Consider the following 69,211-nt stretch of genomic DNA (forward strand, 5'->3'; position numbering starts at 1 on the left):
GCAAAAGCTCTCTGGCTGCTCTCAGCTGTCAAGATAGAGCTCAGAGGAGGGGAAGGGAAAATTCCTGCCTCTCTGCTCCAGGCTGGGGGTTTGGGCACACAGCATCGGAGCCCCCAGCTGGAAACAAACCCGGAATGCGCTGGCCGTGCATGCACAGGGAAACTCTGCTGCTTTGCCTCTCCTTCCCACAGCCTGGCAGCACGCTGCACAGCCTCCCTCCCACAGCTCTGTGTGAGAGAATCTTTAAAACTTCCTGGGAAGTTCATAGTTTTGTGTATTCCTGTGTAAATACTGAGATGAGGTGTGCTGAACGGCGGTGAGTTTAACATCTCTGGTGTCTCACCACTCATCGAGGCTGATAATGAATAAAATCTTTTAGAATAGAAAGATTCTCTGTAAAAGCCAAGAAAACCAGCACAGCTCCTTTGCATCCCACCCTGTTCCAGCCCAGGAACTTTCCCTTTCCACACAGACACACATCCCCCTCAAATCCCTGCCCCTGGCTGGGGTGCAGCTCCTCCAGAGGCTGCCCTGTTCCCATTCAGTTCCCGTTCCTCTGCAGGTCATTTTCCCTTTCCTGCTTGTTTTTCAGTCTCAGGAGAGTGACCCACAAGCTCAAGCCCCCTGTCACCTTGGTCCAAGGAACACAAAGCAGGAGGAGCTCCAGCTTTGTTCCAACTTCCCCCCGCAACAGAAAAGAAAACAAAAAGTTGGTGAAATAATATTTCCCATGAGATTTTGTTGCTCTTTCTCCTATTGCAGAGACGGGTTTGTTGCCCCCAGCTCCCACCGTGGCTGCTGCTGCTGCTGCTGCACTTGGGCTCTGATGCCAGGGGTTCCAGGGGGGAACTGCTTCCAACACTCAGGGGGAGAGAGGTTCCAGTCAGCACATCCTTGTAAATTCTTCACTGGAAAACTGCAAGACAGCTCCTGGATGCTCCAAATAAAATTTTTTCCAATATTTTACCGACAAACTTTCTAGCAAGAAGAAGAAGAAAAATAACAGAGATAAAAGCACAGCTCTGGGTTTGCATATTTACACTGTTCCAGAATCGTGTCTGAGTGTCAGGGCGATTATCACAAAACCCAGTGGGTTTTTCATCCCTGCACCTGTTTCTGCAGCAAGCACATTCTCCCTTGAATCAGCACTCATCCACCTGGCTGATGAGCACCGAGTGCCACGAAATATTTGGCAGGGAGGAGGAATTACTCATGGAGACTCTGGCTCCGACAGCACTTTCAGACCCTGTCTGCTCCGAAGTGGCCAACAGAGATAACGTGACTCAGGCACCGGGAGGCCCCTCCTGCCTATCAAAAATAACATCTTGGGCCCTGGCCCAAGGCAAAACAAGCAGAAAAGGGATTTTTCTTCTGGAAAGAAGGGAAAGAAGGAAAAAGGAAAAGGCTGCTAAATGATCCAAGTCTCCTGCACTGCCGCAACCCCAGCTGGAAAGCTGCACCTCCGCAAGTCAGAAAATTCAGGAAAGAGCTCTGAGAGTGAAGAAAGATTTAAATAATAAACTTCCCAGTCAGTGGAGGAGCTTGGTCCTTTCAAGCCCAGCAAAGGGAGGGCTCTGTGTGTGTGTGTGTGCCTGAGTGGGAGCACAGACAAGGCTCTAATGAGATCCAGGGCTGGGCAGCCGAACCCAGACAAACTCGGGCTGTAAAACAAGACACGTATTTTTAACAGCGAGGGTAATTAAGCAGCACAGCAGCGCAGCGAGGCACCGTGGCAAAGCCTCCTTCTTTGGGAAGCCCCAAATCAAACTCAGCTGTGCTTTCTGGGCCAGGCAGGCAGGAAGGAGCCCGGTGCTGCCTGTCAGCAGGAGGGTGACCCATCCGGCAGGACGAGCCAGCTGCTCCAGCTGCTCCAGCTATTCTTCGGGAAGCAAGCAGACCTTCCAGGGAAGCTGGAAAACATGGAAGGGTGAAGGGCAGAGGGGGCAGTGGATCCAAGGATGTGTTTAAACACCTGGGATTAGGGATTTGTGTCACTGCAGGGTTTGCCTCACGGTTGTGGTACCAGCACTCCTTTGGTCTGCCCCCTAACATACACATTAAAGCAGGATAAGGGAGAGGACAGGTGGGAAAAGTGGATGTCAACCTTAAAACAAATAAAGCAGGTTTTAAGCAGAGCAAAGCCACACAAAAATCAATTTAAAGCCTGATATTTAAAACCAGTCCATTTTTACAAAAGTAAGTACAGGATGATTTTTATCTACAAGCATCACAACTAAAATGTTGGACAATCGCTAGCCAAGGTTTTATCCAATCAAGAAACCAACAACAACATAAATAATTGAGTCACCCCCCTGCCAGATGAAGGCCTCGTTTCCCCAAAACACAGAAATGTGTACCAAAAGCATACTTACATGAGTTTCACCTCCTAAATCTTCCAAAGAGGATGCTAACAGACCTCGGGGTCGCTGAAAGCAGAACACACATCTTCCCAGCCCGTGCCAAACCTGCCTCGGTGCCAGCTGGTTGCTTCCCAAATGGTGTAACATCAAAAACACAGAAAACTCTAAGAACCTTCCCAAAATGTTGGCAGCAGTGACTTCTGAAGCGTGTTCCAACCCCCCCACGGAGGAAAATATCTAAATAAAAGATCTCACTTACAAGCACGTGCATCCAACATGAATATATTCCCAGCTGTACTTGCACGCTTGCAGCAAGGTATTTTTCCTAGGATCCACTCTAGGCTTGCCCATGTTTTCCTAATATGACCCATATTTGTGGATACAGAGGGATTACAGGAAATCAGAGCACAGAAATGCATGTATTGGGGGAAAAAAGCAAACCTTTGCAATGCATGTTTCTCGTCACACAAAGATCCCCAGGCGTGTAAATAAATGAAAAAAATCCAACTAAAAAAAACCCAACAAAAAACACACACAAATAAAAACCCACAAAAAAACCCCAAAAACAAAAACAAAACAAAACCAAAACAAATTAAAAAAAAAAAACCACAAAAAATATCCACGCACACACAGGTGCAGGAATGTTTATTTTGGCAGGGTTTGCTTTATAAATTGTTTACCTTGGAAATGATGGGGGTTCTACCTTGCCAAAAAAAAAAAACAAACAACCAAAGCAAACAAAACCAACCAACCAAAAAAAATCCAAACAAACAAAATACCCTAAAAAACCCACATACAAACAAAAAACAACTAAAACAATCCCAAAACAACAACAAAAACCCAAAAACACCCCCAAAAAATAAAAAAAAAAACCCAAAAACCCAACCAAAAAACCAAAACCCTAATCCACAACCAAAACCCAAGAAGAGCCAAAGCAGTGAGGTTTGCAAATGAAGCATTTTATATATATACATTTTATTTATATATAAACATATACATATACCAAACAAACAAAGAACCCCTCAACCCCCTCCAAAAACCAAAAAACAACCCCCAAATCCCCGAAAATAACAAAAAAAACCCCAACCCACAACAAAACCCAAGCAGAGCTGAAGCAGTGAGGTTTGCAACTAAAGCTTTTTATATATATAGACACATTATTTTTATGTATATGCATATACACACATACACATATACATATATAATGATTTTTTTTAATAATTCCTGACATCACTGCATTATTATCATGCATTATTTACTGCATTACTGTGTGTCATGCACTGACACCATGGTACAAAAAAAAAACAAACAGAGGTGAAACCTTTTTTTTTTTTTTTAAGGCATTTTAAAATTTTAATTTTAGGCAATTTAAATTTTTAAATTTTTTAATTTTAATTTTAGTTGGGTTTTGAATTCGTTTATGTTGGAAGTTTCAGATTATAGGGTTAGAGATTTTATTTTAGGATTTGGTTTATTTTTTTTTATTTTTTATATTACTTAGGATTTTTTATGTTTGGGTTTATTTTTGGGTTAGGGGTTTTATTAGTGTTTTTAGAAATTCTAGTTTTTATTTTAGAGAAGTTGTAGATTCGATAGAGGAAGTTTATTAGATTAACTATTAGAAAGATGGTTTTTTTGCTATTTTGGGGAAATTGAATATTTCTTAGTAGGGATGTAGTAGATTTAGAGAAGAAGAAGGAAAGTAAAGGTTGAAAAGTTTTTTTATTTTTTAATAAATTTGGTGTATAATTATAGTTATGAATTATATTTGGAATAGATTTTAGTACTTTTTCAGGGGCAAATAATCTTTCATCGGCCCAAGAGATTTGCTGGCACCCCTCGGATACAGTTTCAGGGAGGGAAAATTGTGTTTTCCCTGGTTTGAAACTTAGTGTGGACATCAGGGCCATCTCCTGGCCGCTGCAGGCGCTGGTGGAACGGCAGTAAATTTAAATAAATAAATAAATAAATAAATAAATAAGCTTTGAAACTGAAGGTGTGAAGCCTCTCAGGAATTATTTGCTCCCCAACACCCGGAAAGTTTAATGGAAGCCACAGGTTAGGATGGGATCAGTGCTTCTGCAGAGGACCAGGGAAATCATCTTCATCTCCTGTGATCATCTTTGACCTGAGAGGTGGCTCTTGCACGGGATTTCTCTCCTCCCTCAAATATAATACAGATACATACATAAACAGAAATATTAAATATAAATATGTTTTCATTTTTTTTAACCAGTGTATTGCAGAAGCAAAAATGCTTACAAATTATTCAGTCACACATCACACAGAAAGGCACTGATAGGACCCGAAATTCGAAGTTTCATTGCACGCTATGGCTCAATTTTATTGCACCCACTGAGCTGCCCTAAAGCCGCTCTTGGGAACTGAGCCCGGCCCAGCCGAGCCGAGCTTAACTGAACCGAGCCGAGCCGAGCCGAGCCGAACGGAGCCGAGCTCAGCCGAACGGAGCCGAGCTCAGCCGAAGGGAACGAGCGGCTCCGACTGCAGCCGAGCCGAGCCGAGTCCGGCCGAAGCCATCGAACCAAGCCAGGCCGAACTCACGAGCTCAGCCGAACTCGGCCGAGTTCAGCCGAGCCGAGCCGAGCCGAACCCGCGAGGGGCAGCCGCCCCACTGCTGTGAGGGGCGGACCCGCGGCGCCTGTGGGGCGTGCCAAGACAGCGGTGCCGTGCTAGGCGCTAGGGCAGTGTCGGTGCCGGTGCCGGCGGCCATTCTCTCTCTCCCGCCCGCCCGGCCGCCACAGCGGGGGTGGCGCTGACGGCGCTGACATGGCGCCCGGCGGTCACGTGGCGCTGCCATCCCTCCCGCCCAACGTCTCGCGTGGGCCGGGAGGAGGCCCGGCCGATCCCGGCGTGCACCGCGCCTCGCCCCCCCCCGCCCGTCGCGCGGTCGGCCCGGGCCGCGCGCTGCCCGCGAGCCCCGCCATGGCCGCCGCCATCATGGCCGCGCCCTGAGGGCACCGACCGGCCCTGCCGCGCCGCCCTCCCGCCCCGCCCGCCGCCTTCCCGCCGCCTCCCGCCGCCAGCGCCGACATGGAGGCCGTGAACGCCTTCAACCAAGAGGTGGGAGCCGGGGAGCGGGCGGCGAAGCGCGGGCCGCGGCGCGGGGGGGGGAGACACGGCGGCCGCCATCGCGTCCCCCAGCTCCCCGCGCTTCCGGCCGGGCCCGGCCCCGCCGCCTGCGGCCTGCGCGGGGAGCGGCGGCCCGTGCCCGCCGCCGGGCAGAGAGCGCTGCTTCGGGGGAAAATGGAGGCGAGCGCGGCCGGGCCGTTCAGCCGCCGCTCCGCGAGGCCCCGCGCGGGCCGGGCCGGGCCGGGCCGGGCCTGCGCGGCGGGAGGCGTTGGAGGGAGCTCTGGGCCTCCCCGCCCGCCTCCGTCCTCTCGCCGCTCCCTCGCTTTCCTCCGGGCAGCGGCGCACAGCGGGATCCCGGGCCGGATCGCAGGGTGCCCCGGCGGGCTCGCTGTCACGCGGCGCCCCCGGCCGTGTGTGCTGCTCGGGAGCCGGGGAAGCCGCGCTCCGGGACCGGCCTTTCCCGGTAGTGGCTTGGCGAGAGAGCCGCGGTGCGAGGCGGAGGCACGGGCAGAGGCTGCAGAGGCAGGGAGCCGTGGGAGGGGGCTCGTCCCGCCGTGGGAACGGCGCCTGGAATGGGACTCGGGGTCGATCCCAGTTCCGGGCACTGGACAGGTTGGAAGGCGTTTACTCGCCTTTCCTACCGCACAGAAGGTCCCTCCCTGTCTTCTTCTGGTTTTGGTTTGGTTTTTTTTTTATTTCTTAGTCAGCCGAGAGAGTTGGAAGCAAAGAGGACCGTGGTTGTTTTTTGCGTAATATATAGCAACTCAGTCCAGCCTCTGCTGTATAAAGTTTTGACACGTGACTTCAATACGATTATTAATTGCTGTTAGTTGTACTTCTGCCTCAGTTGGGCAGTGTGGCTTTGCAGACCCTCCGTGGACAGAAAGTCACGTAAAGCTGAGCCAGAGCCTGTTGCCAGGTTCGTGTTGGAGGCTGGGTGGCTGCGCCTGCCTGTTGAACAGAAACGGGAGAAATGGCAGCTGCCTCTCTGTGATGGACTCAGGCTGTGTGAGGCTCACTCTCTGCGAGGCTTTGTCATACACGCACCTGGGAATGCCCTCATCCGTACCAAAACCGTGCAAGATCAAAGGGAAAGTGGATGGCGTGCAGCTCCTGTTAGTGGTTTGTTGATTTGCCAGTGTTTTGGGGGTTTTGTGCAGCCCTGAACCAGTGGGATGGCAGGTGCAAAGGCACCTTCCCCAAAAAATGAAAACAGCGTGCTGTGCCATTTTCAGTGTTGATAGAAAGAGGGAGCAGCAATATTCTTGATTTCCTGCCTCAGTATGAGCAGTGGTCCTGGCAGAGCAGTGCTGCTGCCAGACCTGAGTGGTGCAGGCAGTGTCAACAAACAGTACCCTCAGTGCTTCGGGGATCCCGTGACCAGCCCGTGTCCTGGCAACGGGCATGTTTGGATCCCTACCTCTTCCTCTCCACGCAGGAACGGTGGGATGCCTTCCCTCGGTGCGCTTGGGAATGCTGAGTGCAATCCTGGTGTGGGGCTGCAGAAGGGCAAAGCACTGGGTTTCAGCTGGATCTGGGGGAGAGGAGTGCACTCGCTGAAATCCCTGTTTGCAGTCCTTGCTACGCCCGAGTGCTTCCGTGGAGCTGCTGGTGTGTAAAGCAGCACGTGAATAACTTCAGGGGCTGTGTGCTTCCTGCCCTGTTCCCTCTCAGCAGCCGTGCTTGTGCTGCTGTGCGGAGCATAAAGTCCAGCTCTAGACTGGTCCCTTTCCTTTTGCACTTGTTGCCTGGAGTGTGCACGCACAACGGCACGGGCTGACGCGAGCTGTGAGGGGGGTCAGATTTACGGGCAGGTATTGTTCCTTTCTGGCCTTTCTCAGGGACAGAGCTCTTGGACCAAAGCTCTGGGTGTTGTTCCCACAGTGGTGGGATAGCACGGGCTGCTCGGCCTGGGAGGGCTCATTTGTGAGGCCTTCAGGGTGCCACTCCCAGCCCACTGAAGAGTTAATTCTTTTATTGGGAGGGGAACGGCTTCAGCAGTGAGGATGGGGCAGCTACAGAATACCCTACAAGAATACAGAATACCCTGCAGGCCTGGAATTCCTGCACTTGCTGCCTGTACAGTGCCACTGCAGCCAGGGAAAACTGCAGTTTTACCATGGCTAATCCAGCTGCAGTTTGGTGCTGCACTTGCCGTGGGTGCTAGAGTTGATTCCTTGGAGGTGGCACCTGCCAGCTCTTGGCCACTCTGCCTGAAAGAGGAAATGCCTCTCACTCCATCAGGCGGTCCTGTCATTGGGGGTGTTTGGGTGGGTTTGGTGTTGGTGGCAACTTCTCAGATGGTGGGAGGGCCAAGTTCAAAGTGTGGCTGTAAACCTGGTGTCCCCTAAGCTGTGGGCTTGGTGTCTCCTCTTGGGCAGAAGGGCTTGGGGAGAGAGAGAAGTGAGTTTGGCTGTGGCAGGGGGTGGGAGCCCCTGGGTTGCGTAATTTGTGTTGGATTGTGGTGCCATTGCCAATCCTGTTCTTTGGACCTGCATTTTGAATGCAGCTTTGCCAATAAACATCCTCTTCCAAGTCCTCGTGTTTCTACAGGAGCATGCAGGGGTTGTGTATTGGCTGCCTTTTTTCCTGCAGCTGTAGTTTGAGCAGGTGCTGCCAGCTGAATATGTGGGATTTGACAGGTCTGTAGTGGAGAGTGTTCTCTGAGGAGTTTACTTTCACGAGTTACAATTCATGTGCTGTTAGGTGTATATGTTATGTTACAGTAATGATACAGTATAAATAAATCACAAAAGGTAACTGGATAATGGGACAGAACTTTTTATGGTTTTAAGAAAACAAGAAACATTCTTCTTTGAAAAAAAGAATTTAAAAATCACACCCCCAAAACACAAACAAAAAACCCCCACTCAACCCACACATCTGCCATATAAATCCTTGGCATGTTTATAGGGATGCCTGTCTTTTTCTCTAATCTGGAAAACTTGAGGCACAGTTTACTGGTTGTAGAAGTTAGAAATAATTTTTTTTTCACGATCTTGCTGCTGGAAGTAGAATAAAGTCGACTTTCCTGTTTTGTAATCTTTTATTTGTGTTGAGTAATGCACATCATTCACTAAAGCTGGAGCTGCACGTTCCCTTTTGCTGTGTGCCCATCCTTAGAGCACTGGACAGTTGGGGTTTGGATCCAGTGTGGCTGTTTTCTGCCAATGGCAGGACTTATTTTGCCCGTTGGTGACAGCCTTCCCCTCCATCCTGAGGAGCTATAAATAGAGGTTAGCAGGATATCCTTCCCAGTGGTTCTCCAGCAGTTCCTGGAGCTCAGGATCCCCAGTGAGGCACGGAAAAGGAGAAGGACACAACTACCAGTGTCTGTCTGGAATCTCTTTCCTCTGCCCTGAACTTGTTTGCAGGAGCACTGGAAGCTGTGACATTCTGGTAGGGATTCCTGGTAAGAAGCAGTGAGACAAGCAGCTTTCCAGGAGATGTGCTGGACAAAAGAGCCCTGCGCTGATCCCCAAAGCTGCGTTTCCAGAGCACATGAGTAGGAAACAAAACTCCATTCTGTGCACTTGCATGATGTCATTTTCATATGAGTATCTTTTGTGAAGATGTTTCTCCCCAGTGATTCAGGATTTGTGAATGGTCTTTCTAGGCCACAGAAGTAGCTTAGTTCATGAAGTGCTGCTGAGCTTCATTGCCTGGGGGTCATATCTGGTCAAAATCAAATCTCACTTTATTTTCCAAGGAATGCAGCCTGACAGCTCTGGATGTTACGGTGTTCTCTTACCTTCAGCAGCACCTAATACTTGCTGTGCTTCACAGCTGGTGGTCAAGCATTTCAAACTTGCATTTATCCTCTGAGATACAGCTTAGCAACAGATCCTTCTCCTTCCCTTAAGGAAGAACGGGGGCCTGAAGAGGAAAGGAATCAGTGGCTTTTATAGGGGAAGGAAAATGTACAGAGTGACAGAATTACTTTTAGAGGTCTGGTCATGCATTAGCAATAAAGGTATTTTGTTAACAAAATAGTGCAATATCTAGGCTTGTTGGTCATGTCCTCCACAAGGCCTTTGATTCTGTACAGGAACAAGAAACTGCAGTTATGTCTGTAAGTCGCTGGTGGTTGGCTGGGTCAGGTGGTTTCTAAATGCGTGAATAAAATACATTCCAAAAGACAGTGAATGAATGTGGAACCTGCTTTGGGAAGGGTTGTTGGACACCTAAGGCATGTTGGAATGGTTGAGGGCGTGTTAGACTGCTCTGGAAATTGGAGAAGGGGAGGTTGAATGAGTTGTCCTGACAATGACCTGGGTGCTTGATATCCACTAATCACTAACCACTGTCTGGTTCAGTAGCCCTTGCTCCTTCCTCTTCGTGCAGCTGCTGTGCTCTGGGGTTTGTTTAGTGAGTATAAAATGGGCTCACATCTCTTTATTTGTAAATAAAGACACCTTTTTATGGCACAGACGCTTGAGCAAGAGGGCAAAGCCAAGAAAGTCAGTTCAAGTCCTAAAAGGTGCTTCTACTGTGTTACCTCACCGTAAAAACAGTTACTCTTAAGATCATACATCAAGCTGGGTAAATTTTAAAGTAGCACTTCTCCCCTTTACTTTAAAACCTCCTGGTTCTCAGGTTTCCATGTAAACTAAACCATCAAAAGGCATTAATTATAGAATGAGAGAAATTAGTAATTTGCTGCTGAAAAGACTGAGAGGTAAAGGCCATCAGCGCCCTGTTCCTTGTGTCATTACCTGCACCTCAGGGGGCTCCTGGGCTGGAGCAGTGGCACAGTGGGAGCTGAAAGGCCTCTTTTCACTCTGTCCCATGTGAAGCTCCTGTATTTCGCTCTCATTCTGCATTTGGGCACAGTCACTCTGTGCTTGGTCTCCCTTTTGCTGTCCTGCTGTGGTTTCATAGCATTTTTAGCCTGAAATTGAGCAGGTGAATTTTCTGCCTTTTGCATCCCTGGCTTTGTGGATACTTTACCGTGCACTTCCGTCCTGCTGGGAGAAGCACCCAGAAATACTCTTAAATCCATATTTTGTACTGTGGCCTGAGTTTAATACCCTTGAACACCTCTCCTTCTTTTGTATCAACATCCTGTAAACAGGCAGTTAGGGGCAGTAAAAGCAGAAAGTCATTTCTAGCAGGTCACAGCATTCCAGGCACAGGTTCCTGTTGTGAGGCAGGACTTTGGAAATCCTCAAGCTGTAAATTTTCTTTGCCTTTGTTGCATACTTTTTTTTTTTGGTAATTGAGTGTAAGTTTTTGTGTCCAAGTTGTTCCTTGAGCTGATCATGAGAAACTGGATGTATTATTGTTAAACAGCCCTCTATAAATAGTGCTTGGGTGACTGTTTTGTGTATTGGTTTGGGAAATGTGTGTGAAAGAAGATCCAGGTCTAATTGAACAAATGCAACTGGAAATACCTGGGTGTCTTCTGAGCAGCTCCCTCTTCCAGCAGGGAGAAGCCACAAAGGAACCTAAGGGAAGGGAGCTAAATTTTAGCTGTAGCCATCTCTAAAACAAGGTGTTGACACATGTAACATACGAAGAATTACATAAAAATTGACTATGAATAGTTATTTGGTGTTCTAATATCTTAGGTAATTTCAAAAAAAGGAGCAAAATTCTGAGGTTAAATTCCAAGAGGTGATGGGAGAGGGTGAAAAGAGCAGGATGGATGGATGGATAGATAGAAACATAGATAGATAGATACATAGATAGGGACACTCATGTATATGTGCCTTCACTCCGTGGCAGTTTGTGTGTCCTTGGATTTTTATTTTTTTCTGTGTTTCCCCCAGTTGCAATGTCCTGCTTGGGATACTTTTAAGACATTTCTTTTTATTATTTTGCTGCACTCGTTTCTTGTCACCTTGGGCCCTGCTCTGAGCTCTTCCAGTTTCCTTGGGGTCTCTCCTTGTGTTCCTGAAATACAAACATCAAAGCAGTGCTTCCACACCAGCTCCTTTGTTCTTTTTCTATGGGACTGGAGCCTTTCCTGGAGGAGCCAGTTGCTTCTCCACCAGTAAAGGAGGGATATGGAGTGCCTGCTGTAATGCTGGCTCTTTTTCTTCCTCCCCCATCTCAGTTTTTGAGCCTTCTGGTGGTTTGTTTGTGAGTGTTGGGGTTTGGATTTTTTCCCCCTTTCATTACCTCTTCAGACAGATTTTCCTGAGTTTTAATAATAGCACTGACTTTGTTCATCAGGAGTCTCTGCACTTAATTCTAAAGCACTTAAGTCTAAATTGAAAACAAGATTTTTTAAAAAGCCCCTATCAGCTCACAGAGCTCTCTCTCCTTCTGTGTTTTATCTGGCAGTTTTTATTTGTCCATACTGTGATTTCTCAGCAAGCAGTGATGTTAGCTGAAGTATCTCTTACAGCTGAAATGGCTTTAAAACCCCAACGTTTTGGCACAAGAATTTGCATTTTGTGGGGATGAATAATGAAAAATCATGGTCTTGTGTTGGTATTGGAAAAGGCATGTGGCTACCACTGTCTGCAAGGACAGTTTTTCTTCTTTCCTGTCTCCTGGCATAGGAATCAAATTAAGAAAGTAAAAACAAAATAAGAAAGTAAATTTCCTGTTCTTGGTGTGTTCTGGGTGTAAGGGTTCCTTTTGTACAGCTCAAAGCCCTGTTAGCACTTCCCTTTTCTCTGAGTATGTGGCCAGTTTTTTTATCTCCTTCATTGATGGTTTTTTCCCTTAACTGAGACAGTGGATAAATCTGTGTAAGTTGGTCACTTCACCAGTATCTTGTAACTTTATTAATAACATAAGAGACAAAGTTTTAAATGACATCTTACTTTCCATTACACTGACAAATGAAGACACTTTGATTCTCTTACTTTGCTGTGCGGCAAATAATTGATGACATTTTTTACTCACATTCAAGGGCTCAATTTTTTCTTCATGATGAAGACAAAAATGAAATTATGTAACACAAACCAATTTTTTCTGTGATTTGTGAGGAATGTTTCAAGGTAAAAACAATTATGTGGGTATGCTCGGCTTTCTGTGTCCGTCTCTGTGTGCAGGTCTGGTTTCCCTCAGTTTCTGAAACGTGGAGCTAATGCTTATTTTCAGTTATGGTCAATGTCACCTATAAAGATGACACATAACTTCTGTGTACTTCATATAAACCTCTATAAACTTCATATAATATCTATAACTTCTGCAAAGGTTCTCCTTGAGGAGTGAACTTTTCCCCTGGGAGCCATTTGGAGGGTCGGGCAGCCAAGTGTGCAGAGCAGTTGAAGCAGTTCTGTTTAGCAGTAACCTGGTAAATGCTGCTTTCCTTGGCTTTGTGAAGCAGCCACTTCTCCTAGGGCCAGCCAGCAGCGTGGCCATGCACAGTGTGGGGTGGCAGGAATCAAATCACCCACCTGAAATGTTGTTTTTGCTTAATTGCTGAACTTCACCATGCATTTCTAATGTTTGTTTTCTCTGTTTAGCTCTTCTCACTGATGGAGATGAAACCTCCTATTTCCCGAGCAAAGATGATTCTCATCACAAAAGCTGCCATTAAAGCTATTAAGGTAAAGTACAACAAAACAAAGATGAAACAGCAATGCTCTATTATTTCACTTGTAAGTAAATACTCAGGATTTCCCAATCTCAGCTTGGGGGATGGTTTATTCTAGTTGCTGTTAAGGCTGTTGTCTAGAAACAAGTGGGTGGTGAATATCATCCCTTGGTTTTGGACTAGGAGCAAAATGCCAGCTTGATTTCTTTGAGTCGTGGCTTTTTCATGCTGCGCCCACTCGAGTGTTGTGATTTTGTGTAATAAAACTGAATATTGCAGGATGCAACTGCACCTTAACGTGTGAAACCAGTGTGGATTGCAGAGAAAGTAAATCCAGGAAGCTTTCACTAATACTTGGCAAGCTCTGTGCCTTGTGTGCACACTGACACACTTCTGGCTTGGTTCTGGGTTTCCCCCATAGAATATTTTTTCTGTTTGGGAGCATTCTGCTTTTTGGAATGTGACTGTAACGTTCTGTAGCCTTTCCGAAATGGTAGTAAGCACAAAGAGTTAAAAAGCTTCTAAAATGATGTGCCACTGCTGAGGACATGATAAATAAATGGATGCATTTATTTTCCAGCTCTACAAGCATGTTGTCCAGATTGTGGAGAAGTTTATCAAAAAGGTAAAAAGTAAAAAAAACCCCCAAATTTATTGATATGCTTTGCTAGATATTGCTAGTAATGTTAGTAAATAACCAGCAAGGCTTGTTCCTTAGGGATTGAGGGAGGAACTGGTTTGTTGTCTGTGTAAGTTCCACATTGTAGTTTTCCATAATACATTAAGGAGGGGAGGAAAGCAGTAAATGGTGAGATTTCCCACCTTCCCTCGGCAGCAGCTGGGGAGGCACCCGGAGGTGCTGAACTTGACACGAATCATCACTAAGACAATAGGTATTTGCAGAGAATGAGTGTTGATGCTTGCCCGGGCAGGAGGAGCAGGGGCTGGGCTGCAGAGCAGTGTTTCAGCCCCAGAGCAGGTTTGCAGCGAGCTCTGAGGGGCTGTTCCCCTGCCTGACTGGGGATCTTTGTGCTGTTTGCAGTGCAAGCCGGAGTACAAAGTCCCGGGCTTGTACGTCATCGACTCCATCGTGCGGCAGTCCCGGCACCAGTTCGGAACCGACAAGGATGTCTTTGGGCCAAGATTCTCGAAGAATATTACTGCCACATTCCAGTATTTGTATCTGTGTCCATCTGAAGACAAGGTAGGACGAGCCCTTCAGGTGTCGCTGGGCACTGATGGGTGCTGCCTTGGTGCTTGCGCTGCTGTGGCAGTGGTTTGGGGGTTCTCTCTGACCCTGGTAGTGACTGCTGCTGAGGGTTATCAAAGGTGGCAGCTAAATGCAAATTCAAGTTAATAGATGTAGTTTGCCTGACCTCATCGGTTTCGTTTTGCCTATGCAGACACTTCAGCAGTGTGTCTGAGTGTGCCAAAAGTTCTTCTTGAGGCTCCTTCAGAACTTCCTTTGGAAGGCAGTGTCTGCCACAATAAGACAGCAGTGCAGGAGAAGCTTTGGTTTTGTAGGCAGAGACCATTCTGTTCAGAAATGTTTTCTAAGAAATCATCATGTTGATTGCTTCAGTCTTTTCCAATCCCATACTTGAGTTTTGTTGGTGCTCTCCACTGTCAGGGCTGGTCTGAGGCCTCATTTTTCTTAGTTCTGCTGTACTTTTTGGTAGAACAGAGGCTCAGAAAGTGGTGTGAATCCCTGATGGTCCAGAGAAGATGGTTTTTGTGACCTCTGTCAGAGCAGTTTTGAGACACCCAAGAGAAGTGTGTTTTAGAAGCTGCCAGTTGGTTTCCAGAAAATCACCTACTCCCTTTCTCCTTGTAGAAGTGAAATACTCTTTTTCTACCTGACTTCCTCTCTTAAATCTCTAAATAAGCTTTTGAAAGGCTTTGATGCTCTGAAGTTTTCTGATGTAGAACATTTAGACCTTCAGGCATTGAAGCTGATATTTGGGAGCTCCTGGGTTGCTAGCCTGTGAAACGGAGCTGTCCCTTCTCCTTTCTGTTTCTGCATTACCATTTTGTTCACCTGAGTGAATGAGACTGTCCATCTCCTTCATGGAATTACTTGAAATAGGGAATATTATTATTTAAAACACAGTTGCTTTAATGAAGTTCTAGTTCCTAAAATAAATACCCTGATGTGCAGATACACAGCAATTGTGAGGGATATCTGAGGAGGATAATGCTACCTTTACTTTTTTAAACAGCCTTTCTGTAAAATTAGTATGTGACTGAAAATGAGAGTATTACTTTTGCCCATTTTTTGGCCTTTATATAATTTTCAAGTTCTCTGGAGAGCTAGAATACCCAAAGCAAAAAAATGCTGCTGTTTTAAAGTTAGACCAAAATGTTACTTAAAAATAGACATTTCAGGTTTCTCTGTAATTGATGTTATTTTAGCAAACATTTTGTAAAATTCTTCAATCACTTAGTTAGAGGTGAATTTACATGGGTGTATATAAGTGAGTCACGGTGAAAGAGCAGAATCAATTCATTTGAGCTAAAAGGTACTTAAAGCTTCTATGTGTGCAAGTGAATGACTAAGTCTGCAGAAAGGACAGCAATACAACATGTGTTCTGCCCTCTACCTGCTTGCATGTTCCAGCTGAAGCAGCACAGCTACTGAGACATTTTTGTTTGAATGCTGGGCTGAAGAAGGAATGGCCAACTTCCCACTTGTTCCTGGAAGCTGCATTGTTCTTCATGTCAAAAAAAAAAGGAGCTTAAAATAACAGCTGACAATCAGAGAATCTAAATTAATCCTGCAGTGATCAGTGAGGATGTTTCCCACTTGCTTTCCTCATCTTTTGGATAATGATGGAGATGCAGTTTCTGGCCTCAACATGGAATTGGTTGGGTTAGGCATAATACCAAGCAAGGAACCCTCAATCAAAGTGTTGTGGTAGCAATTTCTGGTCTGACTGTCCCTCTCTTCATGAAGGCTTTCCAGCTCATCTTCCTTTTCTCTTTTTGGTCACGTGGGTTGGTTGTTTCATCCCTGTGTAGATGTGGGGCTGAAATGATGTCCTGGATTGTACCAGGATTACACCTGGATTTCTGACTGGCCAGAAGAGTTTTAGGGAAATGTCACAGGTTGCTTTGACAGTAAAATAAGTTGGCAGTTTTTTATCTTTGCCAGTTCAAAGGTGTTGCTGTCGTCTGTCACGACACGGGGTTTGTTAAATTGGTGTGATTATGCCACGTGCTGTTCAAACCTTCTCTGCATACAGAAGATAAAATGGTGACTTCAGAAAGCTGGATTCAGCATTGGTGCTTCCTTTTGTTTCAACAGAGTAAAATAGTTCGTGTTCTGAACCTCTGGCAGAAAAATGGAGTATTTAAAATTGAAATAATTCAGCCTCTGTTGGATATGGCAGCAGGAACCAGTGCCACTGCACCCATGGCAGAGAATGCTACTAACAATGAAGGTAGGAATGACATTTTAACTTCTGCTCTCAAAGGGCAAATGGCAACAGCTTGTTTGCCTTCAGCACAAAGTGTCTGCTCTTAGTTCCAGCAGTGGCATAGCAATAAAGTCAGCTTTGTCACACTGAGCGGCCAAACTCATTTTAAATAAGTGCTGATACTGTACTTCAGAAATTATCAGCATGTGAATACTGACTTGGGAAATACATTGAATGTTTATCATGTGTATATGCATGTGTACATATAGATACAGGTGACTTCAGTGTGCCCTCTTAAACAGATACTCTTGTTTCTTTTGCCTTGGAATATTTTTATGCGATTTCTCAATTTTATAATTCTGATGTCATTATTTTAATGCCAGAATCCAGGTAAATAAGTGGAATCTTAGATGTTAAAGAGCTTCATCTTCCTTTCAGTCAGCTTAGTAGCTGGAAGCAGCAGCTGCCAGTGCCTGAGTGTGCAGCCCTGGAAGTCTTGGGCTGGTGTTCCACATGCAGGTTCTCAAAGAGAACATTGGTGCCTGGGATTTTGCACGGGCTGCTGGCTGAGGAGCGCCGACCTGCAGAGCCCAGCAGTGCCAGCCTGCCCACAGTGCCTGCACTGACCTATTTAGTGCCACAGCAGAGCCAGGAGCGAGCTTCCAGGGAATATGCATTCCACAATTCCTGCTTTCTGCAGAGAGCAGCTTTTGGCTCTGCACTCATGTTTCACACTGAGCTGTGGTAACCTCCTTATTTACTGTGCTCATGGAGTAGGACTGGGAAAATGGAGCGGAGGGAGTGAGGGGTGGTGAGAGACAGCAAAACAGTGAAATCATCTCCAGCTGTGTGCAGGGAAGTGTATCCCGTTAAAGGCTTTCTGAACCTGCCAGGGCCGGGGAATGCCTTGACACCTGTACAGTTAAATTTTGGGACAGGTGAGGGACACGGCCAGCTCGCTCTCTACTCAGTAGTGGTGAACAGGTTGGCTGCCTTCTGCAGAGATCTTCAGTGAGGTTACTCAGATGCACCAGAGGGGGTAATTTGGCCCTGCAATAAATATGCTAATGAATAATAATAGTAAATATATTAATGCAGTATGTGAAGTAGGGTCTGTTTCGCCCATAAAGACAGAGAGAAATGCAGATTTTCTCCCTTGAGCAAGCAAATATCCTGCTGAATATATTCAGGAAATAATTGAGGAGTTACTTTATATTTAAAAACAACACATACCTTTTTGCTTTATTTTTATGTTGCGTTTCACTTCTGGGAAAGTATTATTCAACACATTTGCCTGTGCTTGCTGCCTGTCAACACTGGAGTTATTTGAAGTGCAAACAGAGGAAGGGCTTTAAAGGAGTTGCTATTGCAAGGCAAACATGTTTGCTTAGTGTTTCAAACTAAATATTTCTGTCTGTGGAGTTTTTTTTAACTCACTCCTTGTACAGCTTTATTATGTCCATTAAAACAGATCTGGTGAACAATAGTTACTCACAGTATGTAGGAATTGATGGGATTATTGCTAATTTACTTGGTACTGGCAAGACGTTTATTAAAAAAGGTGTTGTCATATAAGGCAGAGAGAATGGGAACACCAGCAGTATGTCTTAAATTGTGATCTCACAGTTGTGAGTGTTTTCCTGGAAAAATGAGTAAATATCATTTTCCTGGTGGGAGGATTTATCCATCAACTGCTGATGTGGCATGTGCACATGCAAAAGGGACATGTGAACAAACTTTATCAAAGAAAACTGCCTCTGAAGTAATCCTTAAAAACCTTTAATTATTGCCAGACTTGTCTGCAAAAGTTCAGTTACTGTTGGAAAATACTGAGAGAAACTCAGCTGCTCTTCCAGTGAGCCATGAGATGGTTGATCCAAAAGGATGAGCCCAGGCCTGTGGAAGCAGGGCCTCCATGTTCAGGGTATTGAAGCTCACTGCCTAATGCTGGTTGAGTGGTGAGAGCTTTCCTAAACCTGCACAGCTACAAACGTGGAGCTGGGAGCTGAAATTCCGTGTGGGATCAGCTTTTCTGTCTCAGTGCATCCCAGGTGCAGGTGTGAGCAGCGAGCGGAGCAGTTCATGGCAGAAGGAACAGAAAGTCTAGCTGGGGTGCTGTAACTAGGCCCTCTTGGGATAAATAGGGGGTGCAGGCAGCAGACACTTGCTGTGGGGAGAAGAGGGACGTTGTGGAGTCACACAGCCCTTCCTGTGTTCCTGAAACCCCCAGGCTCGCCGCCCCCTCCGGCCAAGGTTCCCTCGGAGCCGCCGCAAGTGACCGCGAACTCGGTGCCCGCCGTGCCACAGCTGCCCAGCTCCGATGCCTTTGCAGCTGTAGCCCAGCTGTTCCAGACAACACAAGGACAACAGGTAACCTGCTCACTGATCCCCTTCAGTTCCTGTGTGAAATGAGGGGAAATGGTTGCATTCACAGCCTGGGTTTGAAGCAAAAGAGCTTCCCAAAGGTCTTTGATGGGGTAGAGTATTTAAATTCTTCCATCCAATAGTTGTGAGATTTGATGATACTCAGTGCCTAAGTAATTAGTTACAAATTGATGCAGTAACAGGGTTTCTGGAACAAGTGGAATATCTCAAAGAAAATGAGGAATTCAAATTTTTGCTGTGTTGAAGGGCCTGAACACTGCAATGTTGGGATCTACTGAATTTTGCCACCAAAATACTTAAAAAAGGACTCGTGGTCTTTGCTGTTAATGCTCCACAGTTCAGTCAGGTTGTTGCTGTGTTTGTCCCCTGCCACAGTCTGCATTGACATGAAATTTATATCCTACAACTCTTTCAATACTTGGTGTTTATATGAGAACATTGACTTCATTTTGTCTCTGTTTCTGTAGCTGCAGCAAATCCTGCAGACCTTCCAGCAGCCTCAGAAGCCCCAGTCACCGGTCATAGACAACACTGTGATGGCTCAGGTTCAAGCTATTACTGCTCAGCTGAAAACCACAGCAGCACAGCCCCCAGAGCAGAAAGCTGCTTTCACAGCACCTGAGCAGAAAACATCATTTGACAAAGTAAGTCTTGGTTTGCATTTTCTGAAGCTGGAGAAATCTGGTTTTGGACAGTTTTTATTTTGTATTGCAATATAGATCTCTGTTTTTCCCCAATTCTAACCTTGTCTTTAGTTTCAGAGCTTAGATCAGTTGTAAGAATGTGATAATAACAGATATTTTGGCTGCCAATTGGGTAAGATACAGAAAAAATAGTTGTGCTGATGTGGTTTCTTTCAGAAGCTGCTAGATCGGTTTGACTACGATGATGAACCAGAAGCTGTGGAAGATTCAAAGAAAGAAGATTCAGCTCCTTCCCCTGCAGTGTCTCAGCCAGCTTTGTAAGTTCTGTGTCATAATAAAGCTAAGAAGTCTTGGTCCTAAAACATTTTTTAGGTTAGAAAGTAGATGAAAATTCTGAGTTAGCTCAGTGTTTTAACTGCTACAGTCCAAATCTGAAACACTGTTAACAGGTTTTGGTGGGGTGATTTTTGTGTCCTGTTACTTTGGTGATGGTGTTGCTTCATTGGTGGAGGGCTGTGTTCTGTAGAGAAAAGCTCAGTTTTGGTTGCAGGATGAGTTCCATGTTTTTACAGTACATCAGAGGGTGTCAGGGCATCACTGGATCAGCTGGATTGCTTTACTGGCTGGGGAAAAGCTGCTCTTCCAAACGTTGTGATCGTTTATAGTATTCAAGAAATGAAAATTGGCTTTACGGTTTTATGTTGGCAAACGTTCTGTCCCCACACAAGCGAGCTCAGGCTCCTGTTTCCCTTTTGCTATACATTATGATAAAGTCTGGAATGACATGACCACATCCCAGTTTTTTCCACAGGACCTCTCTCTCATTCAGTGCACAGGCTGGATGGTGCTCAATGCCGGGGTTAGTCCATATTTCTTTTTTCCCTGCTTCAGTACGTGGCCCCATGTCTCACTCTCTGTATCTGCATCTAAAGCCTGCTCTCAAAACCAGAACCACTAACTCTGTCATCAGCTTTCTGACTGTGTCTCTCACCTTGAGCACTTTATGTCCACCAGTAGTAGCTCATTCAGGGTCTCTGAAGGAAATGGATAGTATTTGCCTTAGAATGCAGATGGAGCTCTGGAGTACAGGAGGATGAGGTAGGTCATAGGCACTGCTTGTGTCTGCCCAGCTGGAGGCTTGGGGGCATGTTTATGTTCTGTAGGGAGTGCTTCAGGGCCTCTGTCCTTAGTGCCTCACAGCTGGGCAGGGTGTCCCTGAGGGTGGCATTCCAGTGCTCCCAGTCTGGGGCATGCAAGCTCAGTAAATCTCTCTATAAAATACTGATCTGTCCAGAATCTTTTCAGAATTGTCTTCAGACACTGCAAAGTTCCATTCCCATCACCATCAAATTCCTTTATCCCCCTGAAATCCTGCTGAGTTTCTTGCACAGGCTGCTGCATCCTGCAAGCAGGTCCTGTTACCTGCACAGACCTCCAGAATTCCCTGAGCACTGTCCATTCTGTGTGTTGAATCAGGAAGTGATGGGCATCACTGTAATAATCCTCATGTGATACCCACCCCCTTCTACTCTGCCCTATTTCCTCCCAAACCAAAGTGTTTTCTTACAGTAAAAGTACAGCCAGTTTCTTCTCCTTGAGGAGAAAAGCATTGCTTCTTTTGTTCCCAAAAGAGGAGCTGCAAAGGAAGAGAATGAGCCTAAGGCAGAAAACCTTCCTGAAATATTTCTGTAGGCCGAGATCTTCAGCAAGCTCATATAAGTACAGGGGCGAGAGAGGCTCTAACCTTTGTGTAGCATTTCTTTAAATGTGAAAGGACTGCTCTTAGTGTGGAGAAAAGATCAGGAAGCCACTCTTTCTTTCTTTTCTTTTTTCGTTGGAAACGGGATCATAGCAAAGATGATTGTTCTGTCTAAAATAACAGCAAGAATGTGTAAATGTGCATAGAAATCTGTAAAATAAAGACAAATGTGTGCATCTACTGACTCGTCTCACCAAAATATTCCTGGTTTTAGTGGGTTTCCAGGAGAAGGCATGCAACAGCCAGTGTTTCCTCAGCTCCCAAATATGGATCCTTTTCAGCAGCGGATGATGGGAATGCAGCAGGATCCGATGCGGCACCAGGTAACCCCAGGCTTTTCCCTTATCCCCCTGTTGTGCTGTCCATGCTTTGCTGTTTTCTTTGGTGCAGCAGGAAGGAAGTGGTTTTCCTTCTGGTGAAGAGGGAATGTCCTAGTGAGGCTTTGAAGGACAAGATTGTCACTTCTGCACCCAAATGCTTGGCCTGCTTCATCTTTCCCACATCTTCTGTTGCGACTTTTGAGCAGACATAAAACTTTACTTGAGCCTGCTGGGAAAGCAAATGTGATTCCTTCTCCTAGCTGGAATTCTCTCTTTTTTCTTCTCCCAAGGTGCCCCTTCCTCCGAATGGGCAAATGCCAGGCTTTGGTCTCCTGCCCACCCCCCAGTTCCCACCCATGGCTCAGCCAGTGATGCCTCCAGCAGCACCAGTGCAGCCAACTTTCCAGTCTCCCTTCCCAGTCCAGGCTGAGCCACACCTGCAGAAACCCCACCAGCAGGTGAGCAGCCCTTGCAGTGAGCAGACCGACTCAGATGCTCTCATGCATGTCTTTCCCAAATGTGTGTGGATTGTCCTGGAGCAGAAATGTCAGGATGGCTATGAGGTTGGCTCTGCTGAGAGACAATTGGACAGCTCCAGGACTTAGCCCTTTCCTGTCTTCTGCATACTTCAGGCTTAAAGTAATTTCTTATAACATCTTGGAGAAAAGTTGCAGCAGATCTCACTTTGCCTGGGATTTTGATGATGGAGAATAATCAACTGACTGATCTTAAGGAATAAAATCATATTCTGTGGAGATGCAGGTGTTGCTGAAATGGGGTGGAATGTGGAAAACCAGTAACTTGCAAATTGAAAATGGGAATTGTGTAAATTATTCCTATGGTGCCTTTTCAGTGGGTGTGTTAAATACATGCAATACTGGACCCTCTCCCTGCTAGTGACCACAGAGTGAAGCTTTTGAGTCACATTACTCTTTAATTTCATACATTTGAATATTCAATATACTTTCAGTGCTGTTAATTTAGTCTGAGCATAAAAAGAAATAAAATGCTTGTCCTGCTCACCCCTAACACCTGTCAATTTCACGTTTTAGGATATGGAAGTGGAACAGCCTCCCATTCAGGAGGGAAAACGGCATGTTTCTGACAGTAGGAAATCAAGATCTAGATCTGCATCAAGGTAAATGAGTGGAAGTTCTTTTAGTGCAGGAATGAAAAGCAGATTAGCAACTCTAAAGATATATGACCCTCTAAAGTCATCTCCCTTCTAGGGAAAATATGATATCTGTGCAATTCTCTCACTGTGAGAGAGCAACTTCCATGCCTTTCAGTCCAGAGTAAATTTTAGGGAGGCAGAATGTGATAGTTTAATTTTGCCTGTGCTCTGAAACACTTTTCTTATTAAAACATTTGTGATCTGTGACTTTGTGTGTCACTGAGCCCATGTGTCACATCCCAGCTGACCAAGCTGATCTGGCCTCCACTCTCTGTTTAGTTGCCAGTCATCTTGTTCACCAAGCTCCACACGATTTCTTTGAAGGCTTACAAGGTCTTCCACACCTGGAGTAGTTTAGAACTCGAACATGATGCAAAATACTATTTCAGTGGCAGAATTTATTTATGATCATTTTTCTTAGTAAAAGCAGTAAATTGCCTCATTGACGCAGGTGTAACTTTCCCTGTGTTGAAGTGGACGCAGTTTTGATGGTCAGCTTCAGGACAAAATTAGTAAATGATGTGAAATTTTTTGCGGTTCTAAATGCCTGTGAACGAGCTTGGATTGACGCGTTGCCTTCCCGAGGGAGCCCTCTGGGTGTTGCACAGCTGAGACTGCGTGTCAGGCGCTGAGCAGCGTGGCTCTGGTTCCCACAGGTCCCCCAAGAGGAGACGCTCGCGGTCGGGCTCGCGCTCGCGGCGCTCGCGGCACCGCCGCTCCCGCTCGCGCTCCCGCGACCGGCGCCGGCGCTCGCCCAAGTCCCGCTCCCAGGAGCGGCGCGAGCGCGAGCGGGAGAAGGAGCGCCGCTCCAAGGGGCTGCCCCAGATCAAGGCAGAGACTGTCAGCGGTGAGTGTCTTCTCTTCCTGCTGCTCCTTCCCGTCGTGCCCCGTGTTCTCACTGCGTTCCTTGGGCTTCGTGCTGCTTCTCGTGCTTTCCAAGGCTCGTCCAAACAGAACCAAAGTTAACTGCCCTGTGATTCCTGGTGGGAGTTTCACAACACTTCCCTGTGCTTCTTTACTCATATTTAGCATTTCTGGAGTATCTCCGAGTTTGAAATATTTTGGCTGTAAAATATGAAAAAGCTGAAACCCCTTGTTTTTCTTTTCCTTCCTTCGAGGCATAGAAGGTAAAGCAGATTGAACAAAAAGGATTTGAGTTAATTGTAAATTATTACAATTCTTCTAATTATTCAGTCCTGTGTATCTCTCCAACCTGAAAGGGAGATTTGACCTGCAAAGCACACAGGCTGATGTTTGGATTTCTGATATAATCCTGGCTTTGCCAGCGTTTATAGACCCAACATAGTAGTTATATTCTGAATATTCCTTGGGAGTGTGGAATCTTCTCATCAAGTAAAATTAAAAACATTCTTTCTCATATAAGAGAGACAAAACCCTGAGGTGTTTCAAGAGCCAGATCTTGGTGAGTGATGGTCCCAGGGGGGTGTAAAGGCCTGCAGAGCCCTGGTAACTGCTCAGTGGAAGCTCCCTGGCAGTGCTGTGAGATGTGCTGCTGCCAGCACCTTTCCCAGGTTCTGTCATGTTGGCTGTCAAAGTTTGCAGTTCTGTATCTCTCAGGTGGAAAACCTGGATGAGTGCTCAATGTTGCTGCAGTAATCTGCAGCCTGGGGGATACCTTGGGCTCCTTTCCTGGTTATTGCCCTGGATTCAGCATGGGATGGGTGTTGGTTATGTGTGCTGTAAGGAGCTCTGACCACCTGTGCTAACTCTTGGTTCTAGTTTGCAGTACCACACTCTGGGTAGGACAGCTGGACAAAAGGACAACTCAGCAGGATGTGGGAAGTCTCTTGGAGGAGTTTGGCCCCATTGAGTCCATCAATGTGAGTAGAACAGGTGCAGTGAAAGCTGCTTTGATGTGTTTGGGTGCAGACCATCTCTCCAGGCTGCTGTGAGGCAGAGTCGTTTCCGATACATTCCAAAGAGCTGGCCTCTCTTTTCCCATGTGTTGTGTTTTCGGTGTGGGCACTCAGATCGTGTGGCTGACTTGTACACAAACAAGAAGGGAGCTGCTTTGGTTTCCTGCAGTATAAAAATGCAGATGATTACCCCATTTTCATAAAAATTCTGCTTTCTCTGCAGGCTGATGGCTGCAGAATTACCTCCCATGTTTCTGAGTTCCTTGGCTGCTTCATTTTATTTGATTATAGGAGCGTGGACTCTCAGCTGGTGTTCTTGTTGCTCTTCTGTCATTTTAGCCATAAACACAGAGAACTATTGTTTTATTTTGCTGTATTTAAGGATATTTTATGTATAAATTACAGCTGTTCCAGTAACTTCAAAAACTTCATTCATTCAAACAAACAAAAATAAGTGACTAATTTTCTTCCTATTCCCAAATTTTGTAAAAAAGCATAGGAGTTTTTCCCTCAAATTCTTTAGAAATAAAAATTATTCCAAATCTGCAGCTAGAACTGAATGTGGAGGTGCAGCTGGCAGAGTGAAGGGGGATACTGTTGTTCATTCCAACAAAGTAACTAATTGCCAGATGTTAGAATTTACATGAACGCTATTGTTTAGCAATTAAAAACAATTAAATATGCAAAAGTCAGCTGTATTTTAGAGTTTTGGAGGTTTTCACAAGTTGTGGAAGTTTCAGTTCACTAGAAATGTCCATTTCCAGGAGATACTGGCTTTCTTAGCCTCTTAAATTAACATTTCCTTCCATACTTGCACTGTCCTTTTTGGAGCACCCCCAATGTCCCAGCTTGCTGTAACTGAACATTTGTGTGGCTTTCACTGTTTGTTACCTGCAAAAAGAACTTTTTCCCTCAAACCCCACACAGATGATACCGCCCAGAGGATGTGCCTACATTGTCATGGTGCACAGACAAGATGCCAACAGAGCCCTCCAGAAACTGAGCCGAGGCAACTTCAAAGTCAACCAGAAATCCATCAAGGTACTGCTCGAAAACATCAGGCTTTCCAGAGCTGCTGTAATTATTGTCATCCTGCCTCGTCTCTGCTGGGCATGGCGTATTTCAGACTCATGTGTGTTCTGGAGATGATAGTCTGTAAAATCCTGGAAAAATACATCAGTGAACTAGTTTTTGAGGATTATTGTTCCTGGTCTGTAGTGGGATTAGTGGAACCTTGTATCAGTTTCCTTGAAAGATTGCCAATAATTATCTGTCTAATCAACAGAAAGGGTGCCTGCCCTTCTGCTCATTACAGGGGACTGGCACTGTGTTTCTTGCTGCCTGTTATTTGTCTCCTAACAGAGTTTCATTACATATGATAATCCTACACAGAGTACTCATCAATAAGGAAATATGCATTAATTAGTGAAGTTCTTCCTTCTGTAGAATGTTACATTAGTGAGACATTGTCCTCCAAAAGGAAATGGAATTAATCTTAGTGGCTGGGGATCATCAGAAGAAGCTGCCTTTATACATTTTTACAAATGATGTGCAAGAGTTATGCCAAGAAATAGGAACCATTTACCCTCAAATGCTGTTTTGTGAGTATCAAATATTAAATTCTTTAAAATGGAAACATTTTGCTGACCATTTGTATATTCCCCCTCCCAAGATTGCCTGGGCTCTGAATAAAGGAATAAAGCCAGACTACAAGCAGTATTGGGATGTAGAATTGGGTGTGACTTACATACCGTGGGACAAAGTGAAACCTGAAGATCTGGAAAGTTTCTGTGAAGGAGGAATGCTGGACAACGAAACCCTTAGTCCAGGTAGAGTGTTACTGCATGCTTCATATTGAACCTTTATTTCAGGGTTTGGCCATTGTGTCTGGTTTGCCCAATTAGCTGGTGATTATGTGCTCTAATTGTGGCATCTCTTCATGCTGAACACACAAAAATCAGTTGTGTGTTTTAAACAGAAATGTAATGAATCATGAGCATAATGTCAGTGCGTTCCAGTCCTCTCAGTGCTTTTCCCTTTCCCAAAGTGCCCCCTCACTGATCCCTCTTTGTGCTTAGCTGGCTTTTCCCAGGAAGTTCTGACAGACAATAGGAGCTGTTTCTTCCATAAATTAGGTTTAAAGCTATATTTAACATTTTTGTTATTTTGCTGCAATTCTTTGTAGTTGTATTCTCCTTTTCCTTGTTTGAGACTCGAAGAGGTTGGGTTTTTTAGAAAGGAGTTCTCAAATTAGTGGCAAAGCTGCTGCCTTCTTGCCTGAGAGCAGTAGAATGGACCTGTTGAAAGCTTGTCCCAAAGAGCCTTACAGTTTTTGTCACAGATAATGTAACAGAATCCTGGGTGTGTATGAACACTGTCAGTGCAAAGGATTGTTAAATGACTACTGAAAGGAACGAGTTTATTTGCTCTTTCAGTGATTGCTGTGTTTAAATGAATTTGGAATTTTTATTGTCAGAAACTGTATAATTGCTTCTTAGCTCTGTGCTGCTTATTACCTGTGTATTTTCAATGAGGTCGTTTTTGTAAACATGACTAAGCATGTTTCACGTGGCACTGCTTGTCTGACCCACCTCTGTTGGGATTTTGTTTTGGACAGAGTGGAAGGGAATTCCCAAGAAGTCTGAAAATGAAGTGGCTCAGAATGGAGGCGCAGAAGCTGCACACAATGAACCAGTGTCACCTATTCCCAAAGCTTTACCTGTCCCAATTCCTGTTCCCATGCCTGCACCAATAACAGTACCTCCTCCACAGGTGAGAGCTGTTCCACAGAAACAAACAAAAACTCACTTTAAATAATAATTCGGGGAGAGAGGGAAGGAATGCCATGAATGGGAACTCTGTTCCCTCAGTCACAGAGAAACCACTCTAGTAGAATCTTTGTTACAGAAGGTCTGAATTGCATCTTCAGGTTTTGTGATTGGCTTTTTTTTGTAGTTTTATTAATTAATGTTCCTCTAAAAGCTTTTCTTATTGGCAGATACTCCACTACTTTTATATCAGTAGTTTCTTGTCAGTGTTAAAATAGTAGAATCCCTTAAATTGGAGCTAATTTAAATTCAGAGTATGATATAAATCAAAAATAAAAGAAAAGGAAACACCAGTCACTCTAATGTGCAAACTCAGATACTGAGACAGAGACAAGCAGAGGTTTTGAGTTGCTCTGAAGTTGTGAGCATTGCAGTGGATCCTGTCTGGAAACTCATCATGCTGGGTGCAGATAAATCCCAGGCACTGTGTGGGGGCTGTGTGGAGGTGCGTTACCGACACGCAGTAGTACCCATGTAGCTCAGAGGAAAATTCTTCTCCAATGACAAAGGTGCACAGGGCTGGTGTTGGCATTTTCAGTGAGGGGAGTTCTGGAGTGCTCCTGCATCTTTTGTGCAAGTGCCCCCTTGTTGCAGAGGAATTTGGGGTCGCTGAGATGTCCTGCTGGAGCCGGACAAAGACAGATCCCCAACAGGACAGAGTCATTGGGGCACTCTTGGGGTAACCCATCTTTCCCTTTCCTTTTGCCTAGGTTCCCCCCCATCCATCAGGGCCTCCCGTGGTTGGTGCACTCCAGCCCCCTGCTTTCACAGCACCTTTAGGAATCCCCCCTCCTGGATTTGCCCCCGGGGTGCCGCCACCGCCGCCGCCTCCGTTCCTCCGGCCGGGCTTCAACCCGCTACATTTACCTCCAGGTTTGTGGGTGTGCCAGCCCGGGCCCTGCTGGGCCCAGAGCTGCACTGGGGCTGTGCCAGGGGGGCACTCAGGGCTCTGCTGTGCTTTTTGTAGGATTCCTTCCTCCCGGGCCACCACCTCCCATAACTCCTCCGGTCTCTGTCCCGCACACTCCGGCAGTGAACATCCCAAACTGTAAGTGTTGGGCCCTGTGGGAGGCAGGGAGGCTGCAGGAATTGCTGGCTGGTGCTCAATGTGTCCTTGCCTTTTTCCTCAGCTACAGCAACTGGTGGGAATGAGGACACTACAAAGGAGTCGTCTGTAGGAAATCCCATCCCAACAGTAGTGTCTGGAGGCAGAGGGAATGCTGAAAGTACTGACACTTCCAAAATTTATGGCACTGTTCCACCTCCTGTAGCACCTACCAATGTCCCTGCTCCCGTCACCCAGGCTGTTCCACTCCTTGGTAAGTGCCCTCCTGGGTAAGTTCTGCACTTCATTGTTCCCTGCATTTTAAATACCATTTTCATTTGGCTACTCACTCACAGTCCAGAGGAAAGGGAGGCACATTCTTGTCAACTTGTTGAAATTTCTGTCCTGCTATTGGCTTTGAAATCAATTTTAAAGGCTTAGTTTTGCACAGAAGAAACAGTCAATATTTTTTACTACTGAAGATCTGTTTTCTGAAGAAACAAAGCCATGATGTGTAAGTTACAAATTCAGATGCTGTCCACTTTTAACAAGTGAAGGTTTATACAGTCTAGAAAGTGAACTTACAGTAACACATCTGTATGACATGGAAACCAGGTTTTAGACTCAACAGTCAGATATACAAAATTAACGTGCAGAGAAACTATTTTTAGTGTATTTTTGAAATCTCTGAGGATGGGATGCATTCTTGTTATGTATGGAATAAATTGTTTTAACGGAACAGAATCCCAAAAGCTTTTATGCAGCCCTGCAGTAGGACAGGTTTTGAAACCTTTGTAAGAATATTTTATTTAAATATTACCAAATGTTTTTCTGACTAGCAAACCCAGGGCAATGGGAGTGTGTTGCATAAATTACTTTTCCTAATATGATACAAGCTTGGTCAGGTTTTGAAAGGGAGTGTGAACTGTTACAGAACTCTGCTAAATGCTTATTTTATGATGGCTTTGGATGGGCCAGTGTCAGGAATTTACTCAAGAGACTTGTTACGTGCAAATTTTAGTGATATTACTGCATTTAGGGGATTTTAGGCCTCTACATTAGAGCCTAATAAATGAATGAAGCTAATTTTGTATTAGTGGGTTTCTGCCCAGAATTTTCAGTGATCATTGAGGAGAATCAGAGATTTGTCTCCCTGAGAGCTCACTCCTCTATTGGATGTGAGGGCTAAATTTTTCATCCATGACTAATGATTTATGAATCCTTAATGTTGAAAACTTGACAGAAGACCCTTTCAAAACAGAACAGCTTAAGAAACTCTGTGGTGACACCATGGAGTCAGGGAATTTTGTTAGGAATTTCAGAAATTCACACCTTCCTGCTGAATGACACTTCCTGTAAAGGTAGCACAGAGTTTTGGAGTTTCACTGTCGTGGACAACACAACCTGCACTTGATATTCCTGGTCTTTGGAATGTATGAGGCTCTGAAAGATTCGGTAGCAAACTCCAGCAAAACCCCACCAGACTGACAACAGGGGCCCTCTCTCCAGAATTCCCTGGCAGTATTTAATGCTCTAGCTGTAGGATGCCACATTCCCCCCTGGAGAACATGCAGAGTGTTGGAGAACAGCAGCTTCAGAGTGGAGTGAAGCCCTGCTGCTGTTGTGCTGCATCCGTGAGCTTTTGGCTTGTTCCATGTGTTTCCGTGAGGTTTGTGTGCTGGGACAGACAGACAGCACAGAGCTCCACGTGCTGGGAAGTGAGTCAAGGGGTTGGGAGTTACTGGAACCACTTAATGAGCAGAGTTTGTGTAAGAGTAAATCAGGTGTGTCAGCCCTGGTGGAAGGGGAATTATCCCAAGGGAGTGTAGGCTTTGTCCAGCTGGGAGAGATGGTCAGGTCAGGATCACAGTGACATGGAAATCTGGCTTCATCCTTCTGTAAGGATGGATCCTGTGCCCTCTCTGGACAGAAGATCCTTCAGGCCAGCCTGAGCACTTTGGGCTGTGTCGTAGGAGTCAGGTGAGGAAACTTGGGACGCTTTGGTGGTGATGGTTGCTCCTCTGAAAGCAATAAAATCTGTTGTGAAGGCAAGGTGTGGTTTCGCACATTGGGACAGAGGGGCAGGTGTCAGGTGTGAGGGAACTGGCTCTGGTAGGACAGGCTGGGTCAGGAAATCACCTCAGGGTTTCTCTCAGCGCTCAGGGAGTTCATACCCAGTTCAGGAAACTGCTTGGATGTCAGGTACTTCCTAAAACAAAAGAGGACTTTAACTTGCCCCAGACATGGTGTGTGTATCTATCTGTACCATGAATTTCCCTGAGCATTTTCGGTAAACTGGAATGTGTTTCTGGATAGCTCTTTAGGTTTTTAGTTAGTGCCTGATTTGTCAGGAGAGTGAGGAAACTCCAGTAGTTCTACAGTTGCTTTAGCCTCAGCGCTGAAGGGGGTTGATATTTAAAATAAAATTAAAAGTGTGCAGCTCTCCAGCCAACGCAGTTCAGAATGAAGGAGTTCCAGGTACAATTACGTTGCTTCAGTGCTGCAGCTTGTGTAGAAATAAGGTTGAGAAATTAAATGACTTATTAAATGTGAAACTTCCCTCCCTCACCTCATGTTCATGCACTTGTAACCCGCATCTGCTCTGCTGCTTCTAAGCAGAAGCACAGGCAAAACTTCAGCTCTTTAGTTCTCAGTTATTGTCTTCTGCCTTGTTTTAATCTTCTGAGGAAGATTAAAAGATGTTTTTACCAAGAATATCCCCAAACCTCAGAATTCCTAGGAGACATCATTAGCTATGAGTCTGTCTTGTCAAATCTGTGGTTCTGTCACAGGAGTTTAAGCTGGGTGATTACAGACCTAGTTATTGACCAGGAGGGGAGAAGGCTTTGCATTTTAGAGGAAGGAAAAAATGCAGAAAAAAAATGCTCTTGGTACTGGACCATTTCTCTGAGATTGGGAGCTGTGTCTGACTGCTTGCAGGGGAAGGGGAGAGGATATCATGGACTGGAAGATGTCACACGAGTCTTCTCACTGGCAAAATCCAACTTCCTTCCAATAGGAATTTAAAGAGCACTCAGGTGGAAAGGTTTCTGTCAGAGGTGTCCCTAAAAGTCAGTGGTGTGGTGAGAGGGCAGCACAGCAGGCTCAGCTCTGTCTGGAGACAGGTGCCAAAGCTGGACAAGGGAGGGATGAACGCCACGGCAGCTGAAGGGGAGCTGCTCTTGTGAAGCTGCTCCCAAGTGCAGTTTTCCCTGCTGACACTAATTCCAGCATCAGTTCCCACAGTATTTCATCCTGGTTTTACCTAGGCCGGGGCTGTGTTCCCAGGGCAGGAGGTGCTGGTGAGCAGCAGCAGATGGGAGCAGTGTGAGGGCTCTGGGAGCACTGGACAGTGTTCTGGTCCAGACTGAGGAGGCACCTGCCCTGGCGTGGTGGGAAGGGCTCAGCTGGAGCTCAGAATTCTCAGAATCCTGTTTTCTGGCTCCTCGTGTTGGTGTCTGGGAGCTGTGGGCCAGGGGTTTATCTGACGGTATTTTTGGAGAGGGAGGTTTTTAACTCCTATGAAGAGCTTAGGAATAAAACTGGAAAATAGTTGGTGCTGGGTATGTGCTATAAAGGATGAAACACTCTTATAAAAAAAGAAGCCAGCCATTGCATTTCCTTTTAGTTTACATTGCAAGGTATATTCTACTGAAGTGAATCTTTGTTGTGTCTCTTTTCTCTGGAATGGCAAAGGGAGCTGTGCTCCAGCTGTATTCCAGCCTCCTCTCTGCCTCTTGCTGGTGCTGGGCAGCTGTGGGGTGTTCAGCTGCTGTTTGGGGCAGAGGGAAATGTCTGAGTCTGACTGGAGGGGGTGAGGTGTCTTTGGCTGCAGGAAGGGGCTTTGGCTGCAGTCGGCTGGGGAAGCAGGAGGCTCAGCTGGAGCCGCGACTGCGCAAGGGCAAAGGCTCTCCCCAGGGCAGCCTCTGGGATCGGGGCTTAGTTGGTGCCCTGGGCGCAGTCCTTGCTGCCAGCAGGTGGAGAGCCCGGGAAGCTCGGCTCCGGGTTCTAGGGCGCTCCTTTCCCGGGATAGCCGCGGATTGGGTTTGAAGTCGGGGAAACGCTCCGCATCCCTGGCGCCCGGCTCTGACCGTCCCTTGTGTTCCTTGCAGGCACCCAGGGCGTGGCGCCGCCGCCGCCCGCGCCCGTGGTGGGGCTGCAGACTCCGTCCACGGGGCTGCTGGGCGCCCGGCCCGGCCTGATCCCGCTGCAGCGCCCGCCGGGGATGCCGCCGCCGCCGCCGCTGCCGCGCTTCCCCATGATGCCGCCGCGCCACATGCCGCCGCACATGATGCACAGAGGGCCCCCGCCGGGCCCCGGCGGCTTCGGGATGCCTCCCCCGCACGGAATGAAAACGCCCTTCCCTCCGCCCGGCCACTTCGTGCGGCCCGGGGGCGGCCCGGGCGGCGGCGGGCCCGGCGGTGGCGGGCCCGAGGAGAACAGGGACGGGCGGCAGTTCAGGAACGACAGGCAGTTCACGCCCAACAGAGACCAGGAGCGGTTCGGGAGGAGATCCTTCGGGAACCGGGCGGAGAACGACCGGGAGCGCTACGGCGGCCGCGACGAGCGGGAGCACGAGCGGCCGGGCGGCCGCGACAGGCGAGACTGGGGACGGCGCAGCCCCGAGCGCGACCGGCACAGGGACTCGGAGGACAGGAACAGGCGCTCCAGCGGCCACCGAGACAGGGAGAGGGATTCCAGGGATCGGGAGTCTCGTAGAGACAAGGAAGAAAGCCGCGGCAAGGAGAAGCCGGAGGTGACAGACAGGGCGGAGGGCGACAAAAACCACGAGTCCCACGGCGGCAAAACGGCGGGCGCGGAACTTGTTTCAGAACTCGCTGCGGGAGACGCCGAACCCGCGGGCGCGAACGCCGCGCCGGAGTCAGCGCCCGAGGCTACCTCATCCCTGGAACAGGCGGACAAGGACACGGGCTCGGCGGCCGAGGCGCCGCGCTAGGGCCGCGGCCCGGCCGCAGTGTCGAGCTTTAGTTGTACAGTGCTGTAAATCCGCTTCCGCCCCTGCGCCCCCGACGCGGGGCACTGTGAGCAATTTGATTGCTTCCCTTCTATTTAAAATAGCCACAACATAACATAAAATACTGAAGAGATGATTAAAATATTACCCATTTTTGCTGTAACTTTTTTAAAGTTTTGACTTTAAAAAGTTTACGAATCAGAAGTAGAAGTGCTTTCTATTTTTTTTTTAATTTAAGAAAAGGTAACGGTGAAAGCTCCTCAAAACAATAGGGATGTGTTTTTAATAAACTCTATTTTCGTAACAAACTTTTAACGTGTGCTATTCTTCCTACGCTGCACTGACGTGGAAAAGGAGTGTTCGGCAGCCTAAAGTTGGAACTGTTAATGCTGTACTGGAGTCTAAATTAGACTGGTTTGGTTCTGTTTGTTAAAGGAAATCCATCTGTTTGTGTAGCGATTCACAGAAGTGAATTTTTATTTGTAACAGTCCTCTGGAGTTTTAGATTGCTGCATTTTAATGAGCTACTTGACCACCCGGGTAAAAGTTAGTTTTAAGATGTTAATTGCGGAGTTAACTGTTTCAGTGTTTGCAATGCAATCCATTCTTTGCTTTATTTTTTTTTTCCCTCGCCCCCTCAATTGGTTCTGTGGTTCCTGTTGCCCTTAATTTGCTTTTTTTTAAGTGACACCTTCAGGCACCGATCATCTGCTCTGAGGTTACAGAGTGTGTGCCAGGCTGGACAGTGCCTGCTCTGCAGCTTTTGTACTTGTTGGGAGCAAGACCTCGGAGGCACCAGAATTCCAGCCTGGCTCTTCAGGCGGGGCTGGGACAAGGACTTGGCCCTTCCTCCGTGGACACGGGGCTGCTCCTCCTCACCCTGCCAGAGGTAGGTTGTGCCCCCCTGGGCTGGGGACAGAGGGTGTTCCTGGTGTTCCTGGGTGTTGTGGCACCTCCTCTGCGGAGCCCTTCTGTGTCCTGTCAGCTGTGCCGAGGGCAGGGGCAGTTTCTCCGTGGCCCATCCCTGGGGCAGGGATGCTTTGGGAAGTTGTGCCCACCCCACATGGCTCAGAGCTCCCATAACCCCAGCATATGAATCCTGTGCATATTCAATGTTTTTTTTTTTCTCCTTGCTATAGGTGCGTTCTACCGTTAAAGCTGGGGATTTTGCCCCAAGGGAAGGGCAGCTGCTTCCTTACATTAGTCCTTTTTTACAGCTGTCCTGCTGTAACAAAGGGCAGAGGGAATTGTCTCTGGGGGAGGGAGAGAGTGGGAGAGCCACTGTGGAGCTCTGGACTGGGGAGAGGACATCTATTTTTATGTTCTTGCAATAGCAGAATAAAGAGAGAAAGAACCTGTTTACAGATTGTAGTGAGCTCAACTTCCATGTGTTAAAACTCGTGTCCTCACTGGTTGTTTCCTGCCCGGCCCATGGGACATTCCCTTGTCCCACAAGCCGAGGTTTGAGCCTTGGAAAAAGCTGCCCCAGCTCTGTAAGGAGGGAAGGTTTGTTTCACTGAAAACACCTCCTTGGAGAGCTGGAGACAATGAGACACAAGGCTGCTCTGTTCATGCAAATCCCACCCTTGTTCTCTGCCTCAGTAGGGATCTGAAAGCAGAGCCTGGAAAACTGAACAATTCTTTACCACCTTCTGCAGCTGTGCCTGTGCATAACCCTCACAGCAGCAGCAGCAGCAGCCCTCTGGAAGAGGCACAGGGAGGTGAAGACTCACACAGTGCTCTGGCAGCAACAGGGAATGTAAGTTCAAAGTATTTTTACAGTATTCCTGCTCTACTACTCAGTTCCCTTAGTCCTGTGCCTCAGTGGAATGGGCTTACCTACAACTAGTCTGCTCCTTCCATGAATATCCTGAAGTGCAGAAGAAAGGAACATTGATACAAGTCCTCATTAAAATGACTCATTTTCTCTGTGAAGAGAGCCGAAATCTGTTTCAGGACACACCAGAACAGGATGGAGGCTGGCACTGGCACACACTGGGCACTCCTGGGATTCTGCCTGGAACCTCTCGCTGGATGCAATTTAACCATGCACCTGTTGAAGCCCAGGCCCCCTTTCTCAGCAGGGGCAGGTTTGGGGTGCTTCCCTGCTCACAGACAGCCAGACCCAGGTGTATCTGCCCAGAACATTTATTACACAAGTTTGAAGCCTACAAATGCTGCCCCTGCCCCAGGAGGAAGCCCTCACACACCCAGGGGCTGCTGGTCTTTGCCAGAGCGTGTGGGGCTCATCCAGGGGCTGGGACAGGAGCACGACTCACATCTTCCCTCACGGGAGGGATGTGACACGGAATGGTGGCAGCAGGAGCGTGAGCAGAGACCACAGAGCCGTTCCATCGGGGACACTTTAATTGAATGTACATCATACAAAACTCGGTAACTCTCCAGCGTGTGAGTGCTGCTCGGGATGCAGAGGAGCAGAGATTAAAGACACATCTTGAACTTGCAGGAGGAAGGGCAGGAGCAGCAAGGAAGAGCACTGCAGGCAGCACACTCAGCACTTGGCAATCCCGATCACTCCGCAGGCCAGGCGGGGCCCCGCGTTTCCAGTCAGCAGGCTCTCGTCATTGCCCCCTTTGCCCAGGTCATCCCGCTTCTCGTGCACCTGCAAGACAATTGAAGGCACCTTAATCACTGCTCCTGGCAGCAGCAGCAGCAGGCCAGTTACACAATGCCAAACTGATCTCCATGCTGAGAACATCCCACCGGACCCGCCCAAGGACGATTCAGGCACCCCCAGCAGGAAGAGCAGAGTTAGAGAGGGACACCTCCGGAAGGCCGGCACTGCAGTGCCACACCAAGACACAGAGGGGTGGCTGTCAATCCCCTGTCCCCGCTCTGAGGTCTCCCTCCCCACTCACCACCATGGTGCGGCCGATGATGCAGTGTGGTCCCGAGAGGGAAATGACGGAATCCTGGATGGACACCTCGGCCACGCCTCCCTTGGCGGTCACATTGCCCAGGTCTCCCACGTGCCTGCACAAACACACAGCAAACTCACCAAGCGGCCTGCGCTGAAAGCTCTTCCAAGGCAAGGCTGGGAGTTTGTCACGGCACAACAAAGGCTCCCAAATCCACTGGAACAACCTTTCCTGCACGCTTGGTGGAACACTGCCACTGTTCTGTCCATGACAGCTCAGCTATTCCACAGGCAGCTCTGCAGGCTTTTGGTTTAAGGAGGATTAGGAGAAGCGGTTTGTCAGGCAGCAGGTCAAAGGCAATGCAGGAACTGCTCAGTTCCAGCCAGTACCAGGGATGATTATTCCAGTTTGGCATTGCCCCATCACTTGGCACTCTGCTCTCCCACACAGCTTCTATCAGAGCTACATCTCTGCTAAGGTGTCCCTGGAAAGCTGAGCCTCGAGCAGTGGAATTTTCACAGGACTTCTGGACATGCTGCTGTGCTGTGTCCTGCGCACCTGCCCCAAGCACAGCATTTGCTCAAAGTGCAGCTGATCCTGTTCTGTCAGGCTCCTCTACCCAGATTCAGAACCTGGAATACTGACACATCCCTGCCAGGTGACCAGCTCAGCCAGCCCAGGGCTGACAACCAGCTTTCTACAAGAATTCCTTATTTTTAACCAAGTCCTACAAAACTGGGTTAATGGCAGCTCAGCTCTCCCCTGAGAGCTTCCCTCCCAGGAAGCTTCAGTCCAGTTGTTTTTGTACACTGAAAAAAGCAAGATCCACTTCTTGCACCTTCCTAAGGAATCTCCCTGCCCAGAGGCAGTCCAGGAGCAGGATCTGCCGAGGCTCCAGAAGCCACAGTGTCCGTGCAATCCCAACCTTTAGACCCAGGCAGTGGCTGCCAGGGCCCCGACACACTGTTTCATGCTGTGTCATGCAGGAGCTGGCACAGCCAGCTCTGCCCGGCCTGTGGCTCAGGTGGGGTTTATCAGCCACCGACGGGAGCATTCCAAGGGCCATCCCGAGCCCAAAGGCTGGTTCCTGTGCAAGGCCAGGCTGCCTGAGCCCCGCTCTCCAAACCCAGCAGGCACGGCCACACCACTTCCTCTGGCACCCACCCAAGGGAACTGCTGTGAGAGCTGCTCCCAGGGAAAAGCCGGGTCTCATCCCACTGAAATCCAGATACCCAGCACGAGCATCAGCCTCTTGCTGTCCCCTCCACCCAAGCCATGACAAAACCAGAAAATGCCCCCAGGAGAGTATTTCACACCAGGCTCTCAGGGAAACAAACTGCTGGAGTTACCCAAGAGCGGCTAAGGGACCTCGGGAACCCTGCGGGAATTCCCAGGGATTTTCTGGCAGTGCCCGTGCCCTGGACTCACCTCTCGGCATCGCTGGGACCCCCGTGCTTCTTCTGCTGCGGGTTGAAGTGGGGGCCAGCACTGGTGCACCCTGAAACACAGCACAGCGTCAGAGCACGAGCCCAGGATAAAGCTGCTGCTCCCGCACCGCTCCCAGCGACAGCAAACAGCTCCTCTCCCGTGCCATGCCCTGCTAATCCCCTGGAGATAAATCACCTGCCACAGCCTTACAAGTCCCGGGCTCAGCCAGGAGCTTTCTTATTTCATAACGCCGAGTTATCCAAGCGTTCAGGTGAGTGCTTGGTATGGCAGCTGTTGACCACCAGCCTCAACACGCTCAGAGTATTATCCAGGAAGCAATTCCTCGGCAATGGTCACGATTTCCTCACACAGATTTGCAGCCGTGAGACCCAAGCTGCTGCTGCAGCTCTGCCGAGCCGAGCCGAGCCGAGCAGCCCCCGCGCAGTGACCCAAGGGCCTGCGGGGACACCTTACCATTGGTGTTGTCCCCGAACTCATGGACGTGGAAGCCGTGCTCTCCATCGGCCAATCCAGTGATTTTCCCAGTCACTTTCACCGGTCCGGTACCCTTGAAAGGAGAGCATTTATCACCACAAGGACTTCGGCATTACGCGGCTCCGTGTCAAACGAAGGTGACAGAAAGGGCCCGCCACGAGCCCAAGGCAACGCTGTGCAGAATGTCTGCGTTCGTTTAACGCCCTCGAACACATTCCTTCCCCTGTCTTATCGATAAGGGCAAGGAGTGCCTGTTCTCTGACGGGGCCTTCCAGAAAGATCCCGTACTTTCACAGAGTGACCCCGCGGCCGCGCTCCCTGGCCGGCCGCAAGGGACGGCGCAGTTCCGGAGGGCCGCGGCCATTTGGAACCGCAGCGCCCTCGAGGTGAGCTCGCCCCGCTCCCTCCGCCCCGCCGGCCACGGCGAGCGGGCTGAAGAGGGCCATCCCGGGGGCTCCGCGCCCGCGGCGGCGGTCCCAGCGGCCCGGCCGTGCCCTCACCTGCTGCTCGAAGTGGATGACGCCCTCCACAGCCCCCTCGCCGCGCATCACACACACGGCCCGCACCGCCGCCATCTTCCACCCGCCGCGCCCGCAGCACCCGCGGACTACCGGCAGGCCCCGCCCTCGCTCCCGTTATATAGGGGGCGCGGCCGGCGCCGCAGCCAATCGCGCTGCGCGCCGCGGGCCGCCCGGCCAATCGCGGCGCGGGGAGGCGGGAGCTGCGGGGTGCGCGGCGGCTGGGAGGCGCCCTCTGGCGGTGGAAGGTGCTTAACGGCGACCGGGACCGGGACCGGGACCGGGATCGGGGTCGGGATGGGGAAGGATTCAGAGGGACTGGGAGCGGAGAGGGCGGTGCTGCTCCCGGCACGGCTCACGGCGCTGTCCCCGCCGTGCCGTGCGGACGAGCCGCAGCGCGCTGCCCCCGCTCCTGCCGCAGCTGTGGCGGGGCCGCGGGCGGATGCTCCGCTCCCGTCCCGAACTGGAATGCGGCTGTGAGGCTGCCCCCGAGCAGCTCTGCTGTCACTAGAGCTGCTTTCCCCCGAGGGTGTTTGGAACCTAAATCAGAAACACAGGAAGATTGGGGAGTACCTGGGGCTTCAGGTAATCACGGAAAGGTTTGGGTTGGAGGGACCGTGAAGCTCATCCAGATTCACCCATTCCATGGTGACACCTTCCACTGTCCCAGGCTGCTCCAAGCCTTGGGCACTGCCAGGGATCCAGGGGCAGCCCCAGCTGCTCTGGGCAGCCTGTGCCAGGGCCTGCCCACCCTGCCAGGGAACAATTCCTAATTCCCACTCTGTGTCACTTTGAAGCCATTCCCCGTCTGGGCTCTCTCCAGCAGCTCCACGTGCTGCTGCTGTGTCCCCAGGGCTGGGGCAGCTCTGCGGGTGGGCTCTCACCTGGGCACAGGGGCAGGATCCCCCCTTCCTGCTGCCCACGGGGTTTTTGTTAATCTCTGTAAAGCCCAAGTAGTTTTAAGCGACTCGTTTGGGGCCTGATCAGGCCAGGGAAGGATGCAGAGGGGTTGTGGTTTTTTCACACCTCAGACTCACAACAAAGACCTGAGTCACGGCTCGGGTGACTTTGCTGCAGCAGAGGTTTGTTTGCTGGAGGGCACCAAACCAGGTGAAAAAAACTTGATGCACACAAATACCTGGAGGCTGTTTGTCTGAGAGAGACACTGGGACTTGTAGCTTAACCCTGGGAAGATGCTGGGAAGAGAGCCAGCCAGAGCTTCCTATCTAGGAAGGGTGAGATAAACTCCTGGGAGTTTACCAGTCCTGCAGAGTTTGTCAGTCCTGCAGTGCCTGGAGAGGAGACTCAGTCTCTTGTGAGAAAATGGGGATTGGTTATGTTTTGTCCCACATACTTCTTTTTAACTCCTTAATTTTCTTAAATCTCACCAACGAGAGATTTTAAAGAAATCCTACTTTCTTAAAGTAGGTGAGAAAATCCACCAGCCCAGTGCAGCTGATTTTGACAGCACAAAAATCATCGTTTGACCCTGCCACACTAAATGGTGACGGGATTATTTTTTATTTGGAGTATCAGAACTGGAGAGAAGAGAAGAGAAGAGAAGAGAAGAGAAGAGAAGAGAAGAGAAGAGAAGAGAAGAGAAGAGAAGAGAAGAGAAGAGAAGAGAAGAGAAGAGAAAAAGCATCTTGATTCTCTCCCAATCTGCCCGTTTAAAGGATGAAATAACTGCTGGGTGATGCAGGTTAACAGCGCCCTAAGCTATGCAGAGAGGAGTTAATTAACTTCTCAGCAAAATGTGACAAAGTAGCAAAAAATCCCAGCCCTTAGGTCCTGTAAAAAGCTGGCCTAGAGCAAGGATAAAGCCCTTGAGGGATCAATTCCTCAGTGGGATTTTATATGAGTTAAAAATGAGGGGATTTTGAGAGCTGCATTTCCTGTGGTGACCATACATGTGGTGCAAGTAAATCGTATTTCCTGCCCGTGGTGGTTCTGTGGGAAAAGCACCGAGCTGGAACGTCCATCTCACTGCGTCCTGAGCAAGACCTGTGTGTCAGGAACAATTCCCCCTGCGTTAGAGGCTAACAAAAAACCACTCCCGCCTCCGGGGGATGCTGGCAGAGGGCACTCCCTGACTCGGTGCTGCTGAAATTCCGCCGTGAAACGTGCTGTGGAAATGATTCTTTCCTTACAAGCTGGTGGAAAAGCCCCTGTTGGAACGAGGGGAGGTGCTGCTGCTCACCAGAGGGCCCGCGTAATTACTGCAGGGTCAGCAGGAGAGTCTTTGTGCGAACAGGCGAGATTAAAAACCACATTCACTGGCAGTTGAGCTGAGCTTAACTTTGTGCTGCACCCCCTCCGCTGCTCCCCGAGCTGGGCAAGGCTGAAACGTGAGCCTCGGAGGAGAGGTTGTGTAAACGCCGCGTGAGAACTTTGTCCCTGCTGTGGGGTGAGAGCTGCGCCTCTCTGCCAAGGTCTGCCCACCGAGGGCTTGGGTGATTTGTAATATTCCTGCTGCTTTTGCCAGCTCACATTCACCAAGTGCTTCAAGGATCCCACACACACCAAAGCCTGGAAATCCTTCCCCTCTGGAAACAGCCCCGCAGGCTGAAACTGGGACCACAGAGCCAGGAAAGCCAGGATGGAGGGAAATAGGGATCCTGGAGCTACTGCTGTGGCACAGAGGGAGGAGGGCAATCAAACTGGAGCTTAGCCAGAGTTTTAAATGGTTTTTAAGCTAGAGAAGGGAACTGTCCCCTCTGAAACTGGCCAAAGACAGAATACTGTCCAGAAAGCACATCTGAAAAATGCTATTTCTTCTTTTCTTCTTTTTTTTTTTTTTTTTTTTGAATGAGAGTCTCTCAAAATGTTTACGCGCTCAGGAACGTTATTTTGGCTACTGAAAGGCACCTAAAGGAATGCAACCAAAACACTGCGTGTCTGTGTGTAAACATAGAGATATATTTATGGGATGTGCATTTCAAAATATCAACTTGGATAAACATCAGCAAAGTCCAAAGAAACCCTGCACCTTGCCATGCTTTGGGATTGGATGAGGATTTCATTCACAGTGATGGGAAAGAAAAGCTCGGCCTTAGATTTGATTGGCAGGTTTTTATTTGTGAAAGCTCTTACAGCGGTAGCTAAACACAACAAAAAACGTTGCAAATCCCAGCCCACGTGAGCGTGTGCCAGGGGAGGATCTAGGGGGCTTCGTTTTGGGTTTATTTCAGACACAAACTGCCCTGCGCTCTCATTTTTGCCTCGTGCACAGTTTGGTGGTACAGCAGGTGTCAGGACAGCCAAGGGTGAGGTGCCTCGGGTTTAACCCAGCCCTGTTGGGTAATCCTCGAGATGCAAAGTACAAAACCACAGGGAAAATGCTAATTATTGCGCAATTAGAAAATAAACGCTACCACAGGGTAAACTACCCCGTTTCTGCAGGAAAGCAGGAAGGACAAACAGAACATAACAGGCAGGTGTCCAGAATAACAAAGATGTGGTTTGATTTGGAGTTTTAAACACGTGGTTTGTTCTCTGGGAGCTCTGGATGGTTGGGAACCACGCTGGGTTTGTAGAGCTGTCAGTGAAACGAGGCTTTGAGGTGCTGCTTTCATACAAGCAATTAATAAGTGGGAATGCAGCTGGAAAATGCACCAGCCAGGAATTTCCATGCAGCTTCCACGGCCCTGTGGAGCATTTATTCATGAATATTGATGCGCCCTGCATCTGTGTGGAAGTTTTCCTGCAGTCTCCAGCCGTGCCAAGGGGCCGAAGGGCGCTGCAGGAGGCAGCCTGCAGACTTTGCACCCCGGGCAGCCACCATCCCTGCAGCTGGTGGGGCTGGAACACCTCCCCAAAATGTGCTCACAGCACCTCTGCGTGCCTGCAGGGCCAGGGGCCGGCCTCTGGAAGAGGCTCTGCCATCTGGAAGAGGCTCTGCCATCTCCAGAAGCTGAACCACATCCAGGCCTGGCAGTCTGGGGCATCCAGCTGGGCACCTGAGCCTGGTGGGACAGTTTAGGGCTGCTGACAGTCCCTGGCTGGCAGCCACCCTGCCCAGCCTGGCAGAGCCCAGCCTGGCAGAGCCCAGCCTGGCAGCAGGAGCAGCTGGAGAGCAGCACTGACTGTGGTCATTCCCTAATCCCAGCCTGTCGCTCTGATCCTGGCTAAGCCACGCTTTGGAGAGCTGGGATTTTCTGGCCAGGATCACTCTGACATTTCGGGGGGCTGCTTCAGACACTGAGCTCTGAGTTTGTACAGAAAACAGAGGCAGGAAAGGGAAAACCTGTTCAACTCAAGCTAGAACCGACTTGTTGCTTCTTGTGTTTTTTTTCCGGTTCGGCGTGGGCTCTGATGGGGACAGAAGTGGCAGCGTGAATGACTGAACAGTTTGGGGCTGTTCGCTGCGGGCGCTTCGGGGTTTTTTAGGGCCCGGGAGTGCCGCTGGATGGCACCAGAGCTCCACGTTTGGGGGATGGCTCTCCCTCCCTCAGTGCTTCTCTTTGGCAAAATACTGGCAAATTGGGAATAGCAACGACAACAAAAAACCCCACAAAACAAACAAAAACCCCCCAAACCAACCTTCTATGAGTGAGGGGTCTGAGGAAACAAAGGGAAGGAATGATGTAGAGCTGATCAGCTCTACAAAAATACAAGTCCTTTTTCATCTAGGTTTGTAAATTTGGTACCTTGATGCATCTTGGACTACGTGACAACATAAACGGTGGGAAGAAAAGAAAACATCTCCTCCCGTGTCCCACAGGAACTGCGGAGGATAGCTCATCGTTTCGTGGAGGACAGAATCTGCCTTGCAAGGGTTGAAAACAACTAGTCTGGAAAAAGATCCAAAAGCTTTCACATGGCTAGAAATGGTTGCTCTAATTCCTCTGGGGACACAGAGCAGATCTTTACACGGCATCTTGCACAGACTGTGATAAAAACAAGGGGCATAAGGACTCGTGTTTGTGGGGGGAAAAACCCTCCCATGAACATGAAACCCATCTGTCTGGGGAAGAAGGATTTTGAAGTGAGTGCACCACAGGTGGCAGCAGTACCAGCAGCCCAGGCCTGCCCTGTTGGTGTGATTAGTTTATTAGGAGGCCAGGCAGTGCCCCCATTGCTCACAGGCCCTGCAGAGGCAGTGCTGCAGATGTGGCTCAGAAATGCAGATAAATGGAGGGGCAGCCCACTGCCCTGCTTCCCAGCCCTGCTTCCTTCCACACGGACACACACGTGGGAGAAGGGGCTCTCTGACAACTCTGGTGCTGGTTTTGCTCTCCACACTGCTCTCTCCAAAGCACTGGGATGCTGGGAATGCTTCCCAGTGCTTCCCTCACTGGGCAAGGGTGGCCTTGGACAGACCATGCTATGACCTGCTGTTAAGTAAAAGGTCACTTCTGCGTGGCTTTAATATTTTAAATGAATTATTCAGAGCAGTACATGGCACAGCCACCTTCCCATCAGCAGCAGGTAACCAGGAAAGCATTAATATTTGAGGAGGAAAAGCTCTGGGCTAGTGATGTAGGCAGGAGGGGTGGGGGTGCGCTCTCCTGTGCCTTTCACAAGCAGCCTTGTCGCTGCCGTTTTCAAAGGCAAAAATAAGGCAGCAGTTTCTGGATGGTGGAGAACATCTTCAGTGAGCTACGGGGAAATCTGACAGGAAGGTAAGTGTTTCACCAGCACAGAACAGGGCCTAATTCAAACCACTTTGGATGGCTTGGTTTGTACTGGTCACAGTCCACCACTACTTTTGAAAGCACAGTTTCCTCCATTTTTTTACAAAAAATCTTTTGCCACCTTCCCACTTGCAGTGTTCCCTGTGGTTCCTGTCGCGTTCTTCTGTGTGGAGGAGAAATTGCAAAGAGAGAAAAGGCGTTATTTACATAATAAGGTGCATTGCAAAGAGGGAAAAAGCTTTATTTCCAAAATTTGACAAGTGGAATGTCTGCAGTAGAGACAGAGCTTTGCTTCTGAGCTTTCCTCCTCCCCACAGGTTCCTCCCAGTTAAGTTTCGCTGTGGTCGCTGAGAGTTGCCAAATTGTTTCTTTCTGCCTGAGCTGCCCCTGCGTGCCCCTGTCAGACACAGCTCTCCTGTGTGCAGCTCAGTCATTCCCAAACTCAGGATTTCCCCGGGAAGGTGCTTCCCCCCGCTGCATTCCCTGCACACCTGCAGCCCAAGCCAGGTATGTGTGTTTATTCTTGCTGGCTCAATGCTCTGCCTCCAGTGCTCGGTATGGTAATGCCATTTAAAACCTGCCATTAATTACTCAGCGGCTTGATGAAGCAAATTGACATTTAATATTTGGGCTTGATTTGCAAGCAACACGTGGTCGACGATATCTGAGACGTTGTATTTGGTTTTTAAAGGCAGAACAAATACACGGCGTTAGAAAACAAACGTTCTTTATTAGATACGCAGCGGGCTGGTTTGGATTTCCCCACCCTGACTTTCAAAGGTGCCGGGGAGGTGCTCCCAGCTTTTTGTGCTGAAATTGTTTTAATTCATCATAACCGATATGCCTATTAATTATCGTGTCTTATTCTTATATTTGTCGTAGCCAGCACATAGCAAAGTTGTCATAAGCTGCTTTAGTGGGAAGGCAGCCGGGCACAATGACTGAAACTTTAACTTTTTAGAAATTAACTCTGATGTGCTCCAGTGACCAAAGCCTGGGAGAGGAAGATGGATTGGACACCTGGAATGCAGAATTTACGGACCACAAGGACACTTTGCAGAAAGCAGAAAGTAAAGAAGATGCTAAAAAAAGAGTCAGTAGATGTGTTGGAAAAGCTCTGCTGGAGGAAATAGATAATAAAAAGACTAAAAATATGGACTAATTAGCATGAGGTGAGCAATCAATAACCAGTAGGATAGAATACTAATTAACGAAAGAGAGCTGTGTCAGTTAGAAATGCCTTTATTCGATGAAACGTACGAATAGGCGAACAAGTTCTGCATCTGCGTGTGCGTGGAGGCTGCAATTCCGCCGCACGCCCAGCCGCGCATCCCCGGGCCGACAGTACAGCAACGCCTGGCGCTCCGAGGACACTTGTGCGAAGGTTTGATTCTCCCGGGCGGTGCGGGCGGGTTTGTTCCCGGCGCGGTTGGCGGCGGGCAGCGCGGCGGTGCCTCCGCTGCCGCGGCCCCGGCGCTCTGAGGGGCCCTGAGGGGCCGCGCGCTCCCGCCCGCCCCGCGCGCACCGCGCCGCGATTGGCCGAGCCCCGCCGCGCGCCGCGCTCCCGCGGCCGCTCCGCCCCGCCCCTCCCGCGCCCGCGCCCGCGCGCGCCCATTGTCACGCACGGGGCTCCCCGACTCCAAAGGCCCCGCCGCCGCCGCCCATTGGCCGGCGCGGCCCGGATTGACGCGCGGGGCGGCCAATGGGCGGCGCCGCCCGCGGCGGGCGGAGGGATCAAGGCGGCAGCGGCGCCTATCGGCGGCGGCGCGCGCTGAGCCGCGGGCGCCCGGCGGGCACCGGGAGCGGCTCCCGGGGCGGGCGGCGACCCCCGGCCAGCGACCGGCCCCCGCCACCCGCCCGCCTCCGCCCATCGCCGACCACCCACCGACACGCCGGCCCGCCGCCCGCGGTGGCGGCGACCCCGGCGCCGTGCAGGTGAGTCCGCGTCCGGTCGCGTCGCCGCATCGCCGCGCTCGCCGGAGCGCCCCGCGCCCGGGCATCGCGGGCGGCCCCATCCCCGTTCCGCTCTGCTCCGCTCCGCTCGGCGCGGGGGGCGTGCGGCGGGTCCCCAGCCGGCCCTGCCGCAGCCTCCGGGAGCGCCGGGGCTGCGCTGGAAATGTCCCCGCCGGGCCGAGCCCCGTGCCTGCCCCGCCGGGAACCGCGGGAGAGCGGCCCGGGGCGCGCACAGGTGAGCGCGGCGGGGCAGGCGAGGCGCCCGCCCCGGCCGCCGGGTCAGCGGAGGCAGGCATGGCCCGGAGCTGCGGCTCCCGGGGGATGCTCGCAGGCCGGGATCCGGGGGAAGCGGTGCCCTGCGGGAGCTCGGGCTCCCGGGGGATGCTCGCAGGCCGGGATCCGGGGGAAGCGGTGCCCTGCGGGAGCTGGGGGTCCCGGGGGATGCTCGCAGCCCTGGGCAGCACTGGCTCCGACGCGGTCCTAGCGGGGTGGCAGGAGGCAGTGCGTGTTCCCAGCGCTACCACGCTGGCTGGCAGAAAGTGACATGTTGTTGTTCCTCGTCAATGGCCCTTCGTTCCCGCTGGATGCCGAGGGCTGGGCGAGCGGAAACTGACCAGGGCTGCGGAGTGCATAGCGCTCGGGAGTTGTTCGTAATTTTGGAATTCTGACTAAAAAATGTATTGGAATAAGTCAGGGGAGGCTGCGATCTATGGAGGGATTAGTTGGGTGCTGAGATCAGAGCATCTTTCCCCCTTCCCGTGTTATTAAAATGCTCCTGTCGTTTTCAATGACACTTGAGTGCTGTGATGTAAATTATTGAGCAAGGGCAGACGAGACTTCCTTCACCTGTGCTGTAAGGGCCCAATCCCACAGGGAGCCCCTTCCTGCCACCCTTCCTGCCTTGGCAGCTCCTGGAGCTGCTCTGCTGTGTCCCCAGTGCCGTCCCTGGCTGCCCTTGCCCTGGAAAGCCCTGCCCTGGGCAGGCGGGGTGCTGCTGTCCTTGCGCTTCCCAGGGAGCCACGGCGATGGGACAGTCCCGTGGGATTCTGAGGGTGTGAGTGACCTTGGCCAGTGTGGCTCCCTCCCAGCTTTTGCCTCTTTGCCCTTCTGCACCTGGGCGCTGAGAGGTCCTGGAAGGGTGCTGGAAGGGGACGGTCACCCCGTGGTCACAGTTATTGGCGGTGCTGCACTGGCACCTCGGTCCTGCTGGGAATGAATGGGGCTGTTTCTTCCCTCCCCGGCCCTGGAATGGTGGAGGTGGGAAAGGAATGTAGCACAGTTGGCTCACCTCAGCTTTGGCTGCAGGGAGATCACTCCCGTTGCCGCTTTGGGAAGCAGCCCCAAAGTCACAATTCCCTGGAGGAAAAAGCCATTTCCCTCTGCCACGGCAGAGCAGCCTGCAAATGCGTGTTGTGGCGGGGATTCTCCCCAGAATGGTTTATTCTGCAGCCTTGCTGCTGCTGCTGCTGTTGTTGTTCCTGCATTAATGACCCAGTTATGCTTTCTGGGATTTTGAAGGCGATGTTCTGGAGTTCCTGCACACACGCTCTAATGGTAGCTGACTTTGGGCTCTGGCCCTGCGTCGTCTCAGCTGATGCTGACTGCAATTTCCCTCGAGGGAGACAAGATAAGCTGCTCTTTGAAACTGCCTTTCTGGTGCCTCTGGGCGCTCCCGAGGAACCAGAATCCCGTGTCTGCCCAGGGATTCACCTGGCCGTGCCTGGGAGGAGAAAGGCACCGCTGGGGTTGTTTTGGCGTTTCCTGGTGCTGTGTAGCCCTGCAGTGGCGAGGAGCATTGGGAAGCCCTGGTGCTGCCGGGTTGGGGGGATCAGAACCACGCTGGTGAGTACCAGGGCTCTGCTCTGGAGGCCGAGTGCCGGTGCTGTAGTGAGGAGCACGGTATAAATAGCAGCGCTGGGTTTCACCACCGAATTCAAAGTTACGGTTTCCACAGCAACCGGCACTCGGGCCGCGGTTGGTGTGTGCAATATCTCCCCCTGTTTTGGAGGAGCCCATGTGGCTGGCATCTGGTGTGTGTGTCCACTCCTGCTCCTGCTCCCAGTGCCTGCTCTTGCTGGGCTCCCAGGGAATAAGGAATACCCAGCCTTCTCCGGGGCCGGGAGCGTGTGCACCACATCCCACCGTGTCCCTTTGTGTGCCAAAGCTCCTTCTGGTGCTGCTGTATCCCTCAAACCTGTGCTTCCCCTTTCTCCCTCACCTGGGGGCTGTTATTTCACCGCTGGAGCTCAGGGGAAATCAGAGCTGTGGGGGACCAGGGGACGTGCCCCTGCCGTAGGAGGATGGGGAGGCAACGCTGGCTTTAATAAATGTTTGTCATACAAATGTGCAGTGTTGCTAAAGCGGTTTCATTTATAGCCAGGGGGCTGATGTATCTGCATGGTTGTGTCCAAGTTACAGTTTCCAGAGCAACTGGAGCAGCTTTGTGTCTTGGAAGGCTGTTAACTAAAGGATGAAACGTTATATCGAATTTTCCTTTCTTAAATTCTCTAATCTCAGCTACTGTTAAAAACACAGCTGTGCTTATCTGAGAACGTGCTTGAGAGCCTCCAACCACCAAGCAGATCTTCTTCAGGTGTGTACCTCTGCCATGAAAACTGGGATGGGAAATGCCAGCCCCCAAAGTAACGATGCTTAGAGGTAGAGCAAAAGGCACTTCAATTAAAAAAACCCAAAAAATCCACAAAAAAAATCCCAAGCAAAGAAAAAGGTAAAAAGGAATGGCATGTGCCCTGTTGAGTGGGGGTAATTTGGGACACCACAGCGTAAAGAAGGTCTCAGGCTGTTGGAGAGTGCCCAGAGGGGGGACACGAGGGTGGTGAAGGGTCTGGAGGGGCCACACAAGGAGCAGCTGAGGGCACTTGGAATGTTCAGCTGGGGGACAGGAGGCTGAGGGCAGCTTCCTCCAGAGGGGCAGCTCCAATCTCTGCTCCCCGGGACAGGGACAGGCAGGGCTGGAGCTGTGCCAGGGAGGTTGTGTTGGGTATTGGAGGGTGCTGGGCATGGGCACGGCCCCACAGAGCTCCAGGGATGCCCAGGTGGGATTTGGGGGGGGTCTGTGCAGGGCAGGGTTGGGCTGGATGGCTCTGGTGGGGCCCTTCCAGCTCAGGAGATCCTGTGGCTTTGTGAGGATATTCGGGCTCTGTGGTCTTGTCTCTGTGCAGAACTAATGACAAAATACAATCTGGGGAAGCAGTGTAAAAAGGCTGATGTCAGCTGCAAACAGTCATCAACAAAGGCTGGAATTAGGGGAGGGGCTCAGGATCCCCTTACCTGGGACAGGCCATGGTGCCAAAGACTGATCTGTTGTTATTTTTTTTAATCTTTCCTTCTCTTTTCTCCCCCTTTGGCTGCTGCTCCTTCCTCCCTCTTGCTGTGTCTCCCGGAGCCTTATCTGAGCAGTAATTTCAGGGACCTCGGGATAGCACCGGGTCACTTTGCCAGTGCAGCTCAGTTCGAGCCCTGTTCCTTTCCAGGCAGCTTTGTGTGTCTCTCCCTGGTGGGTTTCTCCTGGTTCGGTGCGCGTTGTGTGGTGACAAACACAACATTCCCTGGAAATGGACCTGCTGGGTGCCGGCACGGCTTTGAGCAGCGCTGCTGTTAAGTGCTCTGTAGGTTTCTCGGGCAATCTCAGCCGGGAGACTCTAAGTGTTGGCCGCGTCAAAAGGAATTACAAAGCCGGCGTCTCGGGGGTCTTCCTCTCTGTTTGGATTAGCGGCCTTCCAGCTCGGTGCTTTCCTCCTCGCGTACTCAGCCAGGATGTCATGTCCCACCGACTGCCTCCTGCAGCAGCCTATGGGCTTTGCTGGGTAAAATGGAGGAGGGGTTCTTCTCCTGCGAGATGGTTTTGAGATGAAACCTAACCCCCGGACCTTGTGATCTTTGGTGTGCTGCCCAGGTTAGGGAGACAGAGTGATGGAAACAGCAGCTGGGAGGGAGCTGCAATGCCTTGGACTGCTCCCTGAGAGGCTTTCTGGAGAGGCGAGGGTTTTTCCTGCTCTGTGCTCAGCCCCACTTCGGGGATGGGAAGGGATTTTAGTTTGGAGGCAGGCTGAGGCGGGCTGTGCTATGGATCTTCCAGTGTCCCTGCAGCTTGGGCAGGTGGTGGAGAGGAGAGGGAAGGCAGGGCTGTTCTCTGTGTGCTGGGGGTGAGGAGGGGTGGGCTGCTCCTGAGCACTCACCTGGGGCAAAGCAGCTCCTGCATGGTGTCCTCCCCCCGACACTGGGATTGAACAAACCCGGTTTTAAAGTTCTGCCCGTCCAGCCAGGCCAGGTACCAACTTGGGGCTGGGCTTTGTGCTGTTTGGGAGCAGTCATTTCCCCTGCCGGTGGGACACATCTGGTGGCAGCAGTGGCCGGGCTGCAGTGACAAAGGCTGGGACACCCCTGGCCAGGGTCACCCTGTGCGTGAGAGGCTCTGCCGAGCGCAGCCTTGCTCTCCGCTCTCCCCTTCAGACACACTGTGCCTAAGATTAGTACGCTCTTCCTCCTCCTGGATAAATATTTTAAACACCTGGACTGATTAAGTGCGTGCATCTCAGCTCAGAGCAGTCGTGACTTCTTATTTATTTATTTATTTATTTAATTTCAAGACTGCCTTTCCCGAAGAAGACTCAAAGCAACTGGAAATAGCTTCATCGCAGAGACATCAAGCACAACTCGGGGGCAGGGATTCCCACGGCGTACATTTGCCTCTCCGTTAGCAGCATCTCGCTGGACGCTCCGGGCTTTATTGACAGCTCGTTTGCTCTGCCTAATTGCGAGCCTGGCTGCGGGGCAGGGCTGCCTTCCCTCGCCCTGCTCCCCCGGTCCCCCCAAACCAAGCACTAAAGAAGGGAATCTGCCTCCTGCCTCGGCCGGGCTCAGGCTGGCTGACAGAAGCGCTATCAGATGAGTGGAGTTCCCTCTCCCTTTGTTGTCAAAAAGTGCTCTCGGAGCTACCTTTGTAGAGCGGCTGAATGTCTGCGGGCTGCAGTCAAGCCACAGCTGGAAAGCATCTCTCATCCCTCGCTGGGAGCCTCTTCTATCTGGAGATGTAAAGCCTCGTGCCGGAGCGCTGCAGTGGAATGCTTTGCCCGCGATTTTCCCTGCTCCAGCAGCACTCCTCTGCAAGAACGTGAACATTTCCCCAGCTGCCTGTGCCTTGCCTGTCTGATCTGCAGGAGGAAGTGTGCAGAAAGCCAGCAGCATTAGCAAAGTTTTGCTTGGCTTTTGGGTTTCTCTATTCCCCGCCTCCCCTTTTAAAAATATATATTTTCGTTTAATATACGTATATTAATTTCGTTTTATATATATACACAATATCTATATTTTGGTTTTATCTATAAATTCGTTTAATTTCGGTGCTTTACAGTGACCTGGTAGATTTGTCAAGGTTTCAGCCCTCCCTGTGGCTCCCCAGCCTCCCTTAGCAGCAGTGCTGAGGCAGACACACAGCTCCCAGCAAGCCAGGGCAGTTCCTGCTGGGATCAGTCCCTGCTTGTCCCTTGCCCTGCTGCAGCAGCAGGCAGGTCTTGTTGTTTCACATTATCCCACAGCCCAATCCATCACACTCTGCCTCTTCTAAGGCCAATCTTAGCCTGGCTTGGGGAGGAATGGCCTCTGCAGCCCTTCCACTCCATCCCTCCGCTGAACTCTGCTGGGCAGTGTGTGTGAAACCCTGCGAGCGCTGCTTCCTGACCACCCACCAGCTCCCGGGTTTCTGTGCTCCTTGGAGCTTCCATCAAAGCCCAGATTCATGCCCTGCCTGCATTTCTGCATTCCTGCCTGCAGGACTTGCTGGAGGCCTCCGGGTGAGCTTGCTCCTTCTCCTGAGCCTTCCCCGATGTCTGGGCAGGTGTGATGCAGTTGCAGAGATCTGCAGCAGCACAGGAAGGGATAAAAGCCTGCAGAGAGGGCTGAGTGCAGGTAACTTTTCCACTTGGTGTTGTGGTGCCACCAGGCTCTCAGGAGGTGCAGCGGGTTTTCATCCCCAGGATTTGGTGTCTGTGGTGGCTGTGACTGAAACACAACGAGTTCCTCCTCAGCCTGGGGAAGAACTTCTGTCCATAGAGGGGCAGAGCCCTGGAACGGCTGCCCAGCTGTTTCCATCTCTGGGGACTTCCCAAATTCCTGTGTCACCTGCTCCAGGGGGATTGTACTTGGTGGTCTCCAGTGATCCCAGCCATCTCTGGGACGTAAATCTTGGCTTGTTTCTCCTAACCGAGTCCTGGCCATGGCTGTGTCCTGGCAGATGTGGCAGTGAGGTCTGGCCCTGGGCTTCCTCCCAGAACCTGGTGTATTCCGTGGGCTCCAGCAGCAGCCTCTGCCCAGGGCTGGCCGTGAGCAGGGCACTCCTCCCCAGCCCCCTGCTTTGCTGGGAGGAGGAAACCCAGCACAGTGCTGGGTTCCTTCTGGTTTTCTGAAGCTGTGAGTGGGGCTGGCAGGAGCTGTGTGTCCCTGGCTGTGTGATTTTTGGGAGCTGTTTTGCGTGGCCTGGCCGGGTTTCGGTGTGTTTTGCCTTTGGTAGCAATTACTGCTGCTTGCATTTGTGGCTCCCAGGGCAGAACAAAGCTGGTTTGTGTGCTGGCCAGCAGGAATTGTTGATGATGCTGGAGACCTCTCGTTGTGGCCAGCATCTGAATCGTACCAACTTCTGCTGATCCCAAATTACAGGGCTTTAATTTATCTTCAGCCATCTCCTGCTGGAATATTCTCTTTTCCTCTGGTACTAAAGCAAATAAAAATGAGCATTTGAGGTCTTTCTTTGAGGTCTTTCCTAAACCTGCCCTGTGAGACACGGAGCTGCAGTGTCACAAAACCTGCCAGAAATGAATTTCTGTTCTTACCCTTGTCTGCTCTCAGACCGTGCTGGTAACACAGAGTTATGGTGTCCCAGGGGGTGCTTAAACGCATTCCCTGCCTGTCCAATCTGTTCTCCCTGTGTTGGGTGGAATATTCAGAGTGAGAGGGACTTGCTGGGGGTTCTGCATGTCCAGTGGCTGGAGCAGCTCATGGGCCATGAGCCCTGCAAAGCACAGCTGGAGGAGCTGGACGGGAGACTGGGAATCTGCTCCTCTTGGAGCCTTGGATGGAGCCCCTGGTGTCACCTTCTCCAGCTCCTTTTCCCTTTCCCAGTTGTCCCGAGTGGGATGGTGTGAACAGGAATGTGTCATCCGGGTTGGGCATCAGCAGGGTTTCCTCCCAGAAGGATGAGACATTGGGGGGATGTCCAGGCAGGTGGGAAGGCCTGGTTGTGGCTGTGACAGGGTGGGCATCAGACACGGGTCACATTCCACGGCCTGGGAGGGCTTTTCCAACCCGGATGGGTCGGTGCTTTACAAATGTCCCAGGACGTGTTTGCCCGGGGTGATGAGGAGATTAAGGGATGGATTAATTGCAATTATTGCAGGAACCCTCCTGATGTCCTCTGTCCTCTCTGAAAGGCTCTGTGAGAGAGGCCAGCGCCTTGTTTTGCTCGGGGCAAGTATTTGTTGGCAATGCACGCTTTTGTCCTGGCGTCCCAAATTAAAGCTGGTGAGCTTTCAGCTTGGAATTGGTGTGAAATTCCTGCTCCTCTCCTGCAGGTGGAAATGGTTTGTTGGCAGCACGTGATTCCAGGGGGTTGCTCTCATTTGGGTCTCAAGCAGCAGGGAAGCTTCAGCAGACTGGCAGGATGAAAGGACAGTTGTCCTTGGCCACTTGCAGGTGTTGGGAGGTACCTGCTGGGGCAGGATTTGGGGTGAGCCTGGAGCTCTTTGTGCAGCTCCCACTTCCCCTGGAGGCATTCTGGATTTTCTTCCCCTCTGAACTGCGTCTGTATTTTTGTATTTGCAATGTGAGGGTGCTAAATAGTGCCAGATCCTTCTGTCCTGGGCAGGTGCTGCTGACACGGGCAGCCCCAGCTGCTCTGGGCACCCTGTGCCAGGGCCTGCCCACCCTCCCAGGGAGGAATTCCTTCCCCATTTCCATTGTATTGGATTTTTTGTTAATTTTTAAATTTTTTATTTAATTTTTTAAATTTTCTTTTATTATTTTTTATTATTTTATTGTAGTTATTATATCATTTAATATTTATGATATTGTTTTCATTAGATTATATTTATAGGTTATATATATATGTGTGTGTATATATATGTGTGTGTATATATAGAGATATAGATATATATATAAACTTATAGCAGTCTGTGTAATAGAAGGACTATATAATATTCCTTCCTCCCCTCTGGGCTTGTGCAGGAGGCAGGGGACAGCCAGGAGGCAGCTGGAGGGGGGATGGAGGGAGTGCCTGTGGCTCTGGCCGGCAGGGAGAAGGGCTGCTCTGTGTTGTTTAACCACGTGCCAAAAGCTGCCCCTCCTTTCCCTTCCCGGAAAAGCAGGGAAAACCTCCCCGGGAGGGACCCCGGGCTCTGGGAGATAAGCTGTCTGCATTTTTGTGGCAGGAGTCATCTCCTTGCCGCAGCCCCTCTGCAGGCAGGCTCCCCCTGCCCCCGGGCTCCTGCTGCTCCTGTGTCACAGAGCACACCGTTCCAGTCCTGGAGCTCCTGGGGCACAGGGATGTGGCTGCTGGGGGCTTCTCCCGGCCCTGTGCGGGCTGGCTGGGGCAGGGCTGCTGCTGGAAGGGCGCCTGCACTCTGCCCAGGGCAGTTCTGCTGCCTCCTGCCCGAGCCTCTCTGCCTGCTCCTGGGCTGCCCCTCCAGTCCGGGTTCCTGAGCTGCTCTGTGTCCCTGCAGAGCTCAGACATGGAGCCAGGGCTGGCCCTGGTACCCTCTTGCATCCTTGGACTGCTCCATTCCAGTGGAGCATGTCACAAGTTGGTTTGGGTTTCTTTTTTCGCCGCTTTCCTCCTTGCCCTGCGGTGGGAGCAGCAGCAGAGGACGCTGAACCCTGGGCTTGAAAGCAAACTCGCAGCTTGGTGTGGCTGTAGGAGCAAATCCACAGTTTTCCTGCAGAAAACCACATTTTCTTGAAGAGAAATGATGCTTCAGAAGCGTGGAAGGACATCCTTGAGCCTGGCTCTTGCCTCCTCTTTGCTCCATCCTGGGGTGGGGGACAAAAGCAAAGGGATGGGGACAAAAAAGGGGAAAGACTGTTTTTCCAGAAGGGTTGGAGCTTTGCTGAGAGCCTGCAGGATCCAAATGATGGCTCTGCACACTGTCCATGCTGGGCACTGCTCTCTCTTCAGGCTGTCCCAGAAAGAGCAGAACCCTGCTCCCAAGCTGAGGCTGGGAATTCCTGTGGGTTTTGTACTTTTGAAAGTTTTCCCAGGAAGAATGAGAGTCACTGAGCGTTTCTGAGAGTGACCCAGGGGTGCTGCCCTGCCTGGGGTCTGCCCAGAGCTGTCCCAGCAGCACTGTTGGGGTGCTGGTTGTGAGCTGAGGCTCTCTCCACACCTCTGAATCATTTCCTTGATCTCAGCTGTCAGTTGTGCTTCAGTGCTGATGCTGCATCGTCTGGAGAGCCGTGCCAAAAATGGGGAACCTGTGCTTGGCTTGTTCTGGTCTGGGTCTGCACTGGGCTTTGTGAGAAGGGGTGGTTTAACCACCAGCATGCAGGGAAGGGCTGGAGCTGTGCCAGGGGAGGTTCGGGCTGGATTTTAGGGAAAGCTGTTCTTCTTTGCTCTGCAGGCTGCAGAACGGGAAGGTGATGGAAGTACAGGGAAGGAGAGGCAATTATGTGTGTGTGTGTTCTCTGCTTCCTTCCTTCCTGGTGTTTAGGTACCTGTTGCAGAGAACTCTTTAATCAGGCAGCCAAATGCTGCTGGAATGGCCTCGTTTTTGGGGCATGAGGGGTTGGTGTCTTTCTGAAGGACCTGGGGAGTGCTGGGCTCTGCCCTGCCTCCAGAGCAGGTGGAGCATCCTCTCTCCTGCGTGTGCCATGGCGTGTTTCACCACCAGGATGGCCACTGCTGCTGGTTTGGCTTGGGGACAGGCTGTGCTGAGCCCAGGGGCTGTGGTGGCCCAGCTGCTCCTTGCTGAAGCCAGCTCAGAGCTGAGGTCACTCCGTGGGGCCATCAAACCCCTCCTGGCATGGCCAGAGCCTGCAGGACAGCTGACAGCCATGCAGCTCCTCTGGCTTGCCAGCAGGGCTCAGTCCAGCCCTCAGTCCTGTCCTTCCAGCTGGGTATGGCACTGTCACTCCTCCAGGGATGCTTGCCTTTAGAATTATGTCTGTAGGCTCAGTGCAAAAAGAGAATTTCTGCCCTTCGCAGCTTTTGAAAGAGATTCAGGCAATTTGTCTTTGGCTAACCTGTGCCAATGTTTTCTCTGCTTGGAATACTATCTCTTCTTGCTGAGATGAAAATTTCCCATTCTCATTTAGCTTTGGAACATTCTAAAATCCAGGGCCTGAAAGAGTGCCAGAGTAGAGTTGTTCTGTGTGACTGCTTTTGTACAGAGTAAGATGTAGCTTGCAGAAATAGCGTTTCAGGGAATTTAAACACTGATGGTGATCTCTCCATCCCTGCAGCTGAAATCACAGGGATGTCAGAGTGATTGTCAGACCTCGGCTTTCTCCTTTCAGATCTGTTCAAGGTTTGTTCTGCTCTTTGGGTCTGTTTTCATCTCCCTTTCTCCTTATCAGAGCGCTGCTGCCACTTACTCTGCCCTCTTTGTACTTGGCTTGCAGTGCCTGCTCCCACTCCGGAGCCTAAAGTAAACATGCTGCTATTTTGGTTCAAGCAGTGTCTCTAGCTGTGCTCTTTTTATTTTTATTTGAGGTGAGTAGAGCCCAGCCTAGCCCTCAGTATTTATTTGTGCTGAAGTGGTGGCCAGCCCGTGACCCCAAGGGCAGCGTGCTCCAGTGTTTCATGTACAATAGTGCCTGTCTGACAAAGAAAACACCGAGGAACAAAATAAATCCCAGTCTCAGCAGGAGGCTGTGAGCATCACAGGGCACTGTGCCCCGTGGTTCAGCTGCAGGGACCCTGCCAGGGGCTGTGAGCCCCCTGTCTTGCTGGATAATGGGAATAAAGGGCAGCTCTGTTACCTGCCACAGTGCCTGGAGTGTGCCCCCAGCCCCAGACAGCCCTGTGGTGTGGGTTTGCACTGCCCTGGGCTCCAAGGGCTTCTGCTACAGAAGGAAATGGGTCTGGATTCATTTCCTCGACTTTTGAAAGTGCTGCTGGGATCCCTTCAGTTCTGGAAAGCTGGTCCTAGAAAGAGGCTGCTGAGCTTCCTTGACATAGCTCATGAAGTATGTATTTAGGCTTGTGTGTGTGAGAGAGGAGCCAGCCTGGCTGTAATGGGATTGCTCTGGCTCGCTTTAATTGTGCTCACCCAACTCGTGTGGGTGCCTCAGTGCAGGGCAAGGTCTGGGAGCAGACTGCTCTGGAAACCTGCAGTCAGACCAACCCTTCCCAGAGCCACAGAGCTCCCAGATGGGACAGCTGGGAGGGACCACAGAGGATCACTGTGCCACCTCCCTGCTCCAGCAGGGCCATCCCAAAGCTCAGGGCACAGGAACGTGTCCAGAGGGGTCTGGGATATCCCCAGGGAGGCAGATCCACACCTCTCTGGGCTCTGCCCAGGGCTGTGGGTCACCCTGGGCTGAGCAGAGGGCAGGATCCCCCCTGCCCTGCTGGGAATGCTGTTCCCAGTGCCCCCCATCCCTACTGTGGGCTGTTCTGATCCCGTGGCCGTGGGGATGGACCCTCCTTTCCCTCCTGGCAGCAGACAGAGCATCGCTGCTGCTGCTCCTCCCTGCTGGCTCTGCCTGGCTTGGCACTGCAGGTGACCCACTCTGGGGCAAGGAGAACAGCCCTGCATCCGTGTTTGAGCTCGGGGTTCCTCGTGCACGCAGCGTTAATTTGGTTTATTTGTTTGATGCAGGGGAGTTGAGCCCTGGGAAGTGCAGGGGAAGCCCAGCCCGAGGAGTCCTTGTGTGCATCCAGCACAGGGGTCTGCAGTCAGTGCTCTGCAACTGTGGCAGAGTTTATTTTCATTTCTTCCTGGGGCCTTCCTTCAGGATGTTTCCTTTTAGCAAAGAATTAAAGGGGTTTTAGTTTGTTAAACATTCCCCGTGCAACCTCCGAAATGTATTTTAAGCAGGAGTTGGCTTTTTTTCCCTTTTTCTCTCCTGCTGAAATAGCAGGACGAGTCTTTGGTGGGAGGTTGTTGCTCTGCTTTGTGGCTCTGCAGAATTGCTGCTGTCTCCCTTTCTGGGCTGTGGGAATTCCCACTGGAAGTGGTTTAGGTGCTGGGGGAGTTTGGGCTGTGTTTCGTGTCAACCCTTGGCTGGGCTGCAGAGAAAGTTGTCCTTGTCACTGCTGAATTCCTTCTCCACAAGGAGCTCAGGACCAGCCCCTGATTACAGCGAGGAGGGCTCGTGTGAGCATCCCCCTGCCTTTTAAACACTATATAAAAATACAATAAATTGGTATTTTCCCATTTGGGATTCAGGTCGAGCTTTTGCTGCGACAGTGTCACAAGCTGGGGAGGAAAAACATGAATAAATAAATAAATAAATAAATAAATAAATAATGTCAAAGCTCCCCAAACCCCCACTGCCTCTGAGCCCTTCACTGCATTTGACTTTAGTGGCTTGTTCTGTGGCTTGGCTTCTGAGCCCTTTCAAATCAGATGTGCTGCTGAAAGCAGCCTGCACTGACGGGGAGTTTTGCTGCTGCCTTTGCTGGGTGTGAGAGGGAAATCCCTTTTTTCCTCTCTGCGAATGGATTGCTGTCAGGTCTTTCCTCCTGGAAGAAGGTTCTCTGTCTGATATTTGCCTCGAATGGGTAGCACTGCTGAAAAATTAATGGAGTGCAATAGCCTGGATGGTGATTGTGCCTCTGATGTGAAGGAATTTTATATTCTTCTTTTCTTTTTTAATTGCCTGCTGCACTTTCTTCTTAACTATCTGTACATCTATCTCATTTTTCCTTTTTCCTGTGCCTGCAACTCCCTGGGGTGCTGGTGATCATCGCTGGGCTAGCACTTCAGCCTGGCACGGTGTGACTGGGGCACCTTTGATGTTTGTGCTGAAATCAGGAGTTGGTAAGCTTGAAGAGAATTTCCTGAGGTGGGGGACAGTGATTTGCACAGGGAGGGGGTGCCCAGTCCGGAGCTCCGCCACTTCTGGATTTTTGCAGGGAGACCTCAGGACGGGCAGAGGCAGATTTGCCACTGGAGCAGTGTTTTATGTCACTTTGCAGCCGTGTTTATTTCCCCTGGGCAAAAGCAAACGGTGAATACCTCGCAGGGATTGCAAAGCAACATTAATTGCTGTGGCACATTCTCCTCTTTGGCTCAACTCGTGCCATTTTAAAGGCGTTTTCCATAGCTTGGATTTGTTTGTGTGGGAAGTCAGTTACATAATTAAAGCAAACTCTCGTCCACGATTCTGTGCTTTTCAGCCAAATGTTTTCCCTTAAATTAGTACTGTCTGTAGCTGGGTGAAAAAAGAGGAGTGTCTTTGTCAAAGTTTTCTTTCTCTTTTGAAGCTTGTTTCATGTCCTCCTCCTAATGGGCATTTCCCAATATTATTCTTTGTAATTGTTTGTGGCCATTGTCTGCTCGGGTTTGAAAGGGCTCATTAGGAGGCAGAGCCCTTGATGCCCGGCTCAGCAGCGGTATTTATGATGTGCGAGGTGCTCTCACTCCTTGGAGGGCGTTTTGCAGGAGGTGTTTCTGCTGCTTTGGGTCCTGCTGTGAAGGGGAGTTGTTCTGATGAGGAAATTGCTGTTTTCCTGCCCGAAGCACTCCAGACTTTGTGCCTTGGGGATTTGGGCTGCAGGGAGGGTCTGCCCCAAAGGCTCAGGGGGTGCCAGGGATGGTGTGGGATGGGGTGGCAGCCTCGGGAGGTTTGTGGGATGGGAAGGGAGCTGAGCAGGTGTTCTGCAGGAGCAGGGTCTGATTCAAGCCAGGTTTCACAAAACAGCGCTTGGCTGCTGGCATCACTGAATCATGGAGTCATTTCTGTTGGGAAGCACCTCCTGGATCATCAAATCCAACCTGTGCCCAGTGCCCACCCCGTCCCCAGCCCAGGGCACCGAGTGCCACACCAGGAGTTCCTGGGACACCTCCAGGATGGGCTCTCCAAACCTCCCTGGGCAGTTCCAGTGCCTGAGCCCCCTTTCCATGGGGAAATTCTCCTGGTGTCCAGCCTGAGGCCCGTCCCTCTCCTCCTGTTGCTGTCCCCTCCTGGCAGGAGTTGTGCAGAGCCACAGGGTCCCCCCTGAGCCCCCTTTTCTCCACTGAGCCCCTTCCCAGCTCCCTCAGCCCCTCCTCCTCAGATTTAAACCTTCATCAGATTCATTGCCCTTCCCTGGGCTCAGTTTGAGCAGGATCTTTAAAGTTTTCCCTTCCCTGCAGCTGAAATGCAGGGGTTTTGTTGAGCTCCAGTGTGATCGGCGGGCTGGCTGGAGCCCGGAGGTGCAGGCACACAGGGATGGCTTCCCTTGGGAACGGCATGGAATGCCAACTGCTCCCGGGGCATCTGCTCAGCCCTTACACTGGAGGTGTGGGAGTGCAGGACTGGGGCTGGGACAGCCTGAGCTGGCAGGGAGGATGGAGCTGTGTGTGTTCTGTCTCTGCATACGCTGCAGGGAGCAAGCCCTGGGTTTCCCCTGCCCGTCCCACAGGAGCTGCATCCCTTGGGCTGTGCTCACCTCTGACCGTGCTGGTGCTGCCCTGTGGAGCTGAAGGCATGAATCCCAGGTTCCCTGATGGAATCCCTCACCCTGGGTGTGCCAGGGCCTCCCCAGGTGGCTGCAGTCACACAGACAGCGGGATCATCATCATCATCATCGCGGGCGCGCCGGGAGGAGGGACCAGACGGAGCGGTTCTTCTTGTTCCTGCTATCCACGTCCTCCATCTCTCCAGAGCCGGCTTTTCCAGCGCCAGACATGCCTCTGCTGTTCCCTGGCACGGGGGGTTTGCCTTGCCAAGCGAGGCTCCTCTGGGGTGCTGCACGGAGCCTCTCCCCGTTCCCTCCGTGAGGAGGCACCCACTCAGCCCTCACTGACTTCTCCAGGGATTTTGGGGGGATCCCTACCCTGAAACTTCCCTGTGCTCGGTGCATCGTTACCTTTGGCTGCTCAGGAGCAGAAGGGTCAGGTACATGAACCATTCCCTGCTGAATTTCGACACGGCCATTGCCCTTCCTGCGATCTGCTGAGCACAGCAGTGTGTGGGACACGGCTGGTTCCTGCTCCCTTTGAGAAACTGTGTGCAGACCAACTTCTCAGCATCTCCCTCAAATCCCCAGGCAGGTGGGCAAACCAGAGCTGACTGTAAGGGGAAGAGATCCCAGCTCTTGTGGATTCTGCTCCTGAGTGTATCCTGGGCTGTCAGGGGTGGGGAGGAGCTGCCTTTGGAACAGAATCACCCCCACCACCCATTCCAACGCTCCTTTGCCACCAAAATGAGAAGCAAAATTCCTCTTCACAGCCTCTGCCTTGTGGATCAGGGGGCAGACCTTGGTGGCTGTGTGTTGTGGCAGCAGGACCCTGCCCTGGTGGCAGGCTGAGCTCAGGGGTGGTACTGAGCCCCAGTCTGAGCTCATCCCATTCCCCCCGGCCCCTCGAGTGAGTGCTGCCCCGTGTTCAGTGCAGGGCCCTCTGTTTTACTGTGGGTTCTCTCTTCCTGGCAGCCTGATCCAGTGCAAAGGTGAGGCTGCATGCATGGAGCAGCTCCTCTGTTCTCCTGGCAGCTTGTTTGCCAGCAAAGGAGCCAAGTGACCAAGGGAGTGCTGGGGTTTTGCTGTCCTGAAAATGTGCTCCTCATGCAAAGTCCTGGGGATTGCCGACAGCTGAGCTGGGGGGCACCTGAGCTTTGGGGTTAGTTTGGAACCAAAGACATCAAGGTCTCCTGAAACTGGGTCTGAGCAGCCTCCTAAAGATGCTGAAACCTGCATTTTGAGGTGCCTCAGATTTCACTGTGTGGTTCCTCCAGGTGCCTGCCAGAGAGCCCCCATCCCCCTGTCCTCCTGATCCATGCGGAGCTGTCGCTGCCATCCAGGTCTGCCCGTGCCATCTCTTCTGCACTGTAAAGGGTGATTTAATTCCCACATTTGCAGGCCATAATTAATTATGGATAAAGTCACTTGTATGAACTTTAGAGCTGAAGGTGGATTAATGGCTCTTGGGGAGCGGGAGGCGTCTTCAGCAGAGGAGTGGCCGTGCCAGCGCTGCCCCTTCTGTCCGTGCCCTGCTGTTTGCACCCTGCACTGCCCTGTTCTCCCCTCTCATCCTGCTGAGGCTGGGCTTCCGTGCCCCAGGCGCTCCTCAGCCAGGAGGGCTCTGGTTGCTTTTCCTGCAGGCTTTGCTCCGCTCCGCTCCCAGCAGTTTGGCTTGGCAGGGTTTGCCGCTCTGGGCTGGCTCCAGCCCTTCCTCTGCAGCACGGGGCGAGCAGGGCAGTGCCAGCAGCCTCCCCAGAGCCTGCTGCTGGGCTGCCTGCCGTGCTGGGCTTTGTCTGGGGTGCAGTCCCCTGGAGGGGTGGGCAGAGCCCGTCTGGAGGGCAGACTGCCATCGGCAGCTCCAGGGTGTCCCTGGGTTTTCAACTTCCCTGGTCAGCTGGAGGCGATGGGATCGTGTTGTCTGCGGTGATGGACAGGGCAGTGACAGAGTTTTGTGCTGCACAACTCCTGGTTTTATTCCCAGCCTTTTATTCCAGCCTTTTATTCCCCCCCAGCCCCAGGAGCAGCAGCTGAACCGAGCGGGGCTAAGGTTTGCATTCCTTTATCACACACTATCAAAAATATCCAAACACAAGCGCTCAGATTACTCACAGGGCCCTCTGGTTTTGGGTGACTTCTTCCTGCCTAATCATTTCTTTTCCAAGCTAATAATCTTGTGGCAGCCTCTTGGTCCTTATACTTCTCTGCAGTTTGTTTGTTTGTTGTCCCTGGCTATCATCCTGCTGTCCAGATCTTTCTCCCCGTGTTTACAAAATTGTGCTCGGTACTCAGAAAACGTTGGTGCTGTAGCCTGGGCTGGTCTTTGGTGAGAAGATGATTTGTGACTGGAAGAGAGAGGCACAAGTGGAAGCCTTTGCAGTCTGGGTGATGTGCCCCAGTACTTGATGGAATCAGAGAGTCACAGACTGGTTTGGGATGGAAGGGATCTTAAAGATAATCTGGTTCCACCCTGCCCAGGTTGCTCTAAACCCCGTCCAGCTTGGCCTTGGGCATGTGAGGTTGCGCTTGAGTTTTCTCCAGGGTTTAAAGAGAAGCTTTAAAAAAGCCCCAACCCCCCAAAAAGCATCAGTGTATTGAGCTGACAGCAGCTGATGCAAACCAGCCCGTGTTCAGCCGCTGGAGTTCCCCTCTGGCACACGGCCCAGGCTCCTGCTGCAGTGCTCAGCTGCTCGGGAACCCGATCTCAGAGGTCCCACTGGCACTGGTTTCTCCATCACTCCAGCTGTGCCCAGAGCCCACAGCGCCAGCCTGCAGTTCAAGGAAGAAAAGGCAGAAATAGCAGAGCCTTGGCGCCTTCCTGTTCCTCGCCAATCCTGGTTTTTTGTGCAGCTCTCCCTGACAGTTCTCGTGGTTGCTCACTCTCGCTCCTGTGTGACCGTGGGGCGTTTTATCTGCTGGTTCTGTACAGGAGGGAGATGTGTTCCATAGCTCAGACAGGCTGTGCAGGGGAGGGTGATACAGCAGGAGCAGAGTGCCCCGAGGTTATGTAACACAGCAAGTGCTGCCCTTGCTCAGGAAGCTCCCAAAGAAAGGAAGAAGAGAGGGGAAAACCAGGGGAGGGATGGCAGGGGTGCAGAAACACGGGCTGCAGAGTTCCTAGCCTCACCTGATCAATTCTGCCTGATCCTTTCTAATCACTGGTCCCTGGGAGTCCCTGCCCTCCTGCCAGGGAGGGTAATTCCTCCACCTCCAGGGAGGAGTGTGAAGCTCAGGGCTGCTCTGAGGGGCTGGCAGGGGTGCCCAGGTGCCATTGCTGAGTGGGTTTTGTGGGGTGTTACACCCGGGGTGTGTAGGGGGGTGGGTGAGCCTGCCTCACCTCTGACAGATCCATCCCCATTAGTCTCAATCCTCTCTCTGTTGACTTTTGGCCATTTCTGAACCAGCTTCAAGAAGTATCTGGAGCAAAAAGGGGTCTCCTAGCAACGAGGGCGGCCGGAGAATGGGTCAGTGATTAACAATTCTGCCTAATGAAGGTTAAAAATGCAGGGCAGCCCGGAATGCCTCAGCTCCGACCTGGGGCCGATGGTGGTGGGAAGGAAATTTATACCAGCTGCAGCTCTGACCTCCTGAGCACAGCGATTCAGGACCCGAAACCAGCCTGAACTCTCTCTTCCTCACCGCTATCTTACCAAAAAAAGAGTTAAAGAACCTTTTGGATGAGTAACACAGGCATGGTCTGTGTTGGACACGTGCTCTTCCCTGACCATGTGACTTCACAAACACACAGAAATAGATCTGCGCAGGAAAATGTGGGAAATGTGTGGAAAACAGGGAGTCTGGCTGTGGAGCACAACTGGGGAAGGACGCTGGGTTTTGGCCCTGGTCACCTGTGTGAGTGCTGGGGCACTGTTCCCCCGTGCCACGGGAGTTGGTGGATGGATTTGTCTGTATTTATTTGGCAAAGTGGTTCTTCTCCCGAGTCCTCCTTGATTTCTGGATGAAGAGGTCCCTGGCAGCTTTTTCTCCTTGCCCAGAGCAGAGAAGGAGGTGTGTGGGCTGTGATTCCATTTACCCCAGTAAATGTCCCAGCACTCCCCGTTGCTGCAGGAGCATCCAGCGGGAATTTCAGTCACAGGAGCAGCCCTGCATCTGCTGGATGTGATACCGGGGTGGCTCTGCCAAGTCATTTACTCGCATTGTCTGATCAATTCCTCCAGTCCCTTGCCTGTTTGCCTCTTTGTTTAATTAACCCCTCTTTTCAGCCCTGTCCCCCAGCCATGCTGCTGATCTCAGAGGTGAGGATCAGCTGACAGTGCATTCCAGGAGCCCTGCCTGAAGGTGATTGGTATTCCTGGGCACTCATCTTCCATCTCTGGCCAAAGCTGACGGTGGCACAGACAGGCAGCTCTCTTCCTTCACTCCCCTGACCATTTTCCCCCTCCCCTGCTCCCACTGAATAGACTTATTCCCTGCCAACTAAGATAATGCATATTTTAAAGATGCCTTTCACAGTGATGTTGCTCATCACCTCCCTCACCTCCCACCGCTGGTCCAGCACAAAAACCATCTCAATGCCCCTTTCCACAGGAGTCAGCTGATGTCTTAATGAATGCTCTCCTTGCTTGGGTCTGGTCATTAAACACGCTCTGCCACTGTTGGCTCTTTATGGCTTCAGCCTAAGTGGTAAAATCCATATGTGAGACTTTGCAGAGGCTTTTAGGTGTCATTAGGGATCATTAATATGCAGAGCAGTGCCAGGCAGGGAGGCTGCTGGGGTAGGCAGTATCCATCTTCTGCTGCAGGAGAGCTTTAGGTCAGCAGAACTCGGCTGCAGGGGCTGGATTTGGGCAAGGATTCCTCTTCAGTGTGGCAGGGGAGCGTGGGGTGGGATGGGGAGGGAAAAGGCAGCCCTGAGCAGCTCTGGGGTTCCTCCCATCCCCGTTCTGCAGCGCTGCTCCGGAGCATCTTTTGGGTGCTGTAGCTCTTGCAGTCACTGCAATGATCCTCACTCCAGAGAGGCTCTGCCCAGACCTGATAGCTTGGGCTGCATTTGGATAAATTGAATTAATACCCAGTTCCAGGCTATCTACTGCCTGCTTCCACAGGCCAAAGGGGTTTTTCCCTTCCTCCTGCCTTCTTCCTTAGCACCCTCATTTCTGCCTTCTGAGCCTTTCCCTGGTTTTCCTTGTTTGTTTGCCACCAGGGATGGGTTTCTGCCCCCACCACCCGGGCAGGTGCTTGCAGGGGGAGCCCTGGCACCTTTCTGGTGGCGCTTGAGTGACTTTGTGGGTGCAGCAGGGGCTGCCCTGGGGGTGCTCTCCTATTCACCTGTGGCTGTAGGATGTTTTCCTGGCATCCAGGGAGAGCTTTCTGCCTTGCTTTCCTTGCTCTGCACGGCCTGGGAGTGTCAGGGGTGTTTCCTGTGGTCTGTCCTGGCTCAGCAAGGAAGGGAGACCAGCTGAGCAAGGATTTGTGTATCTCCTCTTTATTTAAAGAGCGTTTCTCCACCTGGGAAGGTTCAAAAGATGATTCTCTCCGTGCTGGTTTCTGATACTGGGCAGGCTGGAAATGTGAGTGGGTATGTTAATGCTGCTCCTGGCCCTTGTGGGATTCACTCCTGAAAAACAGAAATGGTTTCATCTGCTTGGCCTGGGAGCTTTGATTTGAAATGAGCACTGCCAGCCATGTGAACTAGGTGATAAATTACACTGAAAAGCGTGGCTTGGTTTCCAGCAGCAGGGCTGGGGTTGTGCCACAGCCACGGGAAAAGCAGAGACATTTGAAATGCAGGTGTTTGCCCTCCTGGCTCTGCCCTGCTGTGCTGCTCTGCTGGGAGGTGTCCCTGCCAGGCAGGGCTGCAGCTGCTCTGCCTAAAGGTCTCTCCCATCCTGTGATTCCATGGTGTTCCCTGGCTGCTTTGGTTCAGCTGGAGCTGGCTGTCCCTGCAGTGGCTCTGCTGCTGAGGGGCACCAGCACAGAGCAGGGCAGGAGCTGCCACATGATCCCCTGGGGCCTTTCCCCAGCTGGAATCACAGAATGATTTTTGAGGCTGGAAAAGACCTCTGAGACCATGGAGTGCACACTGTGCCCAGTGCCCACCCTGTCCCCAGCCCAGGGCACCGAGTGCCACACCAGGAGTTCCTGGGACACCTCCAGGATGGGCTCTCCAAACCTCCTTGGGCAGTTCCAGTGCCTGAGCCCCCTTTCCATGGGGAAATTCTCCTGGTGTCCCCCCTGAGCCTCCTTTTCTCCAGGCTGAGCCCCTTCCCAGCTCCTGGACCTGCTCCAGCCCCTCCAGTCTCTCCTGGAGTGAGAAGCCAAAAAATGGGGAAAAAAAAAAAAAGTTGCTGGTTGCTTTATATGCTCATTAAAAGCAGTTTGTGGGTAAGAGGAAGATAGCAAATGTAGCCCAGCGTAAGCTCTAATGTGTTTGCAGATAAAAACCAACCCGACGTGTTCCTGTGCTGGAGATTGATAATCTAATCATTCCTTCACTTGCTCAGCAGGGGCTGGAGCAGCATGCAGTTATTTACATATAGGGAACATTAAACAGCCACCTCTTTAAACCCTGTGTGAACATAAAGCCCTGCCAGCACTGCTGAGCAGTGGGGATCTGGGAACCACAGGAACGAGAGTAAGGCAGAAAGGAGCAGAATAAAAGGTGTCACTGCAGGGAGCAGCTGTGCCAGGGCTGTGTTCTGTGCCTGTGCCGGGGCTCCATGCTCTCAGAAGGCTGATTTATTATTTTATGGTACTCTATGATAGTAAAGAACACTGTACTAAAGAATACAGAAAGGATACTTACAGAAGGCTGGAAAGATAATAATAGAAAACTCTCATGACCCTTTCCAGAGCCCTGACACAACTTAACACTAGTTGGCCAATAAGTCAAAATACTTCACAGCAAGAACCCAACGAAATGGCCACCTGTAAATAAACAATTTCCAGCCACATTTCACAGCAGCAAAACACAAGAAAAGCAGATGAGATAAAATTGTTTTCTTTTTTCTCTGAAGCTTCTCAGCTTCCCAGGAGAGAAATCCTGAGGAAAAAAGAATTTTTCGAGAAGTATAAATAGCACATGTCAGCACTCCTTTGGGGCAGCTGTGATCCCTCAGAAATTCTGTGATTGGGGGAATAAGACAGTTTCTATCACAGAAAGGAAACTGTTTCCTACCTGTGAAACATCCTCTTGGTGGCATTTTGACAAAATGCTGCCCTTTGTATCTCTCATCTTTTAACCCCCTGCATTCCTGGGCCCTGAAAGGGATGTGATAAAGAAATGTGGAAAGGGGGAGCCTTCAGCAATGTTTTGTTCTTAAATCCCCACCATTTTTAAGTAGTATTTTAGAAATCTGTACTGTATTTTAAATTAGTTTGTCAAAGTATAATTACCACGGACGAGGTAAGGAACTCATTTAAACACTGCAACTGCAGTGGAGAATCCAATTTTCAGAAATCAGTGGAAATTGTAATTGGAGTCATTAAGTGCCGACTTCGGTAATTAAGAGTCGGGTTTTGACATTTTGGGCTCTGTTGCTAATTATCCGTGGAGAGGCCACCAAAATGTTGATTTTGCTGAGCATCTGGGGGCTCCCTGGGCCTGTGGAGCCGCTGGCCACGCTCACATCGGTGTCCCAGGATTGGGGGACAAGGGTCCCATGGGGGATGCTCAGGAGAAGGAGCTTCCAAGCCAGATGCCCATCCTCAGCCTGCCAGGCTTTCACAGCTGGACCTGGGGTGGGAATCCCTCTGGGTGAACATCTGGGTCAGCCTGGAGTGGGAGTGCTGGTGGGGTTCCTCGGTGCTGGCAGTGCGTCCCTGTCACTCCTTGCTGGCTGGGAAGTCAGGGTGTTCTGCATTTTTAAGGGTTTCTCCTGGACTTGCTCCTGTTTATGTTCCATGCCAGGCATCTGTGGATGGATGTTCTTTGGAGTTGGGCACCTGCTGGGATGGACAGAAGGGAACAGGCACCCTGAGGGAGGGCTCCAGGAGCAGCCTCAGCCACCCAGCTGTGCTCAGAAGGAATCATGGAATATCTGGGGATGGGGGGGATCATCCAGTCCCCTTGCAGCCACGCAGTCTGCATGCTGCCCTGCTCAGAACAGCCAGCAGTGCCTGAGTGCCGTGTGGCAGAAGGCAGGGAAGCAGCTGGAGCAGGCTGGGCTCAGCATTCCCAGCTTTCCTGTCTCCTTGTGCCTGGAATCCCTGCAGCCAGGTCAGGGCAGGAAGGAGGATGCACTCTGCTTCAGGCTTTTTTTCCCTTTCCTTTCCTTTCCTTTGTGTTTGTGTCTCCAGACAGCCTGATGGCATTACTGGGTCACTCTGCTGAGCCTGCCTTGGGGCTCCATCCCCCAAACCT

At 50.7% G+C, this 69,211-nt stretch overlaps 2 protein-coding genes across 2 annotated transcripts; one reads left to right on the plus strand and one right to left on the minus strand.

The window, feature by feature from the left end:
* Positions 1 to 5,334: 5,334 nt before the first annotated feature.
* On the plus strand, positions 5,335 to 33,856 carry SCAF4 (SR-related CTD associated factor 4). The gene is made up of 21 exons (XM_084226452.1): positions 5,335 to 5,441; positions 12,875 to 12,958; positions 13,526 to 13,570; positions 13,988 to 14,149; positions 16,250 to 16,385; positions 18,592 to 18,731; positions 19,214 to 19,390; positions 19,607 to 19,707; positions 20,202 to 20,249; positions 21,364 to 21,472; positions 21,760 to 21,927; positions 22,522 to 22,607; positions 23,300 to 23,490; positions 24,384 to 24,484; positions 25,448 to 25,561; positions 26,193 to 26,349; positions 27,138 to 27,292; positions 28,059 to 28,221; positions 28,316 to 28,396; positions 28,479 to 28,667; positions 32,506 to 33,856. Exons 1-21 carry the CDS (start codon positions 5,412 to 5,414, stop codon positions 33,348 to 33,350), a joined length of 3,282 nt encoding a protein of 1,093 aa, XP_084082578.1. The 5' UTR covers positions 5,335 to 5,411; the 3' UTR covers positions 33,351 to 33,856.
* Positions 33,857 to 35,713: 1,857 nt separating this feature from the next.
* On the minus strand, positions 35,714 to 38,770 carry SOD1 (superoxide dismutase 1). Its single transcript, XM_084227021.1, has 5 exons — positions 38,671 to 38,770; positions 38,150 to 38,243; positions 37,676 to 37,745; positions 36,248 to 36,362; positions 35,714 to 35,991 (listed from the first exon to the last, which is right to left on the minus strand). The coding sequence occupies exons 1-5, from the start codon at positions 38,743 to 38,745 to the stop codon at positions 35,881 to 35,883; spliced, it is 465 nt and encodes a 154-aa protein (XP_084083147.1). The 5' UTR covers positions 38,746 to 38,770; the 3' UTR covers positions 35,714 to 35,880.
* Positions 38,771 to 69,211: the final 30,441 nt, after the last annotated feature.

Source organism: Fringilla coelebs, assembly GCF_963513975.1.
Source record: "Fringilla coelebs genome assembly, chromosome: 2".
NCBI classification, from domain to species: Eukaryota; Metazoa; Chordata; class Aves; order Passeriformes; family Fringillidae; genus Fringilla; species Fringilla coelebs.

Excerpts from the sequence above, each read along its gene's own strand:
- SCAF4 (XM_084226452.1), top strand. The coding sequence starts at position 5,412 with ATGGAGGCCGTGAACGCCTTCAACCAAGAG. Across the intron at positions 21,928-22,521 it reads TGCAGAAACCCCACCAGCAG|GATATGGAAGTGGAACAGCC; the intron begins GTGAGCAGCCCT and ends TTCACGTTTTAG. Across the intron at positions 28,397-28,478 it reads GGCAGTGAACATCCCAAACT|CTACAGCAACTGGTGGGAAT; the intron begins GTAAGTGTTGGG and ends CTTTTTCCTCAG.
- SOD1 (XM_084227021.1), bottom strand. The coding sequence starts at position 38,745 with ATGGCGGCGGTGCGGGCCGTGTGTGTGATGCGCGGCGAGGGGGCTGTG. Across the intron at positions 38,244-38,670 it reads TCATCCACTTCGAGCAGCAG|GGTACCGGACCGGTGAAAGT; the intron begins GTGAGGGCACGG and ends TCTCCTTTCAAG. Across the intron at positions 37,746-38,149 it reads GTTCGGGGACAACACCAATG|GGTGCACCAGTGCTGGCCCC; the intron begins GTAAGGTGTCCC and ends GCTGTGTTTCAG.